Source organism: Lepidochelys kempii, chromosome 9 (assembly GCF_965140285.1).
Source record: "Lepidochelys kempii isolate rLepKem1 chromosome 9, rLepKem1.hap1, whole genome shotgun sequence".
Lineage (NCBI taxonomy): Eukaryota > Metazoa > Chordata > Testudines > Cheloniidae > Lepidochelys > Lepidochelys kempii.
This window is the reverse complement of record NC_136388.1, coordinates 64949516-65021390: the sequence shown is the minus strand read 5'-3', so window position 1 is coordinate 65021390 and position 71875 is coordinate 64949516. Positions and strand designations below refer to the sequence as shown.

General features: G+C 44.2%; 1 protein-coding gene and 1 long non-coding RNA gene across 8 annotated transcripts; one reads left to right on the top strand and one right to left on the bottom strand.

The window, feature by feature from the left end:
* Positions 1 to 14291: 14291 nt before the first annotated feature.
* TRMT2B (tRNA methyltransferase 2B) lies at positions 14292 to 71393 on the top strand. Of its 7 annotated transcripts, XM_078854230.1 has the most exons (9): positions 16201 to 16395; positions 62259 to 62441; positions 63576 to 63787; positions 64900 to 65017; positions 67049 to 67263; positions 67428 to 67529; positions 68264 to 68383; positions 69225 to 69324; positions 71071 to 71393. In XM_078854230.1, the coding sequence occupies exons 5-9, from the start codon at positions 67053 to 67055 to the stop codon at positions 71195 to 71197; spliced, it is 660 nt and encodes a 219-aa protein (XP_078710356.1). In that variant the 5' UTR covers positions 16201 to 16395; positions 62259 to 62441; positions 63576 to 63787; positions 64900 to 65017; positions 67049 to 67052; the 3' UTR covers positions 71198 to 71393. The 7 variants fall into 7 exon arrangements, with proteins under 7 accessions (XP_073216922.1, XP_078710356.1, XP_078710357.1 ...); XM_073360821.1 differs by lacking the exons at positions 16201 to 16395; positions 62259 to 62441 and adding an exon at positions 14292 to 14385; XM_078854231.1 differs by lacking the exon at positions 62259 to 62441.
* LOC140916941 (uncharacterized) lies at positions 33579 to 35439 on the bottom strand. The gene is made up of 3 exons (XR_012160692.1): positions 35385 to 35439; positions 34940 to 35084; positions 33579 to 33911 (listed from the first exon to the last, which is right to left on the bottom strand). It is a non-coding gene; the product is annotated as an uncharacterized LOC140916941 (long non-coding RNA).
* Positions 71394 to 71875: the final 482 nt, after the last annotated feature.

The window sequence follows — 71875 nt, the reverse complement described above, 5'->3', positions numbered from 1 at the left end:
GTTTAGGAAAGACAGAAATGAAGGCAAAGGTGGCGGAGTAGCATTGTATATCAATGATGAGGTAGACTGTAAAGAAATAAGAGGCGATGGAATGGATAAGACAGAGTCCGTCTGGGCAAAAATCACAATGGGGAAGAAAGCTACTAGAGCCTCCCCTGGGATAGTGCTTGGGGTGAGCTATAGACCGTTGGGATCTAATCTGGATATGGATAGAGCCCTTTTTAATGTGTTTAATGGAGTAAATACTAATGGAGGCTGCGTGATCAATGGAGACTTTAACTTCCCAGATATAGACTGGAGGACAAGTAATAAGCTAGTAATAATAATAGGGCTCATATTTTCCTAGATGCGATAGCAGGTAAATTCCTTCACCAAGTAGTTGCTGAACCGACAAGAGGGGATGCCATTTTAGATTTGGTTTTGGTGAGTAGTGAGGACCTCATAGAAGAAATGGTTGTAGGGGACAACCTTGGTTCAAGTGATCATGAGCTAATTCAAGTCAAACTGAATGGAAGGATAAACAAAAATAAATCTGTGACTAGGGTTTTGGATTTCAAAAGGGCTGACTTTCAAAAATTAAGGAAATTAGTTAGGGAAGCGGATTGGAGTGAAGAACTTGTGGATCTAAAGGTGGAAGAGGCCTGGGATTACTTCAAGTCAAAGCTGCAGAAGCTATCGGAAGCCTGCATCCCAAGAAAGGGGAAAAAATTCATAGGCAGGAGTTTTAGACCAAGCTGGATGAGCAAGCATCTCAGAGAAGTGATTAAGAAAAAGCAGAAAGGGAGTGGAAATGGGAGAGATCAGCAAGGAAAGCTATCTTATTGAGGTCAGAACATGTAAGGATAAAGTGAGAAAGGCTAAAAGTCAAGTAGAGTTGGACCTTGCAAAGGGAATTAAAACCAATAGTAAAAAGTTCTATAGCCATATAAATAAGAAGAAAACAAAGAAAGAAGAAGTGGGACCGCTAAACACTGAGGATGGAGTGGAGGTTAAGGATAATCTAGGCATGGCCCAATATCTAAACAAATACTTTGCTTCAGTCTTTAATGAGGCTAATGAGGATCTTAGGGATAATGGTAGCATGACAAATGGGAATGAGGATATGGAGGTAGATATTACCCCATCTGAGGTAGAAGCGAAACTTGAACAGCTTAATGGGACTAAATCAGGGGGCCCAGATAATCTTCATCCAAGAATATTAAAGGAATTGGAGCATGAAATTGCATGCTCATCAGCAAGAATTTTTAATCAATCTGTAAACTCAGGGGTTGTACCGTATGACTGGAGAATTGCTAACACAGTTCCTATTTTTAAGAAAGGAACAAAAAGTGATCCGGGTAACTACAGGCCTGTTAGTTTGACATCTGTAGTATGCAAGGTCTTGAAAAAAATTTTGAAGGAGAAAGTAGTTAAGGACATTGAGGTCAATGGTAAATGGGACAAAATACAACATGTTTTTACAAAAGGTAGATCGTGCCAAACCAACCTGATCTCCTTCTTTGAGAAAGTAACAGTTTTTTTAGACAAAGGAAATGCAGTGGATCCAATTTACCTAGATTTCAGTAAGGCGTTTGAGACGGTGCCACATGGGGAATTATTAGTTAAATTGGAAAAGATGGGGATCAATATGAAAATTGAAAGGTGAATAAGGAATTGGTTAAAGAGGAGACAACAGCAGGTCATACTGAAAGGTGAACTGTCAGGCTGGAGGGAGGTTACCAGTGGAGTTCCTCAGGGATCGGTTTTGGGACCAATCTTATTTAATCTTTTTCTCACTGACCTCGGCACAAAAGGTGGGAGTGTGCTAATAAAGTTTGCGGATGGTACAAATCTGGGAGGTATTGCCAATTTAGAGAAGCACCGGGATATTATACAGGAGGATCTGGATGACCTTGTAAACTGGAGTAATAGTAATAGGATGAAATTTAATAGTGAGAAGTGTAAGGTCATGCATTTAGGGATTAATAACAAGAATTTTAGTTATAAACTGGGGACACATCAATTAGAAGTAACGGAGGAGGAGAAGGACCTTGGAGTATTGGTTGACTGCAGGATGACTATGAGCCGCCAATGTGATATGGCCGTGAAAAAAGCTAATGTGGTCTTGGGATGTATCATGCAAGGTATTTCCAGTAGAGATAAGGAGGTGTTAGTACCGTTATACAAGGCAGTGGTGAGACCTCATCTGGAATACTGTGTGCAGTTCTGGTCTCCCATGTTTAAGAATGATGAATTCAAATGGGAACAGGTACAGAGAAGGGCTACTAGGATGATTCAAGGAACGGAAAGCCTGTCTTATGAAAGGAGACTCAAGGAGCTTGGCTTGTTTAGCCTAACCAAAAGAAGGCTGAGGGGAGATATGATTGTTCTGTATAAATATATCAGAGGGAAAAATACCTGAGAGGGAGAGGAATTATTTAAGCTCAGTACCAATGTGGACACAAGAACAAATGGATATAAACTGGCCATCAGGAAGTTTAGACGAAGGTTTCTAACCATCAGAGGAGTGAAGTTCTGGAACAGCCTTCCAAGGGAAGCAGTGGGGGCAAAAGACATATCTGGCTTCAAGACTAAGCTTGATAAGTTTATGGAAGGGATGATATGATGGGATAGCCTAATTTTGGCAATTAACTGATCTTCAACTATTCGCAGTAGATATGCCCAATGGCCTGTGATGGGATGTTAGAAGGAGTGGGATCTGAGTTACTACAGAGAATTCTTTCCTGGGTGCCTGGCTGATGAATCTTGCCCACATGCTCAAGGTTCAGCTGATTGCCATATTTGGGGTCGGGAACAAATTTTCCTCCAGGGCAGATTGGAAGAGGCCCTAGGGGTTTTTCACCTTCCTCTATAGGATGGGGCACGGGTCACTTGCTGGAGGATTTTCTGCACCTTGAAATCTTTAAACCATTATTTGAGGACTTCAATATCTCAGACATAGGTGAGAGGTTTATTGCAGGAGTGGGTGGGTGAGATTCTGCAGCCTGCATTGTGCAAGAGGTCAGACTAGATGATCATAATGGTCCCTTCTGACCTTAATATCTATGAGTCTATGAATTGGCATTTCCCCTCACCCTCCCTCCTGGAATGCTTGTGGGATGAATGGGCTGCTTGAGCAGCTGGAAGATCAGAACTCCCAGGTAGACTAGGTGTCTGGCACTCTAATTAGGCAGCGCTCACACACCCAATGCATGGACACTGTCCGAGGTGGAGTGTGACCAACCAGACATGCCCAAGTAATCTCTAGTCGCAAGCAATGAAAAACAGGTCCTTAAAAGGGGAAGGGGCCATGTGCTCAGGAGTGCACTCACAAGCTTGTACCTCCTGTAAAGGCCCTTCACCCAGACCGCCTGGCCAGTGGTTCGCTGCATTGCATTCCATCGTGCCTTGGGAAGACTTACCTTCATCGCACCATCCATCGCTGCGCTGTGGGACACTTATCTTAAAGGATCCTGACATCTCCAGTGCTGTGCCTGTCCTGGGAGCGTGAGTATGCGAGTGTGAGTGTGACACCCCCCGCCCTTCTTTTGAACTTAGCTATCAGTATAATAAATGTGTTGCTTTCTGCCAAACTCTGGTGGGTCATTAGTCCTCCCTAAGCTTACTAGCTGGCCCAATTTCAGGTAACAGGAGGTACTGAGTGGAACTGGTGTCTGTAAAGGAGGTGTATGATGCTCTTCACACCAGCATGTGAACCTTTTCCACTTGCCTAAATAAGTGGCCCTAGTTGATGGTTTCCTGCTGTCGAGAAGGACTCAAGCACAGGAGTTCCATCGGATTTAACCATGAATGTGAGCGAGGCCAAACAGCAAAAATTAAGATGTTTGTACACCAATGCGAGGAGCCTAGGTAACAAAATGGAGGAACTAGATCTACTGGTGCAGGAAATTCATAGACAGGCCGTGAGATAGAGGGACTGAAGGTCTGGGTGGTGAAGGCAGCCGTGGTCCTGTGTGATTAGGTCGGGGCAGAGTGGTAGAGCTATTGGGTCGTCCACTGACAGCTCCAAAAGCATGGTTTACCAGTGCTGATGGGGCTGGAGCAAGGAGGATTACCTTCGCCTTGGCTCTGCAGATCTTGAGCAGTACCTTGTGCACAAGAGGGACTGGCGGGAAGGCGTACAAGAGGTGGCCTCCCCAGGGTAGTAGGAATGCATCCAAGAGGGAGCCCAGGCTGTGGTTCTGAAAGGAGCAGAACATCGGGCATTTCCTGTTGTTCCTGGTGGCAAATAAGTCGATCTGGGGAAATCCCCACCTTTGGAAGATAGAGTGAATGACATCCGGTTGGCTGGACCACTTGTGATTGCTGAAGAATCTGCTGAGTTGGTCGGCTAGTTCGTTCTGCACTCTTGGGAGATAGGACGCCTCCAGGTGCATGGAGTGGGCTATGAAGAATTCCCAAAGTTGAAGGACTTTGTGACATAGGGGAGAGGAACGTGCTCCCCCCTGCTTGTTGATGTAAAACATGGCAGTGGTGTTGTCTGTCATCACTGCCACACACTGGCCTTCTAGTATGGACAGGAACGCTTGGCAAGCCAATCGTACCGCTCTGAGCTCTCTGATATTGACATGAAGAGAGAGCTCATCTTGCGACCATAGCCCCTGTGTCTGGCGGTCCCCCAGGTGTGTCCCCCAACCCAATGATGGCGCGTCCATTATTAGGGTCAGGGTGGGCTGTGGGCTGTTGAAAGGAACTCCCTCGCACACAGTACCAGGGTTGAGCCACCACTGGAGGGACTGAAGTACTTGTTGTGGCAATGTAAGTACTGAGTCCAGCCTGCCGCGCCATGGGCGATATACAGAAGCGAGCCACGCTTGGAGTGGCCTGAGCCTGAGTCTGGCATATCTGACCATGTACATGCAGGCTGCCATGTGGCTGAGGAGGACCAGGCAACCCCACGCCATAGTGGTGGGGTACTGCATGAGGCCCTAAATGATGCCCGCTATGGCTTAAAATTGTGTCTCTGGTAGGTAGGCTTTCGCTTGTACCGAATCCAGTACTGCCCCGATGAATTTTGTTCTCTGGGTCAGTGATAAGGTTGACTTGTTCATGTTGAGGTGGAGTCCTAGTCTCTGAAACATGGATTTGACTAGTTGGACCTGAAACTCCACCTGCTCCCTGGAACGGCCCTGCAGCAGCCAGTCGTCTAGGTAGGGATATACCCACACCTGCCTCCTGCGGAGGAAGGCTGCTACCACTGACATGCACTTGGTGAATACCTGGGGCAGAGTCAATAGGCCGAATGGGAGGACTGTGAACTGGTAATGTTTGTGACTGACCACAAACTGCAGAAACTGTCTGTGCTGAAGTCGAATGGCTATGTGGAAGTATGCGTCTTTCGTGTTGATGGTGGCGTACCAGTCGCACAGATCCAGGGAAAGGATACCTGTGCTCAGGGAGACTGCGGAATTTCAACTTTACCATGAACCTGTTTAGTCCGTGCAGGTCTAAAATGGGTCAGAGACTCCCCTTTGCCTTGGGGATGAGGAAACAACTGGAGTAGAATCCCTTGCCCCTTTGCTCCTGAGGAACCTCCTCCACTGCCCCTACATCTAGAAGTGATTGCACCTCCTGGATAAGGAGTTGCTTGTGAGAAGGGTCCCTGAAGTGGGATAGGGAAGGTGGGTGGGAGGGGGGGAAGGAGCACAACCACAGGCGCTGAATTCTGCTGGCGCCAGTGGGTGCTTGACCCCACTCTGCTCCCGGCCCCGCCCCTACTCCACCCCTGCCCCACCCCCATTCCAACCCCTTCCCCAAAGTCCACTCTCGAACTCCGCCCCCTCCCTGCCCCTATTCCAAACTCTTCCCCAAATCTCTGCCCAGGCCTGCCTCTTCCCCGCTTCCTCCCCTGAGCACACCGCGTTTCTACTTTTCCCCCCTCCCTCCCAGAGCTTGTTATGCCGCAAAACAGCTGTTTTGTGGCTGCAAGTGCTGGGAGGAGAAGTGGGGATGCAGTACATTCAGGGGCGGAGGCGGAGGTGAGATGAGGTGGGGGGTGGGGCAGGGAGCTTGGCTGCTCATGGGTGCAGAGCACCCACCAATTTTTCCCCGTGGATGCTCCAGCCCTAGAGCACCCACAGAGATGGCGCCTGTGAGCAGAACTGGAGAGAATATCCCACCTCTACCTTGCGAAGAACCCAGCAGTCCGATGTTATCTGGGACCATGCATGGTAGAAGTGGGATAGGCGATTCAAAAAGTAAGGAGGATCCAGCGTCATGGCGGGTATGCTGTCCTCAGGCGCCCCTTCAAAAGGCCTGCTTTGAGTCTGACAATGGCTTGGTCAGACTCTGGCCTGGGAGTGGGGTGGTTTGCACCTAGAATTTCTAAGGGCCTCCTCTGTAAAAGTCTTGTCTAGGGTGAGCAGGGTAGGACTGTTGCTGTTGGGGCTGGGGCTTGAAATGTTTTTGCTGGGGTGCTGGGGTATGCATCCCCAGTGACTTCATCGCTGCCTGAGAGTCTGTTAAGCTGTGCAGGTTAGAATCAGTCTGGCCTGAGAATAACCCTGTGCCCTCGAACGGAAGGTCCTGCAGGGTTTGCTGCACTTCTGGAGGTAAACCAGATGCCTGCGGTCATGCATCCCTTCTCATGGCTAGACCAGATGAAAGTGTGCCGGTGGCAGAGTCCACTGCATCCAGGGGAGCTTGAAGGGAGGTCTTTGCCACAGACTTCCCTTCTTCAACGATAGCCGTAAATTTGGCTCTGGAGTCCGATGGTATAAACTCCTTACACTTCAACATCAAGGCCCACAAGTTAAAGTTATATCTGCTAAGGATAGCTTTTTGATTAGCTATCCTTAGCTGCAGGCCACAGTTGAATAGACCTTCCTACCGAATAGGTTTAACCGTTTTGACTCCTTTGGCTTTGGAATTGGCCCCTGTCTTTCTTTCTCAATAACTGCAGCAACCACCAGGGAACATGGCTGTGGATGAGAAAACAAATACTCATATCCCTTGGATGGGACAAAGTACTTGCATTTGACGCCCCTTGCAGTGGGTCTGGCAGAGCATTTTACATTGCTCTGTATAGTTTTAATCAGGGGCAGAGCGACTCTGGATGGGCCCTCCGGCATTAGGATATCGACCATAGGGTCCTCGGGTTCAATAACCTCCTCCGCCTGCAACTCCATGTTGCAGGTGATCCTGCACAGGAGGTCCTTGTGTGCCCTATCTATCGGTCTATCAGTGGAGATCCAGAAGCCAAGGCCACTGCCTCGTGAGGGGACAAGGATGATGACGCTAGGGGTCCTCTTGTCCCTCAAGCTCTCTGGCTTCGTCCTGTTCAATATCTGGGCCCCACTGGCTGACCCTTGTTGCGGTGATGGTAGTCTGGTCAGCAGTCAGTGTTGTTGCTGCACCAACCTCTGTGATGACCTGGGTAGCCTGGTCATGGGAAGTAGCTGTCTCCAATCCCTTAGGGGCTGGACAATCCTTAAGTGGTTGGGTGCTCTGGTTTTGGAGATGACCGAATGAGAGCCCCTGGCGAATGAACCCTGGGCCTGGTGATAAGCCCATGGGGTCCAAAAGGGCCATTGCAGCTGAGGCTGCCAGCGCAGAGGCCAAGCTACAGGTGCCTCGCTCCTATGTCTGTGGGAACGGCGCCCACTGTGGCAGGAGTAGAATGATTTGGCATCTGAGTACGACGACCCAGATGTGGACCTGGATGACCATGGTGGCACCAACCGCTATTGCACTGGGGATTGGTGCCTAGAGCTGGGCGCTGGAGATCGGATCGGACCCGCTCCATCGGTGCTGGTGATCGTTGCCTCTCTAACAGTGCCAGCAATTGGTGCCATTCCAGTGGTGCCAGAGATCTGGATTGCCTGGCCAGCACCAGGGAGGAGTGTAAGGGGTCCTGAGATGGCTGCCGGTGCCTGGCCGATGATGAGCGGGAATGGTGCTGAGGAGAATGGCACCATGCAGGAGAAGGAGAACACCACATCATAGCCAGCTTTCCTCTAGATGGCGTCAGGCATGGAGGTACAGAGGCCTTGTCCCTGACCACCAAGGGTTGCGGTGCCATTGGTTCTATCAACTCGCTGGCAAGCTTTGAAAGTGTCCGGGGTGGAGGGGAGCTCCAATTCCTCCACCTGGCACTGCCTGTCTGGGGAGTCACTGGGCACCAGACTCAACGGTCCCCCCCAGGGAACCTAAATTAACGGTGCCAACTCCTGATCCTTGGGCGCTTAGTGCTCCTTCTCGGGACGCACTGCCGATGCACCCAGAGGCTGAGATGCCTTCGGCCTCGGTGAGCAGCCTCTGTCTGAATTCTTCCGCTTATGCAGTACCAGCGAGTGGGAACGGTGCCGGGTCGTCTATGGTGCTGGGGATCGCTGCTGACGGTCTCTGGACTCTTTTCTCAGGTCCGTATCACGCACCGAGGCTGCAGCACTGTGCACCGATTCGCTCTGGGCTGAGACCCTAAGCTCCGAGGCAGGTTGAGGACCAAGCGCGGACTCCATCAAAAGCTATTTCAGATGGAAGTCCCGCTCCTTTTTCATCCTGGGGTGAAAGGACCTGCAGATTTTGCACCTGTCTGTTTGGTGCTCTTCCCCCAGACACTTAAGGCATGTGTCGTGGGGATCGCCCATTGGCATGGGCTCACTGCAGGTCCCACGCGGTTTAAACCCTTGGCCCCGAGGCATGCCCCGGAGCCGAGGGAAGGAAAGGAATAGGGTGGAACCCTGGTCCCTAACCAAAAGTATAACTCTAACCTATGCAAAACTAAGAACTGACATGCTAAATGTAATGCACAAGTTAAGGGAAGCACTTGTGAGGCAAGCGAACACTGTTTCAACGAAGCCCCATCATCTCAGGCATTGGCACCCTGACAGCAGGATTGTCTGGCTATGTAGACTCCTTCCTCAGGCCCTATGCTACCAGCACTCCTAGCTATCTTCGAGACATCACTGACTTCCTGAGGAAACTACAGTCCATCGGTGATCTTCCTGAAAACACCATCCTAGCCACTATGGATGTAGAAGCCCTCTACATCAACATTCCACACAAAGATGGACTACAAGCTGTCAGGACCAGTATCTCCAATAATGTCACAGCAAACATGGTGGCTGAACTTTGTGACTTTGTCCTCACCCATAACTATTTCACATTTGGGGGCAATGTATACCTTCAAATCAGCGGCACTGCTATGGGTACCCGCATGGCCCCACAGTATGCCAACATTTTTATGGCTGACTTAGAATAACGCTTCCTCAGCTCTCGTCCCCTAATGCCCCTACTCTACTTGCGCTACATTGATGACATCTTCATCATCTGGACCCATGGCAAAGAAGCCCTTGAGGAATTCCACCATGATTTCAACAATTTCCATCCCACCATCAACCTCAGCCTGGACCAATCCACACAAGAGATCCACTTTCTGGACACTATGGTGCTAATAAGCGATGGTCATATAAACACCACCCTACACCGGATACCTACCTACATGCCTCCAGCTTTCATCCAGACCACACCACACGATCCATTGTCTACAGCCAAGCTCTACGATACAACCGCATTTGCTTCAACCCCTCAGACAGAGACAAACACCTACAAGACCTCAATCAAGCATTCTTACAACTACAATACCCACCTGCTGAAGTGAAGAAACAGATTGACAGAGCCAGAAGAGTACCCAGAAGTCACCTACTACAAGACAGGCCCAACAGAGAAAATAACAGAATGCCACTAGCCATCACCTTCAGCCCCCAACTAAAACCTCTCCAGCCCATCATCAAGGATCTACAACCTATCCTGAAGGACAACCCATCACTCTCACAGATCTTGGGAGACAGGCCAATCCTTGCTTACAGACAGCCCTCCAACCTGAAGCAAATACTCACCAGCAACCACACAACAGAATCACTAACCCAGGAACCATCCTTGCAACAAAGCCCGTTGCAAACTGTGTCCACATATCTATTCAGGGGACACCATCATAGGGCCTAACCACATCAGCCACACTATTAGAGGCTCGTTCACCTGCACATCTACCAACGTGATCTATGCCATCATGTGCCAGCAATGCCGCTCTGCCATGTACATTGGCCGAACCGGACAGTCTCTACGTAAAAGAATAAATGGACACAAATCAGACCTCAAAAATTATAACATTCAAAAACCAGTTGGAGAACACTTCAATCTCTCTGGTCACCCGATTACAGACCTAAAAGTGGCAATTCTTCAACAAAAAAACTTGAAAAACAGACTCTGAGAGACTGCTGAATTGGAATTAATTTGCAAACTGGACACCATTACATTCGGCTTGAATAAAGACTGGGAGTGGATGTGTCACTACCCAAAGTAAAACTATTTCCCCATGCTTATTCCCTCCCCCACACACACACACTGTTCCTCACACGTTCTTGTCAACTGCTGGAAATGGCCCACCTTGATTATCACTATAAAAGGTTTTTTTCTCTCCTTACCTCACTCTTGTTACAGTGTGTATGGTAACGCTCATTGTTTCATGTTCTCTGTGTATGTAAAATCTCCCCACTGTATTTTTCACTGCATGCATCCGATGAAGTGAGCTGTCGCTCCCAAAAACTTATGCTCAAATAAATTTGTTAGTCTCTAAGGTATCAGGAGACAGGGAGCACGGGGGGGTTGGATAGGGGGTGGGGTCCCGGGAGTGGGGGGACAGGGAGCAGCGGGGGTTGGATAGGGGTGAGGTCCTGGGGGGGCAGTTAGGGACAGGGGGTCCCGGGAGGGGGAGGTCACGGGACAAGGAGTGGGGCGGGGGGTTGGATGGGGCGGGGGGCCTGTCAGGAGGTGGGGGTGTGGATAGGGGTTGGGGCAGTCGGGCCAGGGAGCAGGAGGGGTTGGATAGGGGGTTCCTGGGGGCGCGGTCAGGGGCGAGGAGTCCCAGGAGGGGGCGGTCAGGGGACAAGGAGCAAGGGGGCGTTGTATGGGTCGGGGGTTCTGAGGGGGGCAGTCAGGGGCCGGGAAGTGGGAGGGAGCGGATAGGGGGCAGGGGCCAGGCTGTTTGGGGAGGCACAGCCTTCCCTACCCGGACTTCCATACCGTTTCGCAGCCACGATGTGGCCCTTGGGCCAAAATGTTTGCCCACCCCTGGGCTAGAGTTTATTGCCAGGAGTTTGGGATGAATGTATTACTCACAATGGAGGAGCCTTTATTATTTATTTATTATTTCTATTGCTCATCATGGGTCAGGATCCTGGTGTGCTCGGCACTGTCCAAACCCAGAATAATGAGTAAGATATATAGAATATCCTTAAAAAAGGTTTATCCCAAAACAGAGAACTTCACAGTTTATGCCAGTTATTTTGTATATTTATTAAGGTGTGATTTGAAACCACTTTGGTCCAAGCTGTGATTTTAAACCAATTTAGTCCACGTTAATGGATGCTCTTATTTTGGTTTAAGAGTCACTTATTTCAGTTTAGCTTAAACAATTTCTTAATTGAGTTAAGCTATATTGCAATTAGCCACTTTGAAAATGATATAAGACTGCCCACACTGGGATTTGCAATGGTTTAGCTAAACTGGTTTAAAAATTTCACGTTTAAAGGCCAAGAATTTTGAGTTATGATATTCCAAGAAAAAAGCCCAACAATCCCCACCAGCAAAAAACCAAACCCATTCAGAAAATGGCCAAGAAGTAAGATCCCCACCTCATTTTGAAACACCTTTATCTCCCAAGAATCTGGCCCTATATGCTTCAGACTATCTGGAAATCTTTATCCTCGCGTAAATCTATCCCAGTATATTTAAGACAGGTTTGGAAAAAATTAAATGTGTGGGAGTGGGTCTCAAAATTGGGCTTCTAACTGAAAGCTTGTAGTGGGGACTAGCATTCTTCCATAATGGAGGGCTAGAGAAAGAAAAGGGGGGCGGTTACCTGTGCCGCTACTGCCTGTTTCTTCATAGCACTCCACGGAGGCAGAGATGGAAAGGTCACCAACGTTGCTGCTGTTGTCAGGTCTGCTGCTCTCACTGTTATAAACTTTGCCAGTGTAGCTGCTAGATGCTTGTAGGGGGAATTCTCCAGATGCAGCTAAATAAAGTTGGTCATTGATGCTGCTGCTTTCTTTCGAGGTGGACTGGCCTGAGATAGAGAACAAAGGATTCTCTTTGCTGGCCTGGAGCATTTACTAAAGGGAAATTTGCTATTTCATTTCACTGTTTGACTTTCAAATATTTTTCCAGAAAGGAATGTATTCATTTTACTATTAGGCAAGAAGGAAAAGTTAATAATGTTTCTATGATTTTATAGGTATTATTGGTATAGATAGTTAAATTAATCCATCCGTGTGTATAAAATCAACATAAATGGCAGAAACATGGATATGCAATGGATGTACACAAAAACAGTGTGAAGGAGTGTCTGCCCCACACTAGCAGAGAACGGCTTAATAGAGCCTTGGGGAGGCTGTGTGGGAAGCGGCCAATAGGAGTGGGGTTGTGAGGAACAACCAATTGGGGCCCAGCAGACCCATATAAAAAGGGAGCTTCAGGGCAGAATAGGGCAGTTGCTGTTGGGAGCCCAGGGAGTGAGGACTGTGTCCCTGGAGGGCTGAGAGAACTGTAAGCACCTTGGACAAAGCAGTGGCTGGCTCTTGGGACTGAGCAGCTGAGGCCCTGAAAAAAGGGTGAAGAAGGTGCTGGGGCCATGGGGAAGTGTCCCGGGGAATAGAGCAGCATTGACCAAGGCTACAGAGGAACAGCAGGAGGCTGTTATTTACAGGGTCCCTGGGTTATGGCCCAGAGTAATGGGCAGGTTTGGGTCTCCCACACTTGCCATTGGGACGTAGCTGAACTGTTAGACAGAGATGCCTACCTCCAAAAGGGGAAAACAGAGGTGACAACCTAGCCGGAAGGCTGAGTCAAGAAGAGGCTGCTGCGGTTCTGGGAGCTAAGAGAGGAACCATAGGTGGGAGCAGAGATAGAGGGCCGGTTTGCAGACCGTGGACATGGGCATCGGTCTCTAGCTAATCCCCAGCATGGCTAGGAGGAGGTGCCAGTCTGGTGATGAGGGCTGCACCCCGTAACACATGACTATAAAGTAAGGGGTGCTTCATTTTGCTATTTAACATTCTTTTATTTTAGTTTTTGATACAGAATTTTCTAAGTACTTAAAAACAGAAAATCAATAAAACAAACAAATTCCATCAATTTGAAACAATTTGATAGACAACATTAAAACCTCTGTGCTGCACATATATGCACTCAGCATGAAATTTACCCCTTTTTGAGCGTATATACACAGAGCTAATAGAGCACTGAGAACTAGTACTTGAATAAAAATGTCCATACGCTTGCATATGCATGCAGGTATTTACAGAGAGTTTTCCATCTGTGGATCTCGAAACTGATGGTGGATATAAGCATCTGGAGTAGCCCTGTTTTACAAACAGGATAATTAAAGCACCCAACATCCCTCCTCATTCTCTGCACACCTTGCAAGATACATACACAATTCAGTTACATATTCCATTCATGCTTAGGAAGCTAATCCTACCTTTGCAGCAAACTTTGGTGCAAAGTGCTAATGAAACAGTCCATTAAAGAAGTGTCAGACACTAGCATCAGAAATGGCTGATCTTTCTCAGCCACTAGAGTTGTGCTTCCAGCCATGGTACTGAACTTCTCTGTTGAATTATTCATCTGAAACACGTGACCAATTTTGATGTTTTGTATTTGCATACTGGTATTGCTTTATCTGTAGATCTCAAATCACTTTGTAACGTTGGGTACAAATAAGAATTCCAGTTTCCACAGACAGTAGAGCCAGGCATGTGGGTATGATGCATGGTTTGAGTTGCACTAATGGATGAGATTTGTATACATCTCATAAAAGAGCTTGGTTCTGGCTTTGCTAGAAAATTCCTGTATGATCTTGAGCAAGTCACATACCTTTTCTCAGTCTTAATTGCACAGTTTATAAAATGAGAGTGAATAACATTTTCTCCCTTTTGGGGATGATGTGAGGTATAGAGCTGAGCAAGTAATTGATTTTTCTGATTTGGTGACCAAATTGAAAAATTTGAAATGAAATTCATTTTGGATTGACCCAAAAGGGACATTTTTTAAATTTTTTCTCACTGAAAAAAACCCCATTTTTTTAGGTCTGTGATGGGATGTACCAGGCCCTTTGAGGCCCCCTGCTGGAGGCCTCATGGTCCTACCACACCCTACCCCAGGAAAAGATCAGTGAAGGTAGGCCCTTCAGGTCTGTCTTGACAGGCTTCAGGGAAGCAGCCAATCAGAGCACAGAAGACTCAGTTAAAAGGAGCTTTTGGACCTGAGCAGCTCAGTTGCTGGCTGGGACCAGAAAGGTGAGGAAGGACTGGAAGGCTGTAAAACTCCACAGGTAAAGCAGCCTGGGAGAGACGATACTCAAGCAGGGAACAGAGAACCCCTGAGGTAAGGGGGAATGGAAAGGGGCTACATGGGAAGTAGCCCAGGGAATATTAGCAGCAACTATTAAAGGGAGCAGCACATGGTTGCTTATTTGTAGGGTCCCTGGGTTGGACCCCGGAGTAGTAGGCAGGCCTACGTTCCCCACGCTGGAATAGTGGCCAGAGCCCCGAGAAGGGGACAAGTTTCATTCAGAAGTCCAAGCATAGGGCTAGAATTTAAAGGCAAAGAGTCTCAAGGGAGAAAGCTCTGCAGGCACTACTCTATAAGCTAGCCAAGAAGGTGCTGAGAATTGAGCCCAGAGACCAGGGCGGCTCGAGGCACCAGCGAACCAAGCAGGTGCCTGGGGGGGCAAATGCAAAGGGGTGGCAGGACGTCGGGCTCTGGGGCGGGAATCCGCCCTCAGTGGCGGGGGAAATTCGGTGGCTGCTCCGTCACAGTGCATTTCGCGCTCCGCAGCAATTCGGCAGCGGGGACGTGACTCTTCTTCAGTCGCTGGCGGCAATTCGGTGGCTGCACCGTCACTCCGCCTCCGTGTTCGGCAGCAAGGTTTTTTGTTTGTTTTTTTTTGCCACTTGGGGTGGCAAAAACGCTGGAGCTGACCCTGCCAGAGACAGGGCTGCAGACAGAAACAATGGCAGAACAATAGGGCTTCCTTCATGAGTTAGACAACATGTGACTTAGCTGGAGGGCTGAGCCACTAAAGACCCGCCTGATTATGTTGGATCATATTAAAGAAGTTCTGTATTAAAATCACAAATGAGTTTGATTCCCCAGAGTTTAAATTCCAGGGTATTACTAATTAAGAGGTCTTTTGGTTTTTGGTACTGTTTCTCTCCCTCTATGTGTGAAACTTGCAAGCTGCTAATTGTGTTAGTACATTCTAAGACAGAGTCTGTTCTCAAACCAATTCTTTGTAACAACAACTACTCACACAGAGAGAGAGACTCAAAGCAATACTCTGTAACAACAGAAACAGCACCCAGAGACTCCCTGCCCTTTTGTTTTATTCATCTTGCTTTGTTAACAATTGTGATTTAAAATAGAGAGAGAGGATGTATGTGGATGGATGCTTAGTGTGGATAATAACTGAATGATCAGGGAGGTGCCAGCCTAAGAATGCAGTGTCCATTGGCTGAAGAAGGCGTCAAGTGGAAATAACCAGAGGACCCCTGGAGAGCTGACTGGAATCCACCCACTAGCCTCAAGAATGGGAGAACCAAAGAACAAGATAACATCTGGTGGCACGGAGCCGTCAGGAATGTGCCATCTGCTGATTGATTCAGCAACAGCATGATGAAGCAATTCCCATAGACTGGCATAGGAAGAAATTCCTATAAAAATGGACTCTGGAAAATGAGAACTTTGGGGTCTGATTCTGCAAACCAACTTCCAGGAGCATCAGATGAGCATCTGACAAGGCCCTGCTCCCTCCTCATGTCCAGGCCACCTGGCCAGTGGCTTGGCATGAACAACTCTAAGGCTTGTAACTATGATAACAACCGTGCAGAACCTCTGTGTGTGTGTGTATGAATGAATGTGTGAATAAATATGAAATTGTATGGAATGTTATAGCTATAACTAACTGCTTACTGACAGGTTTCAGAGTAGCAGCCGTGTTAGTCTGTATTTGCAAAAAGAAAAGGAGTACTTGTGGCACCTTAGAGACTAACCAATTTATTTGAGCATAAGCCTTCGTGAGCTACAACTCACTTCATCAGATGCATTCAGAATTGTATTTTCCACTGAATGCATCCGATGAAGTGAGCTGTAGCTCATGAAAGCTTATGCTCAAATAAATTGGTTAGTCTCTAAGGTGCCACAAGTACTCCTTTTCTAACTGCTTACTATGATTCTTTCTGTATTCACAATAAATGTGGCATTTTGCCTTCTCCTCTTTAATAAGATCCTGCTGGTTTTTTATCTTATTGGTAGAACAACGAGGGCAACAGCCAATGGGGTGCTGTCAAAAATAGTGCAGGTTCGCATCCAGCCAACAGAAGGTGCTCAGGAGAGGTGAGTGGCCCCTGTCACAAGGTCAAATAAATTGTTTGGTTTTGGGTATTTTTTACCCTTTTATTTTTGTGGGGTTTTTTAAAATCTAGCTAAATTTCTCAACAAATTGTGATTTTGTAACAAAAAGTCAAAACACTTCATTGAGAAAATGTTGAAACAAAATGTTTAGATCTTTATTAAATTTGTTTTCATTTTTTCAGCCAAAACAATTAGCCTAATAAGCAAATATTTTCAGTCACCCCCTGCGACTCTATTTTTCTACAAATAAACTAATTGTCAAAACAATTTTGCCCAGCTCTAGTGAGATGCTTTTCTAAACATGAGTTGTAAAGTGCACAGAACTTAAACTAGCCCTTGGAAGAAATCCAAATAGAACTCAGGACCACATAATTCCCAGCATAGTGCTCCTTTTCCTAGGCTAAACAGGAGAAACCAGCAGGTGATCGCTTTTAGCAGCCCTTGTGTTTCAAACCACTGAGACACGCAGTCTTTCCAGATGGATGTTTGGCTCTGCTGGACTTACTGTATGCAAAATGAACTGAAGATTTCCTAAATCCACTCACCTTTGTGCCAATCCTACTGGCATGAGTGCTTTTCAAGGCCAAATAACTAAGCCAAATCCAAATGGATTCTCACAGGGCCACTAAGAAGTAAATGTCAAACCTACAGATAGAATCCAGCACATAGTTCCATTTCCAGCTGAGGTGCCAAATTTCATTTTTGAATATTAAAAAAAATCAAAATTGGCAAGTTTTTCTCTCTATTCGCTTGTCTATGAAAACAGATGGACCATTTATTGTTGAAATATCACCCTTTAGCTCAGCAAGTGCTGAAATAAATTCAGCCAAAGAGCAGAGGTTTGGGAAAGTTATAAACCACTGGAAGCCAGGGGTCTAATAGAAAGATTTGTACAGCCTTAACTATAGCCACAAAAATAGCTGCAGGTATTAATACTACAGGCATGTTGAACACTGTGGTGTAGAGAGAGAGAGCTCAGCGCTTACCCAGTTCATGTTCCCCACTCGGCTTTTTGTCCAAAACATTCTCATCAACAGCAGAGTAAACATCATTCTGCAAAATAAAATATGTAAAAGAAACAATGATATATTAGTAGCTTTACTTTTGCCAACATTTCCTCCCTCCCCCATAGACCAATCATGTAGAGTAGAGGTTCTCAAACTTTTTTTGCTGGGTCCCCCGCTTTGAAAAGATTTCAGGCTATGATTAATCCCCCTATCTCTTCCCTCTTCCCCCCGCCCATCCCAAAAAATGATAGCAAATTACTGTGCATACTCATGGTATTACCACCCTTACTTTTGTGCTGCTGCTGGCGGCGGCACTGGCTTCAGAGCTGGAGGGGCGGAGAGCTTCGGCTGCTATAGTCCCTTTCCCCCTTCAGTTCTCCCTTCCCCTGGTAATATTTTTTGTGATCTTGGAACCCCCCTACAATAGCCTTGCAAGACCCCCAATTTGAGAAATGCTGATGTAGAGAAAGAACTTGCTTATTGCACAGTCTCTGATATCTTTGTTTCAAGAAGCTAAAAGCACAAAGGATGAGATTTTTCCAAAGCGCTTAAGTGTCTTCAGAGCACTCCCCCTTGAAAAGCAATAGGGCTTGTGCTCCTAAAGCACATAAGCATTTTGAAAATAAGGTTTGTCTATCGAAACATCCTGAGAGCTAAAGTATGAGAGTTTTCATCTGTCAAACACTGAAGGCTCAATACAGAAATAGGAGTCCTGTGAGAATGTTATCTATGTCTCTTAGACATAGAATTTGTCTACACACCTCAGTGTGATGTGGGTTTTAGTTTTCTATTTGAGACCTTACAGGAGGTGACTTCCTACCTGCAAAGAGTGTCTGGTCTTACTCATGACAGTATCAGAGGTAGGTTGAGATGTTAATGAACAGAGTGATGGTTTTGTAACATACTCTCCCTCAAGAAGTGAAGGTAGACAAGAGGGACTCGGTGCACTCTCTCCTGAAAAAACAAAAATTCACAATAAATAAAGTCAAATGCTTCATTTTTCTATAGAGAAAGTGTGATGGTGTGGAATGCTAAAAGGTTTTTGCCAGGAACACATTCCTCACAAATGGAGGAGCCATGCATGACTTAGGTTGATCTTCCTAACAAAGATTTATTTCACACCAAACCACTTCTCAGCTTATGCCATTGACAATATTTTGGGTGTATGGTAGGGTGAACTACCCCCTTAAGGGAAAGTCTGAGCTTACAGCCAGTCAAGGAATGTGCCATTACATAAACAGCAAGAGGAAACTGAGCAAGTGGTGGAGAGGAGACTGTAATGTTTGGTGTAATGGATTGCACATCCTTTCAAGTGCCAAGCTCCTAAAGACTTTGTTTTCTGACTGAGTTTGGTTGCTCTGACACAAGGCTCTGAGTTAAGGGCCTTAAGAACTGGGTTAAGCTGCGCCTTCCTTGACCTGATCCCCAAGGAAAAGGAAGAAAGCCTGTCTTCTTCCTACAGCAATTAGAGAAATCGGAACTCTGCTGGCTGGGATGGTTTGAAGGTCTTTTTAAATGGGACATATTTATCTGTTAGTTTAGTTCTGGTATTCCCCGTCTTAGATCCTGTTCAGTGTGTCTTTTGAAGTGAGCTGTAGCTCACGAAAGCTTATGCTCAAATAAATTTGTTCGTCTCTAAGGTGCCACAAGTATTCCTTTTCTTTTTGCAAATACAGACTAACACGGCTGCTACTCTGAAGTGTGTCTTTTGTCCTTCTGTGCTTTCTTACCAGTATTCTTCCAGAGGACTACATGTTGTCACATCCTGGCCCAGTCCTGCTGTTTGGATAGACACCAGTCTGTTGTGATTGGATCCAACTGTTGAATCCATGTTATAAGCCCCCCACGTCCTGGGTAGTGACTGCTCAATGTTCCTAGCTCTGGGTGTCTCCGATGCAGACCGGGTGTCTGACACCTGTCTTTAGCAGTGGGATCCTGTATTTCAGCTGCCCTAGACCCTGGAACCAGTGCCACAGCACTCCCGACCTCCAGAAGCTTAGACACATTCCCCCTAGAATCCACCTGGCCGTGGGACCGCTGGTGTCTTAGTTACCCCTTTCGGGACAATGTGGCGGTACAGTAAGGGAGACAGGCTTAGCAAAGGAATTCCTTATCCACAGACACTTGACACAAACAACACTAGAGAGCTACAGATCTATGGGAGAACAACAAAATCCTGAATGCAATCCCCCTGGTCTCAGTTCATCCCTCCTGTGAGTCCTGGGTTTGGTCTGAGTCCTTAGGCCAGGCAGCTCTTCCTGCCTGCTTGACCTGGGCTCCTTTGCTTTTGGCATTGGTCAAACTCCCTTCTTAGCAAAGCACCCCTTTTAAAATTTAGGGCTTGTCTACACTGGCACCTTAAAGGGCTGCAACTTTCTCGCTCGGGGTACGAAAAACCACCCCCCTGAGCGCAGCAAGTTTCAGCGCTGTAAAGTGCCAGTGTAAACAGTGCCCCAGCGCTGGGAGCCGCGCCTCTCGTTGAGGTGGTTTTTTTAGAGCTCTCCTCCCAGCGCTGGGAGCCGCGCCTCTCGTTGAGGTGGTTTTTTAGAGCTCTCCTCCCAGCGCTGCGCTGCAACCACACAAGCCACGTTAAAGCGCTGCCACTGTCGACTAGCCCATGTGCTCCAGGCTGTGGGGAGGTTCAAGATCCACCCCCAAGTTAATGGCCCTATTGTAGAAAACCATTCTTGCAGAGGGAAGAGCCATTAAATATTGATGGACCTTGATTGCTCTGAACCTGCTTCTTCGACAGTCCATCCAGTAGATGTTAAGCCTCTGCTACAGAATGAGTTCTCTAAGCCACAATGAATATTTCAGTTAAAACTGGTGTTCACTGAACAAAATGTAATTCATAATTGGACACAGACCTATCCCCAACCTGTCACATGTGACCTATACTTTTGGCATATGCATGTCTCCAGTGCACAGGTAGGAATCATGTAGACGGAAGAGTCCACTGGGGCTTCTTGGCCATACTCTCCTCATGCAGGATTAGGAAGATATAAAAGGAGAAGTAGCCCCAATCAATCTTCATCTCTTTGCACTGGTTGAGGAATCTCTTTACAAGAGATGCCAGAAAAGGGTGGCATTTTGGAAGTGGTAGTAAAGTAACCATATCAGAAAGCAGAGGCAAAGGCAGTTCCAGTTACTGTACATATTATCTTATGCTTATATAGATCTTGGTTTTTAATTTCTTGGTATTCAGATAATAGCACACCTAGGCTCTCTTCATGTTTTCCATGTTCTTCCCTTTGATAATCATGCTCCTGCAATTCCGTGTTGTTCTCTAGCACTTCTTGTTTCTACAATATTTAAGAAAAATGTTAGTTTTTTAATGTGGTTGCATAGAGCAAAAGAAAAGTCTTAAGTGCAATGATATATTAAGAAATGTTTCCATTCAAACTTTTTTATAATAGATATTACTGTGCTATGTTTAGGCATCAAATATACCTTGAATGCATTAGGAATTAATACTTATGGGCTCTTCTGGTTTTCAAATTTAAAAAACTGTATCATTAATTGTGACAGATTAAGAAAATGTACCTTTTGTTTACCTCAAAAAGTGCCTATCCACTTCTAACTCTGTATAGAAAATAGGCCAGTAGAAGATTAACTGCAGTGTCAACATGTGGGACATATGGGCTGCAAAAAACCTAGGTAGATGGAAATCAGAATCTGAATTCCCCTAATTCCAATGAACATTAAAATGAGTGAAGACTCAGAGTCTCAAAATGGGAGCAAGCAGCCCATAGAGCTTGCATAACTCCCAGTGTAGAATCCATTTACAGTAATCGAATTAAGGAAATACTTAGAAACACTGTTTTAAAAAGTGGGCAACCACCACTGATGAGCACTTTGTTAAAACCTCTGAGGAAGAAGCCAGCCTGAAGGGTATGATCTTGTATTGGAAGTGGTCAGTTCCAAGAACAAACTTAAGATGTTTTCTGTGAGCTAGCCCCATAGAGATGTAAAAGTAGGCATTCAGAAGGTCAAGAGCTCCAAAGCAATCCTGACTGTTTAGCAAGGGGACTATAGAGCGGAGAATCCCGCTATGGAACTTCCCCCTACTAAGAGATTTAATGAGGTTCTGAAGATCCAGAAAGGGTCTAAAATGACCCTTCATTTTGGGGATAAAGAAATATTGGGAATAAAATATCTGCTCTTGTACTGACCAGAAATTATATCTATTGTTCCCAAATGAAAAAGGGTGATGACTTTGCCTTTCAACAGTGTCTTGTGAGAGGGAAACCCAAAAAGAGGTAGAGTTTTAAGTCTGAACAGGTTCTTTCCTCAGATCTTCTGTATCCTCTCTCTGGGGAGTATTGGGTAATTGCCACATTGGTGACATAATGTCATCAGAGCTACCATCTGTCTAGGATAATGGGCCAACAAATCCCAAGATTAAAACACACCAGCTATCAGATAAATCTGAATGCAGAGTGACTAGACATAGATTCCTTGATAGACCTGTCCCTCAGAGTTACAAATGACGAGGGAGATTCTCCAAACGTCTTTATCCCCAAAAGAATGCATAGCTCAACATCCTGTTCATTTCAATGCCTTCCTGAAGTGTTGCCTCAGAACTTTGAACTAATCCAGCAGTTCTCAAACTGTGGGTTGGGACCTCAGAGTGAGTTGCGACCCTGTTTTAATGGGGTTGCCAGGGATGATGTTAGATTTGCTGGGGCCAAAGCCAAAGCCTGAGCCTGGGGCTCAGGCTTTCGCTTCGGCCCCGGGCGACAGGGCTTGGGCTACAGGCCCCCTGTTCAGGGCAGAAGCCCTTGGGCTTTGGCTTTGGCTCCCCCACCCGGGGAAGGAGGGTTTGGGCGGGCTCAGGCTTCGATCCCCCCTCCTGGGTCATGTAGTAATTTTTGTGGTCAGAAGGAGGTCGCAGTGCAATGAAGTTTGAGAACCCCTGAACTATTCTAATCTGACCATCAGGAGCCATAGACAAAATCAACAGCATGCAGATCTATTGCACCAAGTCCCTTTGGAGAACATACTGTCAACTCTCAGCCAAGCAGTAAAGATTTAGGGGCCTTGCTGATTTCTCCTCCAATGGGAAGCAAACCTACAACATGGAACCTGGGTATATTCTTAGTGTGACATATTTACACTATATACATGAGTCCTTGAACAGAAGCGGTCACAAAGAACATACAGGCAAACCCTGTTTCAGAAATCATCAATGCCTGATTACCATGAGCAATGCTGCCACAAGAATTGACTTTAGTTAGGGAGATTAGGGCAGCAAGCAAACTCTCTTGCTGTTTGCATCAGCTTCCTCCCAAACAAACATGCATCACAAAACTAACACAAATACAGCATTTCTTCAAAGACTGAACACGACCTGCATGCTAAGAAAAAGAACATTTAAAACTATACAGGATACAATAGTGTGATACCTGCATAACAATGCATTTCATACATGGAACAGTGACACGCATCCAACAATCTGTTACTTTTAGCTTTATATTTGAGATCAGTAAGTGCAATCATTTCATACCCGAAGAGATTTTCTTTTCTCATCTATGATATTATTAACAATCTCATCAAAGCCCTGTTGAGAGACCACTGAGGAGAGTGAAGTTATTGTAAAATCTTTTCCATTAATTGAAGGTTGGCTAGAGAGATTAGCTCCTGGGGAAAAATAAGAATAAATTTCAAATTTCTAAATATTATATATAGAAAATGTGATATTTGGGAGGGATAAAACATGTTTACTGCGATGAGTTTGGGATGAGTGCGTTACTCACAAGGGAGAAGTCATTATTATTTATTTGTATTGTGGTAGCTCATAGGAGCTTCCAGCCATGGTCCTTATGGTATTCGGTGCGGTACTACAGCACAATGAGTGAGTTATACAGAATATTCATAAATCACATGGCAATAAACTATCTGTACTAACCCACACCACTTCATAGTTTATGGCATTTATTTTTTCATTTGTGAGACTTGGTCTCACTTTGCTTTAGGAAATATATTTGTTTCTATGGAAACAAAGATATCAGAATTTAGCAACTTCCAAATACACTATAACATTAATTTTATAGTTGTTCAAAATTTATACCATGGTCATTGAAATATAAGCGTTTGTGATGGTTAAGAAAAGTGACACCTTAACACATATAATGCTTTTGAATATTTATGCTGTGATATTTAAGGCAGATTTGGTAATATTAAGTGTGCACGAGTGGGTATCAAAATTGGGCTTCTGATGGAAACTTTGTTTCAGCTGTACCTAGGGTATAGACTAGCATCCTTCCCTAATGGAGGGCCACTTACCAGAGGATGAAATGGGGAGTTTGCTAGTGTTGCTACTGACTGCTTCTTCACAGTGCTCCATGGAGGCAGAGATGGAAAGACCATCAATGATGCTGCCGGTTGCTTGCAGGGAATACTCACCAGAGGCAGATAAGGAAAGTTTGTCACTGATGCTGGTGCTTCTGGGCAAGGGGGACTGGCCTGAGGTGGAGAAGAAAAGGTTATTGCTTTGCTTACCTGGCTTGGAGCATCTACTGAATGCAGAGAACTGACATTTACTATTTCATGATTTCACTGTTTTATCAATACTTTCATCCAGAAATTGGTTTTTCTATTAGGCAAAAAGGAAAGGTTAAGGACTTTTCTATGGTTTTCTATATATTATTGGGATAGATGGTTACATAAACCCATTCATATGTATAAAATCAAGGTAAACAGACTGTACACACAAAAACATGGATATGAAGTAAGGGGTGCTTCATTTTGCAACTTCAACATTATTTTATTTTAATTTTAGTATGGAATTTCCTCTGTATTTAAAAACAGAAATTCAACAAAACAAAGAAATTACTGGTACATTAATTTGGATTTATTTGATAGATAGCAATAAAAACCTCCATGCTGCACAGTATATGCACCCAGTGAAATTTATTCTACTGTAGAACGCCAGCGGAAGGCTTATGCACCACTGAGTTTCCACTTACATTCTCAGGACTTAGGTGGTGCATAGACCTGGCACTGGCCATCCACAAAGGAGTGAATTGCACTTGAATTGCATTGTCGCAGACCTGAATAAGGGCCCTGCCTCTTTCCACATGTACCCGGTCTTTGTCCACAATCACCTTATCACAGGGTGGCTGGTCCTTTTAAGGGCACGTTTACACTTCCAGACATCTAATGGAGCTGACATGCTAACGGAGTGTAGCTGCGGTGGCACAAGCAGCAGGAGGGGCTAGCTGCCCCAAGAATGTCTCTCTGATCTCAGATGGGAACACACTCAGGACAACTAACTTCGCCTGCCACTTGAGCTGTGGCAGCTACACTCTGTTTTTAGCGTGCTACTTGGATCAGAGTTAGTGTGGGTCTGTCTCCTTGAGCTAAGAATCACACGCCCAGCTCGAAATGTAGACATGCCCAGAGGGAACAGGTCCTGTTCACCCTGATGAGTTAGTTTTCTCCTGATCGGCCCTGACTGTGGGTGTCCAGCAGTTGAGAAAGGGGAGCTGGTGAGAGTTGCCTAGAGAGCGCTGCATGAGACCAGACAGAGCAGTAGTTGTGAGCTGGCCAAGAGCGTTACTGCACAGAGAGAGAATGGATGAGAGCTGTTGGGGAGAACTGGTCAGGAGGCTTGTATAGAGGACCCTAAGTGAAGGGGGAGAACCAGTTTGGTAAGGGCAGGCCAAGCCCAGGAAAAAGAGGGTCAATTCTGGAGGGAGGTTCCCATGAGAAGGATCTCAGCAGGAGTAAGACTTGCAGGTAAAGGAGGCCTGGTCAGCTGAATACCACAGGGAGACCTCTCAACAGCTCTCACCGGTTCTCTCTGCACCAACTCTCTTCACCAGCAGCTCTTAACTACTGCTCTCTCTAGTCACAGGTGAACGTGGTCTCTGCCCTCTTCAAGGAGCCAGGCACCCTGTGACACACACACACAGATCACAAATGAGATCACACTCCACCTTTTAAAGCACACATGTACAGAGCTAATTGAGTGTTGAGACATCATATCTTGAATAAGAATTACCATGCACCTACATATGGAAGCAGGCATTTGAAGTGTTCTTCATTTGTTTTTTCAAAACTGATGGTGGATGTGGGTATGCAGGAGTAGCCCTGTTTACAAACAGGCTAACCAAAGCTAAACAACAGCCTGCATCATTTATGGCACACCTAGCCACAGCCCATATGTATTTTACTAGATATTCCATTCATGTATAAGAAACTAATCCTACCAACCATAAACACAAAGTGCTACTAAAACAACCCATCAAGGCGATGTCAGACCCTAGATAAGAACCCATTTCTGATACTTGTCTCCACAACACTTGTCTCAACCACTGCTCAGCTGTGCTTCCCAGTTAAGGTACTGAAATTCTCCATGTGAATTACCTAGTTTTAAAAATGTGGCTTATAATAATGTTTTGCATTTGCATACTGGTATTCCTTTTTCATTTGTATATCTCAAAGCACTTTGTAATGTTAGGTCTGACCAAAAAGCTCAGTTTTACAGACAGCAGTGCCAGGCATGTAGATATGAGACATGTTTTCTTAGTTGCACTGTGGTCTACAGCAGTGCTACTCAAAGCGTTGGTCCGCTTGCCAGTCCGTGAGCCATCGGCTGCCGGACTGCGCACACATTGAGGAAAAAAATTGCCAGTCCCCCACATCAGATAGCTTGAGAAGCACTGGTCTACAGGATGAGACTTGCGTAAGTCACATCAAACAGCTGGGTTCTACGCCCAGTAATGCAAGACCCTACAAGCCTCAAGTCTTGTAAGACAATAGCTTAGCTAAACTAATCAAGGCCTAAAAAGCCTTAGCATAAGCAGCTAACCAAGAGTAACCTTCGATCATAAGATGTCACAAGGTAGAATGCAGTAATGACTGAAGTGCTGACAAGTAACCACAAAATGTTACTTGTTACCAGCTTTAGATATTTTTGAGTTAGGGACATCAGCAGTTGTCCGACTGCAAGAATGCCAAGGTAACTAACTGACTTATACTAATAAGCTTGAGGTAAAAGGTTTAGTAGCCTCTGGGAGAAGGGCATTCAAACATTAGTGGAGTGTGGAAGTTCAAATAAGGAAAAGCAGCTGAAACCCCTACCTAATATGCATTGGGCATAGTGGTATCAGGGTAACACCTGTCTCCCCGCCTGCCTTGGGAGATAGCAGGATAAAGACTAGAGCCATGCAAATCTGTAGATATCCATGGATCATTTTTGCAGCTCGGATGTAGATGGGTGGTAAGGATGGTGACTAACACTTCAGGTTTTTCTGCAAAGAATGGTGTGAATATATGAATGCTCAAACACTAATTTTATACTATGTCTACCTTCCTTGCTGGTGTGATGCTGTCTAAAGGTGAAGGTAGCCATCTACACGAATATGGTCACCACTTGTGACAAAATTGTGATAAATCTTGTACAAAGTGTGCCTTGTGTGGTATCATTGGAAAAGTTATCTGCTGAGTATTATTATCTTGTTATAATGTGTGTATTGACATTGTGTGTGGAGTTATGAAATGTTGCTAGATATTTGTAACTCAAACATGCTGAGAGTCTGACTAACATCCCCAGGTTAGCTCTTCAGGAATAACAAAGGAACTGCAAACAAAAGCCTTTGCATGTCATTCCTGAAGACACCTCAAGTGGCATGTACGCAAAATGTACAAGCAAAAATTTACAATTCATATGAAAGACTGATTGCAAAGCACATATGCCATGGAACTGCCCGACCCCATGATACAGCAAGGATTTTTCCCACAAAAAGGGTCAAGATATAAAAAGGGAGAACAAAGACCCCTAGCCACCCCTTTCCTACCACATCTCTGGACTGGTGAATTCTGATGGGAAAGTTTAAACAAAAGGACTGAGGTCCCCAAAAACTATTTGGGCAACCCAAAGAGACTTACAGAAAACTAGCAGATTTAACATCCCTGTTATCATTTTGGATTTACAAGCTCTAATTCACCTATAAAGTATTTTACCTGCTTTAACCTCTAAATACAGTAACTCTCATTTCTTTTTCTTAGCTAATAAATCTTTAGATAGTTTACCAAAGAATTTGGCTGACATCGTTGTCTTTGGTATGAGACCTTGAGCATCCATCCAATAAGTCAGTGCTTCTCAAGCTATCTGATGAGGGGGACCGGCAATTTTTTTTCCCAATGTGCGCGCAGACCGGCAGCCTATGGCTCGCGGACCAGCCCTGGTCCGCAGACCACCACTTTGAGTAGCACTGCAATAAGTGACTTGCTCTTTGGGGCTGGAAGAACCTAATGTGTGGTGATTTTTGGTTTTAATAACCTTTCATCACAGAAGTCCAGTTTTGTCTGGGTAGTAATATAGGGACTGTCTGTGGCTGTATGGTAAGCTAGGATACTGATCCGGGAGCACACATTTGTTGCAGGGTTGGTTAAATCTAATTATAGGATATATCACCACTGAGGGAGTGTCAGCCCAGTTCTTTGACAGTCTGACCTGAGAGTGGCCCTCTTAGCTGTGACCCATACCAGACACCATGACAGCTGGGTTTGAGTGTTTGTAACTTTGCTAACTGTGTTAAAACAACTATTTCAAATACAGATGTTTCTTCCTAAGTCTGAGTGTTGCAACCATGCACACCGGGGTTGCCAACATAACAATAATTCTAACAACACTGGGCCTGATTTTGGGACTAGAACATATCAAACATCAGAGTGTTAACTGAGAATTCCTAAGTAATCAATATAATTAATACACAATCAATATATCAGGCAACATGTGAAGTGCACAGAATTAAGTCCAGCCCATGGAAAAAGCATGACTAGAACTCAAGACCACATGACTCCCAGCACTTTGATCCTTTCTCTACTTTAAAAGGGCATATTGGTGGGGAGAAATAGCAGTAACAACAGGAGAATCTCTTTGTCTAGATCTTGCATTTCAAGTCACTAAGAGCTTGTCTACACAGTGCTGGAGTGCAAGTTGGAAGGTGTCAATTATAGAGGGCTTTAAGGTATTGTGCCCTAGCTGCCCTATGTAGATCCTGCTGGCATGCTCTAAAAGATACCTAGTTCGTGTTGATGTAGTCCTGTTTCAAATAGTAACTAATCCAAATCAACTCATACAAGGACACCAAAAGGCACATGTCAAGCCTTTGGATGGTCTCCCAGGCAAAGTTCTACTTCCAGCTGAGATACCACATTTCAGAAAAGATTGAATGCTTTTAAATAGCAAAAAATGGCAAGCTTATTACTCTCCATTCATGTTGTCCTAGCAAACAGGGGAACCCTTTGTTGTTGAACATTTAAAAGGAAAAAATACCCTCTAACACAAGCAAATGCTGGACGCATTACACCCCAAAAGCCAGAAGTTTGGGGAAATTATAAATCATATAAAACTGGAAATATCATAGAAAGATTTGTGCAGCCTTCACTATAGCTTTAGCAGCTCCAAGTATAATAGCACAGGAATATTAAACATCGTGTTGTAGCTGAGACAGCTCAACCCTTACCCATTTCATGTTCCCTACTTGGCTTTTTGTCCAAAAGTTTCTCATCGATATCAGAGTATAAATCGTTCTGCAAAATAAAATATGTAAAAGAAACAATGATGTATTATTATGAATTTCATAACTTTCCCCCCCTTTCTTACATCAGTCATGTAGAAAGAGGATTCACAGGCCCTCAGAGCATAATCTCTAATTCCCTTTTACAAAGAATGTAAAGCACAAAGAGTGGAATTTTCAAAAGCACCTAAGTCCCTTAGGAGTACTCACCAATTGAAAATCAATAGCACTTGTGCTCCTAAATCACTTAGGAAAACCGGATTTGCAAAGCACCTATCAAAACATCTTGAGGGCTAAAGTATGAGAGTTTTCATCTGTCAAATACTGGAAGTTTAACCCCCAAGAATGGAAACCCTCTGAACGTTACCAACAAACCTGATCTCATTCTTTGAGGAGATTACAAGTTTCTTTGTTAAAGGTAACTGCATAGATATACTATACTTAGTTCCACATAACATTCTGATTAAAAAATGAGCACTGTATAATATACAATATCATAAAGCACACATTAAATGGATTAAACTGGCTAACTGACAAATCTCGAAAAGTAGTTGTCAATGGGGAATCATCACAGAATGGAGTGTTTCTATTAGGGTTTCACATCAATGGGCACTAGGCCCTATGCTGTTCAACATCATCATCTACAATCTGGAAGTAAATATAAAATCAGTGCTGATAAAAATTTGTGGATGACCCAAAAATTGGAGAAGTGGTAAATAACGAGGAGAGGACAGTCACATTGAGTGATCTGGATCACTTGGTAACTTGAGCCCATTTAAACAAAATGTGTTTTAATACATCCAAATGCGAAAATAAATCTAGGAACAAGGAATGCAGCCTATACCTACAGAATGGGGGTACCCCGTACCCTGAAAAGCAGTGACTCTGAAAAGGATTTTCAACAACTGTAAACAAAGAGTAACTATTAATGGAATGATGTCAGATTGGAGGGAGGTCTCAAGTGGGGTTCCATAGGGATCTGTTCTGGGGCTGGTGTTGTTTAACATCTTTATTAATTACCTGGATACAGGAAGAGAGAGCATGCTGATCAAATTTTCAGATGACACAAAGCTAGGGGGGGCAGCCAATCCTTGGGAGCATAGAGCTAATATTCAAAGGGATCTTGATAAATTGGAGAACTGGACTATAGACAACAAAATGAAATTTAACAAAGACAAATGTAGGTTGCTAAGAGAAGAAAAAACAAATGCACAAATACAGAATGGGGGATAACTGGCTTGGCAGCAGCACTGCTGAGAACGATCTGGGAGTTGTGGTAGATCACAACCTCAACATGAGTCAACAATGCAATGGTGTTGCAAAAAAAGCAAATGCAATTTTAGGTTGCATTAACAGAGATGCATAGCATGCAAGTCATGGGAGGTGATAGTACCCTTCTACTCAGCGCTGGTTAGGCCTAAGCTGGAATACGGTGTCCAATTTTGGTCACCAATGTATAGAAAGGAAATAGAGAAACTGGAAAGGATCCAGAGACAAGTAACAAAGATGATTAAAGGGCTGGAAGGCAGGCCATATGAGCAAAGGCTGAAGGAACAAGGTATGTTTAGTTTGGAAAAGAGAAGATTAAGGTGGGACATGAAAGCTGTCTTCAATTACTTGACAGGATGTCATAAAAAAGATGGAGAAAAGTTGTTCTCTCTTGTCACAGAGGGCAGGACAAGAGGCAATGTGTTCAAACTACAGCAAAGCAGATTTAGATTAAACCTAGGAAAAACTTCCGAACAGTAGGACAATGAAACAGGTTCTGGAAGCTCCTTCACTGGAGGTTTTCAAAAAGAGGCTGTCTTGGATGGTTTAGACACAACAAGTCCTGCATCTTGGCCGGGGTTAGACTAGATGACCCTTGTGTGGTCCCTTCTAACCCCATAGTTCTATGATTTAGAGGTCATAGTGGACAATCAATTCAACAAGAAATCCCAGTGCAATGCTGTGGCAGAAACGGCTAATGCGATCCTTGGATGTATAAACTGGAATGTAGTGAGCAGGAGTAAAGAGGCAATTTTTCCCTCTATATATGGCATTGGTAAGATTGATACTGGGCTACTGCATCCAGTTCTGCTGTCCATGTTTTAAAACAAATCTTGAAAAATAGGAAATGGTGAAGAAAAGAGCCACAAAAATTATTTAAGAACTGGAGAAAATACTTTCTAATGAGAGATTTAAAGAGTTCAATATGTTTCACTTACCAAAAAGAAGATTGAAATGTGACTCGATTAAGGCATAAGTATCTTCAGGGAGAAAAAAACATGTAATACAGGGCTTTTTAATCTATCAGAGAAAGGTGTCACAAGAACTAATGGCTGGAAGCTGAAGCCAGACAAATTCAGATTAGAAATTAGGCACAAATTTTAAACAGTGAGAGTAATTAATCATTGGAACAAACCACCAAGGACGTGGTGGAATCTCAATCTGTTGATGTCTGAAAATCAGGACTGGATGTCTTTTTGGAAGATATGCTTTAGTCACGTTCAAGTTATGCTATAATCAAAAAGAAGCTATTGAGCCCAAAGCAGAGGTAACTTGGTGAAGTTTAATGTTCTGTGATACACAGGAGGTCTGTCTAGATGATCGTACCCCTACTCGCCTTTCATTCTGAATCTATGAATAAACAACTTATTTTAGATATGAAGCATGGCTACATGCTTCAACATGATGTGAGCTTTAATTTTATGTTTGAGACCTGTCTGGGAGGTGGCTTCCTACCTTTAGGGAGCCTCTGGTCTTGCTCATGACCGCATCAAAGGTAGGTTGAGATGTTACTAAAGAAAGTGACGATTTTGAAATGTCCTTTTTGTTAAGAAGTGAAGGGTGACGAGAGGGACTCGTTGCACCATCTCCTGGGGAAAAAAAACAAACCCATCAATAAATAACTGCAAAGGCCTTGTTCTATAAAGGAAGTGGGATTATGTGGAACGCTAAAAAGAGTTTTTATCAGAAACATACTCCTGACAAATAGAGGAGCCAGGTGCAAGTTATGCAGACCTTCCTAACTGAGTAGCAATAAAGGTTTGTTTCCACCACACCACTTCTCACTGTACGCCATTTACAATATTTCATGTGTCGTTTTGTCCTTCTTTACTTCATTTGTCTCTTTGAAATAAAATGTTTATCTTACCCATGTTCTCCCAGCTGACAGTATGTATGTCCTACACCTTTGGCATAAACAGGTCCCTAGTACACAGGGTAGGAATCTTCTAGAAAACAGCAGTTACTGGGCTACTTGCTTTTACTCCCCTCATGCAGGGTTGGGAACTCATAAGAGGAGCAGTAGCTCCAATCACTCTTCGATTCTTTCCACTTATTCAGGAATTCCTTTGCAAGAGACTCCAGAGAAAGGTGACATTTTAGAAGTGATAGTAAAGTAATGCTATTTGCAGACCTGGGAGACAACGCAGAGGCAAAAGGCAGTTCCAGATACTGTCCATATTATATTATGTTAATATGTACCTTGATTTTTAATCTTTGGGTCTTCAGATAACAGCTTATTCAGGCACTTCACATGACTTTCAAATTCTACCCTTTGAGAAGCATGCTCTTGCAATTTTCTCAGGTGGTATGCCATTTTTTTCTCTAGCACTACTCGTTTCTACAATATTTTAAGGAAAATGTTAGAGGTATTTAACACAAGATTGTCATTGCATAGAGCAAAAAAATGTTCTTTAGTGCAATGATATTTTGATAAAAGTTTCTGTTCAAACTTTTATAATATTTTATCAATCTATTAGTTATCAGGGTGATATGTATAGACGTCAAATGTACCTTAAATGTATTAACGAATTTCAATACCTACGGCTCCATCTAGTTTTTAAATTAAAAATCTGTTATCTGTCACTATTAATTAATGACACAACAAAAATTTGTATATACCTTTTGTTTTAGCTCCCCACAGTGCCTATCCAATACTAACTCAACATGTGGGACATATAGTCTATAAAAAAACCACATTAGTTACACTGACCTAAGGGCTGGTGTGGACAGCGCTATGTCGGTGGGAGAAGTCTCCAGCCAACATGGCTACCGCTGCTCAGGGAGGTGGAGTAATTATGCCAACAGAGAGTTCTCTCCCATCAGCATAGAGCATCTGCACTAGCAGCGCCACGGCGGCACAGTTACGTCCGTTTGGCTGCACCACTGTAGCGATTCTAGTGTAGGTGAACCCTTGGAAATGAATAAAACTTAAAATGCTCCTAGGAGAAAAGAAACAAAAAAATGTGTTATACACCAGTGCCTCCTTCTGGACATCAATGAACACAGCAGAGACCCCCAGAAGAACAAACATCTGAGAGCTAGTTGACGAGCGTCAAATAAAAAAGAAGAAGATTGCCCGTAGGTTAAAAAGTTCTGACATCCCTGCCATAGCGGATTGTCAGTGACAATTACAGAAAACCAAGAGGTGACTGTGGTACAATAAACAGCTGAAGTAAATGGAACTCCTCACTGTGAGAGGTTAATCATGTGTTTCGCTTTTCAGAACTGGGATCCAAGGGAGGACTGGGATGTCCTAATTAGATTATTTTCAAAAGCTTTCATTTTAACACCACATGGTTCCTTTTTTTTGGATAAAAACTTTTATTTAACCTTGTCTTCTCATTCTCCAATCTCCCCTTATTTAAAAATGTAACCAGAACAAGCAATTCAAACTATTTCCAGAGGAGCTATGTGTCCCACTCAAACTTAAAATTCACAACTATGATCAGAATCTAGAAGAGATTTTTATTTTGGATAGCATTACTGATTACACTTATCTAGATACTGTACTTATGGTCTTAATCATTAGCTTATTTCTTCTGTGGCATGTGAGTTTTAAAGAAATAGCTACTTAATATACCTTTTTAGCTTTCTCTTCTCTTCTTTTCCATCGCAGTTCTTCAATTCTTGCTTCTCGTTTCACATCCTCTCCAATTTTCAGCAGAAGTAACATCTCTTTTTGCTTCCATTCCTAAGGATCACAGATTTATCAGATCATGCCAAAAGGAGATAATTATTCGTGTATTTTACTTTCTATGTACAACTTTTCTGCTGCTTCATTTAATGATTTTCTGTTCACTATGGTATATTTTAAACACTTTGGGCCAAATTCATTCCTAGTGTCAGATCACAGCAGTCAGTGATGTAACCACAGTGATAAATTTGGTACCTTTAAAATTATTTTCCCAACATATTAAACTCTACAAACAGCAGAAAGATTATTGGCTTGACAGGGGGCTGGTGGGAAAGCAGAATGACAAGCATTTTTCATGACTTTTCTTTCAGCCATGACCAGTTTAGAATCACTGCCTTCCAAAGCTACATGTTCTGACACTTGCACCATGAAGCCCTGTGGTTAGCCCTCTTCAATGCAGCCTAATCTCCCTGATTGCGGTCACAATTTTGCACCCAGAAAAATTCTACTTGTATTCACTTTGTCCCTACAAATTGTCAGAAGCACTGATCCTGCTATTTAGTCTTGTAAACATGTGCTTGTGAATGGAAATCAGGGATGAAATTCTGCTTCATTTAATTCAATGGGAGTTTTGCCATTGACTTATAGGAGCCAGGACTTCACCCCTACACAACTAATGATAGGATTGAGCCTGTAAAAAGCAGGCCTAAAAGGGGAACAGTGTCTAGAAATCAGGGTCATACAGTATTGATATGTAACTCTGCCTATCAGGCTTAAATATTTACAGGTTCTTTTTTATGTCCAACATATACCTGGATCCTGTAAACACTTAGACACATGTTTACTACTAGGCATGTGAGCAACCCTATTGAACTCAATGGGACTGCTCAGACACTTGACGTAAAGCACATGCATAACTGTTTGCCGGAGTGGGTCCATATTTATCAACTTTTTAAAATTCTTTGTGAACTTGCTAGTAAACTCATTGGCTGCTGGCAATTTAAATTATTTGTCCATTGGCTCATTAAGATGTGTGTTTGGGTATATATAAATTGCATGGTGTCTTTCAATTTCTTGTTTCTAACCTCCTCCATTTTTAGATGAAGAATAGGTTGTTTCTTTTTCTTTTTTTCGTGTTGCCTTTTCTCTTCCTCAGCCTGTTGAAGGAGATGTTTTTCTTCCGCGATGCACTTAATTTTTTCCAATTCTTTATTAATCATGTCTACATATCTTTAAATAAAAAATGTAAATCATTGGTAAGAATCAGCTGGAGTCATCTTACCCAGTCAATTTTCTACTCAGTCCCTGCTATCATCTTTGCCTGAGTTTCTGTTTGCTTAAGCCCGCTGAAGAATTTACAACTGACTTCACAAATGTCTAACTTAATTCATACCCAGTATATTAACAATTCTAATACATTTCATTCTTTCATAATTTAGACTCAATAAAAATAAGGCCTCAACCTTGCAAGGAGTTCCATGCAGGCCCCCAAAGACACTCCCAAATTATAAATTATTATGTGTCTTATACCTGTTCCTCATCTGTCTTTCTCGGTCTTGTAAATTTTCTCTTTCTTCTCGGAGCAGCCACTCTCTGAAGTGAGAGGTGTCAGCACCTTCTGGAAGCAGATTGGGATCCTGTAGTTTTGTCACTTGTTTTTCAAGCATTTTCTGAAAATCAAGAATGGATTTTAGGGCTTTATTTGCTGGAAATGCTTTCACGAGGCACCAGTCTCTCTCTCTGCATTGACACTTAAAATACTTAGAAAAGCAATTTGCTAAGGGCCAAACCCTCCCCTTTACCACCAAAATGACATGGAAAGGAGGGATATACATGCAGTTGGTAGGTGTGATGGGGTATACAAACTCCACGCTGGGCAACACAGAGTTAACGAGCTAATGTGACTCAGGTGGGGCACCGCACCTGTGAAACATGTCAGACTTGGAGAGAGGAACTTAAAAGGGAGAAACCCAGCTCAATCACTGGCAGATCAGCAAGGAGAGCTGACCGACTGACCGACCGACCGACCAACCAACCAAACAACCAAACAACCAACCAACCAACCAAAGGCAGGTTTCAGAGTAACAGCCGTGTTAGTCTGTATTCGCAAAAAGAAAAGGAGTACTTGTGGCACCTTAGAGACTAACCAATTTATTTGAGCATAAGCTTTCGTGAGCTATAATGAAGTGAGCTGAAGCTCACGAAAGCTTATGCTCAAATAAATTGGTTAGTCTCTAAGGTGCCACAAGTACTCCTTTTCTTTTTAACTAAAGGCAAGCACTCTTTAGCTGCCTGCTGCCTGGTGAGGGAAGGCCTGTTGCAGGTCCACCAGTGATGGGACCATTCCTTTATGCTAGCCAGTGAGCCTAGTTGGGCCCATAGCTTTGCAGAAGCCCTCTGAGAGCTTTACCATATCTCTGGGATGATTTGTTTGTGTTTACTTCTTTTCTTGTCAAACCTCAGAAAGGGAAAACTAACTGGGGCTCTGCTGGAGGGCTGAACCTCTTAAGCTTGGACTGGCATGCTGGAACACCTAGAGAGCGGAGGCCTAGGTGTGTGCTGGGGCCTCCCCAGGCTTAGGGGGTGCCACGGTGTGGAAACCCTGGTGACAATAGGCTACTGCAAGTCTGTGACATGTTCCCCTTTGGAATGAGCAACAATGCCTTTAACCACAGCTTTGTCCCGCCCCTTTGTTCCTTGCCCCCCCGCCTGGGGTTCCTTGCCCCCCTGCCCAGGGTTCCTTGCCCCACCTGAGCACTCGGAGCAGTTTGGGGGCTACCTACACCCCCTTTTTGAAAATGTATGCAGCATGCCGAGAAGGGAAACTCCCTCTTTGAGTGACTCACTCACGTCTACACTGTGGGGTTAAGTTGACCTAAGTTACGCAACACAATTTGCGTGAATAATGTAGCTGGAGCCAATGCAGCTTAAGTCGACTTATTGCAGTGTCTACACCACACTGGGTGGACGGGAGAAACTCTCCCATCGACTTACCTTATGCTTATTGTTCCACTGGAGTACCGGAGTTGACGGGAGAGCGGTCGGTGGTTGATTTAGCAGGTCTTCACTAGACCCACTAAATTGACCCCTGGTGAATTGATCACCACGGCGTCGATCCACCGACAAGTGGAGACAAGCCCAAACTGCCAAATTTGACAGTACAGACTTTTGAGAGGTCTGGTCTTTAGCTTTTCCATTTTTTTGTTTTAGAAAATAGTTACCTGCTCCCTGTGGGTTATATTGTGCCTTTGAGCACATCAGACACGTCTGGGAGGCAAATGGGGAGTACGGCAGTATTATTGTAAGCTTTGCATTTCACCCTTAAAACATTAGCTGTACAATCAACTCCTAGAATGTTGTCTGTCAATAAGCTGCCAAGATCCCTCCCATTTCAAGTTGTTAGCAGTGGACTCACCAGGGATGAAGAGAGGTGGTTGAGAGAGAAGAAAGCGAAGAGGAAAGCACAGCAGGCCTCAAGCACTAGGGGTGCACCAGCTTCATCCTCTGGTCTTGCGCCATATGCCTGCCCTATGCATGGTATGGACTCTTGCTCAAGAATTGGACTTTGTTAATACTTGCAGTGCTGTAGCATGATTCACGGTAACTGAACTGCTTTGCTGTTTACACCATTGTCTTTCAACCCAGATGGTTGCCACCAAAAACAGTGGACTCACTAACCAGACGTCAGCTTTATAGGCCATATACTTTGCTAGGCACAGAAGAGCGTGTTCTCAAAACTTTGGTAACAGTCCCATTGACTCTAATAAAGGATTAGCCATTGGGTAAACCCCAGTGGGAGGCTCTGCAGTCACTGTAATTTTTTTAGCTGACTGCTATTTTGTGTTTGTTTTTGAAACAAAACAGAATTTTAACTACTTTAATTAACTTACTTGTTCTCTCATATAATTTTTTTCAAACTCTAACTTAAGGGTGGTCAGATACTGTCTGTATTCATTGAATTCCTTTAGTGTACACACAACCTAAAAAGAAAAAGAGGTTGCATAGAAAATGGTTATTTGCTTTATATAGCCATGGATCTCAAAATACTTTCACATACAGTGCATATTACTGTCTTTACAGAGATAAATAGGTTGCTTATCAGTAACTATAGTTCTCTGAACATACAACCTGTACCAGTTTCCCACTGTAGAAGTTGCTGCTATGCAAGCCACAGAATTATTTCAAAATAGTGACCTGTGAGAGATCATGCATGCAGATCCTTTGGATCCAGCCGTCTAAACCACGAATATAAAACCTTTCTCCATCTAATCATCCCTAATTTCCCATCTCTCTGCTGGATGGTGCAGTCATGGAACCAAAACCCTCTTTTTGCACAGGATTAGGTTTTTGCTAAATCTTTATATTTTTATAGCGCTTAAAAGAAAACTGTTTGGTCTGTCTGACATGTCAGCTCCTTCTTTAGCTGTGGCCGTGGTCAGGGATCCTTCTCATGAGACTGTTATAAGATGAAGTCTGCTGTGTTTGGAAAAGGGAGCTATCGAATTGGTACCAAAACTGCATTTATGGTATTTTCTTATTTCAAAGAAAAATTAGAATTATTCAGAGGCTCGCTCTCTAAAAACAAATCTTTTGTGAAGCTTTATTGGAAAGATAAAATTGCTTGTTGTGACTCTGGGGAACATCATCTTTCCTTTAAGTAGTCAAGATTGCTTTAGGACCCTTGGCCTTTGGGATGTGAACACTACTTCCATATATCAACAAGGTAAAGTCACAAGAACTATGTCATGTTCAAGCCAGCAAAAATCAATATCAATACGAGCTTCGAGAATTGTCTGTCAATAATATTGAGCACTGGCTGTTGGCCATTTTACCCATACCTGCCCATTTTGCTTTCTTAGGTCTGACTTCTCAGTCACACTAAAGCCCCTTTACATTGCTCTCATAGTGAAAATTGGCCTTAAAGGGAGTGATTAAAATTTCAGGCCCTAATTTTCATTTGTCCATTTACTTTTTAAGGGTTAAATTCAGACCTGGGGCAAGAGGGGGCAACTCCATTGACTTCAGTGGACTGAATATGACCCTATAACTCTACATGGTTCTTACTGATAGAGTTGGATAGGTTTTTCTGGAAGTAATTGATTATTGCTTTCTTAGTCTTTCTTAATACTCTGTTTCAGACTTTTACCTCTAGGGTTCATTGTTAAAAAGTTTCAGGTTTACCTCTGCAACTAGATCACTGTGGTATTAACTATATTTCCTGCACTTCCCTATAATTATGATAGGGAACCCAGAATCCAGGCCTGATTCAGCAAAGCACATGTGGTTAATTTTAGTCCTGTGCTTAACTTCCATTGATTTCAAAAGATAGCATGAGCCACTGTAAATGATTAAATGTATTTTCACTTTAGACATACCACGAAGGAAAATAGCACTAACAGAGTGGAGAGTTTAAACGGGCAAGAGGTACCTAGAGAGACCACCCACGATCATGTGCTTATAGAACCAATGACAAGCAGTTCCCTAACGGTTAGAAGGGCCAGAATAGGCAAAAGCCAGTCAGGGCCAAGGGGTAAAAAGGGCTGGCTGCTTCTTCCAGGGAGCAGTTCTGAGTGAAGCTGGGACAGGGGAGAAAGGACTTCCCCATCTTAACCTAAAAGCCCAGCCTGGTTAGGGACCTAACTCTGACTACACTTCTTGATCGAGCCAGTGAAATTCCATGATGTAAAACAGTCTTTAGAACCCAAGTGGCCTCTTGAGCTGGATCTCCACTGTTGGAAAATTAAAAGGAGCAACTTGCTTCAGGCGATATCCCACTGATTCAGATGAACCCAAGACAGAGTCTCTTCTCTCTACTGAAGTAACCAGACAGAATCTGTCCATAGACAGCGAAAAGAGAGATGCACATTGACCCATACACAGCACCCCAGCAGAAAATGAAGCATGTCCAACACCTAGTTGGCTAGTGTGTTTGCCACCATCAATGGCTAAAGGGGCATGACACACCTTCTCCAAGTAACATACTTCTGCCTTGCATCGTGGTGGCTCATTGTGTTGGCTGTATGACCATTTACCCACCACTGATGCCTGCTACATGTGTTTTCTAGGAAGGCAAGATAAACTCTAAAGTAATATGGGTGGGAATTTCAAAAGCGCTTAGTGTTGGCCTCACTATTTCCATGGAAATCCAAAGTAAAGTTGTCCTTACCTTCAATGGGAACAGAGTTAGGCCAACACCAAGTGCTTTGAAAATCCCATTGACATAAATATTCATAACATCTTATATAACCTACTTTGTTATCGTTGGTGACATAACCTCCTTTCTTTAATCTCCGTAGATTATTTTTGCGCTTGTAATAGGAACGCAAATGTGGATCATGTAGACTTCTATATTTTGTTGTCATTAAGCGACAGTAAGGATCACCAAGATCAAAGCCACTAGGAGGTTGATAAAGCTGTAAAAATATATATTCGAAAATATTAACAGAATATTACCTATCTGAAAAAGAGATAAAGACATTTCACAGTTCCTAAATACACTGGCCAACACTTTCAAACATCAGGGTGTTGGATTAATTCCTGCTTTCAGCAGTTGCACTAGGTATGATTTTTACCCAAACAAAAAAGTGCTGTATTTATGGTACTCTTAATGTGAGAATAACTTGTGTCTTAATTTTAAATGTGTTGGTTTTTGGATGACTGCTCTACTGGCTGCAGTACTGAGATGATTAATTATTTTGGATATTTATATAGAATTTCAGTTGCTCTACTAACATTTTTAAAATGTACATCTATAGAAACAATTTTGCCCTTGAGTGAATTGTGCACAAGTTCTGTATTTGCAATCTGTTCATGTCTTTCTCTGGAATTCTTCATGTCTTTCACTGCAGTCGCAAAATTGTGGATGCTGTTCATGGTAGATGCAGGACTGGACCTGCAAAAATGGACACCTGGCTTGAAAATCCCTAAGATTTTATTCAGCTAATTTGAGTTAATATAAAATTCTGTAGCCATTCAGAAAAACTACTGGCAAAATTCTTTAGATGTTCTTTTTCTTCAGTTTTCAACATATTGTTCCAAACAATAAATGGTGGAGACTGGGGCTGGTTGTACAAGGAGACTGGTCCTGGGAGACAGTGGGGGAAACACATAGGAACATGGAGCTGATTGGCTGAGACAGGGTGAAGAACACTGACATCAGATGTGGTGCTGGGGGCCGGGGCGAGGCGGGGGAGGAAGCTGGGGCTGACTGGAGGAGACTGGGACTGGAAACCAGTAGGAGAAAACATAAAAAGGGGAGAAGAAAGGAGATCTAACAAGGAGCTATAACAATTGTTACTGTAACAATTCTGACAAGGAGCTGAGATGCGGGTGAGGGGAGAACTGGGACTGGCTGGCATAGGTAACTATAATTCAGGCATTTCTTAATTTTTGAGTGCTTGACTTTTCAACCTTAATAATTTTCTTTCAAGATAGTGTTTGTGTATGTGTAATAGGATATAAGATGTCAAGACATATAAAAGAGTAAAGAGACCGGATTCCAGAAAAGGATTTACCTTATCATATAAATTAATTACAGTAAATTCCTTGCCAAAAAACTATAGCACTGCAATAGTAAACTGGAAAATATTACCACATGGAAGAACCTAGGAATTTCCCTTCCAAGTCAGACCAGGGGTCCATTTAGTCGAGTATCCTGTCTCCCAAGGGGCTAGTGCCCGCTGCTTCAGAGGAAGGCACAAGAAACCACGCAGTGGGCAGTTATTAAATAATCTTCTGTGATGGGGTACAACAGGCATTTACTGCCTTACTGCCAAACACTCTGTTGGTTTGCAATACCCAGCTTCACAAAGTGGCCCTTTAAGGGTATGTCTACACTACGAAATTAGGTCGAATTTATAGAAGTCGGTTTTTTTGAAATCGGTTTTATATATTCGAGTGTGTGTGTCCCCACAGAAAATGCTCTAAGTGCATTAAGTGCATTAACTCGGCGGAGCGCTTCCACAGTACCGAGGCAAGCGTCGACTTCCGGAGCGTTGCACTGTGGGTAGCTATCCCACAGTTCCCGCAGTCTCCGCTGCCCATTGGAATTCTGGGTTGATATCCCAATGCCTGATGGGGCTAAAACATTGTCGCGGGTGGTTCTGGGTACATATCGTCAGGACCCCGTTCCCACCCTCCCTCCCCCCGTGAAAGCAAGGGCAGACAATCATTTCGCGCCTTTTTTCCTGAGTTACCTGTGCAGACGCCATACCACGGCAAGCATGGAGCCCACTCAGGTAACCGTCACCCTATGTCTCCTGGGTGCTGGCAGACGCGGTACGGCTTTGCTGCACAGTAGCAGCAACCCATTGCCTTCTGGCAGCAGACGGTGCAATACGACTGGTAGTCGTCCTCGTCGTGTCCGAGGTGCTCCTGGCCACGTCGGCTGGGAGCGCCTGGGCAGACATGGGCGCAGGGACTAAATTTGGAGTGACTTGACCAGGTCATTCTCTTTAGTCCTGCAGTCCTATTGAACCGTCTTATGGTGAGCGGGCAGGCAATACGGACTGCTAGCAGTCATACTGTACCATCTTCTGCCAGGCAGGCAAGAGATGAGGATTGCTAGCAGTCGTATTGTACCATCTTATGCCAGGCAGGCAAGAGATGAAGATGGCTAGCAGTCGTACTGTACCATCTTCTGCCAAGCAGCCATGAGATGTGGATGGCATGCAGTCCTTCTGCACCGTCTGCTGCCAGCCAAAGATGTAAAGGATAGATGGAGTGGGTCAGAACAAGAAATAGACCAGATTTGTTTTGTACTCATTTTCCTCCTCCCCTGTCTAGATCACACTGCAGTCAGTCACAGAGAAGGCGCAGCGAGGTTAATCTAGCCATGTATCAATCAGAGGCCAGGCTAACCTCCTTGTTCCAATAACAACGATAACTTTGGTGCACCATTTCTTATTGGAACCCTCCGTGCAGTCCTGCCTGAAATACTCCTTGATGTACAGGCACACCCTTTGTTGATTTTAGCTCCGTGAAGCCAACCCTGTAAGCCGTGTCGTCAGTCGCCCCTCCCTCCGTCAGAGCAACGGCAGACAATCGTTCCGCGCCTTTTTTCTGTGCGGACGCCATACCAAGGCAAGCATGGAGGCCGCTGAGCTCATTTTGGCAATTAGGAGCACATCAACCACCACACGCATTATCCAGCAGTATATGCAGCACCAGAACATGGCAACGCGATACCGGGCGAGGAGGCGACGTCAGCGCGGTCCCGTGAGTGATCAGGACATGGACACAGATTTCTGTGAAAGCATGGGCCCTGCCAATGCATGCATCATGGTGCTAATGGGGCAGATTCATGCTGTGGAACGCCGATTCTGGGCTCGGGAAACAAGCACAGACTGGTGGGACCGCATAGTGTTGCAGGTCTGGGACGATTCCCAGTGGCTGCGAAACTTTCGCATGCGTAAGGGCACTTTCATGGAACTTTGTGACTTGCTTTCCCCTGCCCTGAAGCGCATGAATACCAGGATGAGAGCAGCCCTCACAGTTGAGAAGCGAGTGGCGATAGCCCTGTGGAAGCTTGCAACGCCAGACAGCTACCGGTCAGTTGGGAATCAATTTGGAGTGGGCAAATCTACTGTGGGGGCTGCTGTGATGCAAGTAGCTCACGCAATCAAAGATCTGCTGATATCAAGGGTAGTGACCCTGGGAAATGTGCAGGTCATAGTGGATGGCTTTGCTGCAATGGGATTCCCTAACTGTGGTGGGGCTATAGACGGAACCCATATCCCTATCTTGGCACCAGAGCACCAAGCCGGCGAGTACATAAACCGCAAGGGGTACTTTTCGATAGTGCTGCAAGCTCTGGTGGATCACAAGGGACGTTTCACCAACATCAACGTGGGATGGCCGGGAAAGGTGCATGATGCTCGCATCTTCAGGAACTCTGGTCTGTTTCAAAAGCTGCAGGAAGGGACTTTCTTCCCAGACCAGAAAATAACTGTTGGGGATGTTGAAATGCCTATATGTATCCTTGGGGACCCAGCCTACCCCTTAATGCCATGGCTCATGAAGCCGTACACAGGCAGCCTGGACAGTGGTCAGGAGCTGTTCAACTACAGGCTGAGCAAGTGCAGAATGGTGGTAGAATGTGCATTTGGACGTTTAAAGGCGCGCTGGCGCAGTTTACTGACTTGCTTAGACCTCAGCGAAACCAATATTCCCACTGTTATTACTGCTTGCTGTGTGCTCCACAATATCTGTGAGAGTAAGGGGGAGACGTTTATGGCGGGGTGGGAGGCTGAGGCAAATCGCCTAGCTGCTGGTTACGCGCAGCCAGACACCAGGGCGGTTAGAAGAGCACAGGAGGGTGCGGTACGCATCAGAGAAGCTTTGAAAACCAGTTTTATGACTGGCCAGGCTACAGTGTGAAAGTTCTGTTTGTTTCTCCTTGATGAAACCCCCCGCCCCTTGGTTCACTCTACTTCCCTGTAAGCTAACCACCCTCCCCTCCTCCCTTTAATCACCGCTTGCAGAGGCAATAAAGTCATTGCTGCTTCACAGTCATGCATTCGTTATTCATTCATCACACAAATAGGGGGATGACTACCAAGGTATCCCAGGAGGGGTGGTGGAGGAGGGAAGGAAAATGCCACACAGCACTTTAAGCACAGCACTTTAAAAGTTTACAACTTTAAAATTTATTGAATGACAGCCTTCTTTTTTTTGGGCAATCCTCTGTTGTGGAGTGGCTGGTTGGCCGGAGGCCCCCCCACCGCGTTCTTGGGCGTCTGGGTGTGGAGGCTATGGAACTTGGGGAGGAGGGCGGTTGGTTACAGAGGGGCAGCAGTGGCAGTCTGTGCTCCAGCTGCCTTTGCTGCAGCTCAACCATACACTGGAGCATTCTGGTTTGGTCCTGCAGCAGCCTCAGCATTGAATCCTGCCTCCTCTCATCACGCTGCCGCCACATTTGAGCTTCAGCCCTGTCTTCAGCCCGCCACTTACTCTCTTCAGCCCACCACTTACTCTCTTCAGCCCTCCACCTCTCCTCCCGGTCATTTTGTGCTTTCCTGCACTCTGACATTATTTGCCTCCACGCATTCGTCTGTGCTCTGTCAGTGTGGGAGGACAGCATGAGCTCGGAGAACATTTCATCGCGAGTGCGTTTTTTTTTCTTTCTAAGCTTCACTAGCCTCTGGGAAGGAGAAGATCCTGTGATCATTGAAACACATGCAGCTGGTGGAGAAAAAAAAAGGGACAGCGGTATTTAAAAAGACACATTTTATAAAACAGTGGCTACACTCTTTCAGGGTAAACCTTGCTGTTAACATTACATACATAGCACATGTGCTTTCGTTACAAGGTCGCATTTTGCCTCCTCCCACCGCGTGACTACCCCCTCAACCTTCCCCCCTCCCTGTGGCTAACAGCGGGGAACATTTCTGTTCAGCCACAGGCAAACAGCCCAGCAGGAATGGGCTATACTGAGTGTCCCTGAAGAAAAGCACCCTATTTCAACCAGGTGACCATGAATTATATCTCACTCTCCTGAGGATAACACAGAGAGAGAAAGAACGGATTTTGGTTGAATGCCAGCAAACATACACTGCAATGCTTTGTTCTACAGTGATTCCCGAGTATGTGTTACTGGCCTGGAGTGATAAAGTGTCCTACCATGAAGGACGAAATAAGGCTGCCCTCCCCAGAAACCTTTTGCAAAGGCTTTAGGACTACATCTAGGAGAACCGCAAATGCCAGGGCAAAGTAATCCTTTCACATGCTTGCTTTTAAACCATGTATAGCATTTTAAAAGGTACACTCACCAGAGGTCCCTTCTCCGCCTGCTGGGTCCAGGAGGCAGCCTTGGGTGGGTTCGGGGGGTACTGGCTCCAGGTCTAGGGTGAGAAACAGTTCCTGGCTGTCGGGAAAACCGGTTTCTCCGCTTGCTTGCTGTGAGCTATCTACAACCTCCTCCTCCTCATCATCTTCTTCGTCCCCAAAACCTGCTTCCGTATTGCCTCCATCTCCATTGAAGGAGTTAAACAACACGGCTGGGGTAGTGGTGGCTGAACCCCCTAAAATGGCATGCAGCTCATCATAGAAGCGGCATGTTTGGGGCTCTGACCCAGAGCGGCTGTTCGCCTCTCTGGTTTTCTGGTAGGCTTGCCTCAGCTCCTTCAGTTTCACGCGGCACTGCTTCGGGTCCCTGTTATGGCCTCTGTCCTTCATGCCCTGGGAGATTTTCACAAAGGTTTTGGCATTTCGAAAACTGGAACGGAGTTCTGATAGCACGGATTCCTCTCCCCAAACAGCGATCAGATCCCGTACCTCCCGTTCAGTCCATGCTGGAGCTCTTTTGCGATTCTGGGACTCCATCATGGTCACCTGTGCTGATGAGCTCTGCATGGTCACCTGCAGCTTGCCACGCTGGCCAAACAGGAAATGAGATTCAAAAGTTTGCAGTTCTTTTCCTGTCTACCTGGCCAGTGCATCTGAGTTGAGAGTGCTGTCCAGAGCGGTCAGAATGGAGCACTCTGGGATAGCTCCCGGAGGCCAATACCATCGAATTGTGTCCACAGTACCCCAAATTCGAGCTGGGAACGTCGATTTAAGCGCTAATCCACTTGTCAGGGGTGGAGTAAGGAAATCGATTTTAAGAGCCCTTTAAGTCGAAATAAAGGGCTTCACTGTGTGGACGGGTGCAGGTTTAAATCGATTTAACGTTGCTAAATTCGACCTAAAGTCCTAGTGTAGACCAGGGCTAAGAAGAGAACAACAGTGAGTTTGGATCTCCAGTGGTTTCCTAGAAAGGCCTCCTTGGGTCAGCAGCTGATGAAATTAGCAAAACTTGGTTCTCCAGCAGCTAGAAGGGCTGGGAGCCAGCAGAGGCCAGTCAGGACCCAGCAGACCAGCTAAAAAGGTCTAGATGCTCCGTAGTGCTACACTGAACAGCTAGAGGCAACTAGATTTGGAGGCCACTACTGCCACTGAATTTAGTAATGCCGTAATCTAGAGCTTATGCTTTTGACAATTCTGCTAAATCTAGCAACAGTAGCAGCTTTGAAATCTAGCATTACTTCTAAGACTAGCAACAACTGTTACCAGGTTTACTAGTCATGCCAAATTTAGCCTGCCTAACTGGGAGCTGAAAACAGATTTAATAATAATGTCCTAACCATCATTCTTAAAGAAAATTATTCCATACTTAATGATGGGGCGGGGGAATGTTATGGGTGGAGAACAGCTTGGAATTTCATTCAGATACATTTATTTAAAACACACAAATGACTAGAACTAATATATCAGCTAAAAATAACGTGACAAAAAGAACTAAGCCTTACTAGAAATTTTCTCTGAATCTAGGGGCCTGTCTACTATCACATGTGGCAACTCTAATGCCAAACGATTACATACTACTGTAGTTTTCTTAATGTCAATTTTTTAGTTCAGGGGTTTTCAAACTGTGGGTCAGGACCCCAAAGTGGGTCTTCATTGCATTTTAATGGGTTCACCAAGGCTCGTGTTGGCCCAGGGCACCAGCAAGTCTGAAGCCCAAGCCCCACTGCCCAGGGCTAATGTTACATGCCCCCCACCCAGGGCAGAAACCCTAGGGCTTCAGCTTTGCACCTCCCCTCCCCCGGTGGTGGAACTTGGGCAGTGGGGCTCGGGCAGGCTCCATCTTCGGTCCCCTCTCCTGGGGTCATGTAGTGATTTTTGTTGTCAGAAGGGTGCAATGAACTTTGAGAACTGTCGTTTTAGTTCATTATTAGGGCCCTGCCAAATTCATGGCCATGAAAAACATGGCACGGACCGTGAAATCTGGTCTCCCCCCAGGAAATCTGGTCTTTTGTGTGCTTTTACCCTATACTATACAGATTTCACAGGGGAGACCAGCATTTCATAAACTGGGGGTCCTGACCCAAAAGGGAGTTGCAGGGGGGTTACAAGATTATTTTAGAGGGGTCATGGTATTCTCACCCTGCCTTCAGAGCTGGGTGGCTGGAGAGCAGCAGCTGTTGGCCAGGTGCCCAGCTTTGAAGGCAGTACCCTGCCAGCAGCTGTGCAGAAGTAAGGGTGGAAATACTATACCATACAACCCTTACTTCTCGCTGCTGCCTTCAGAGCTGGGCGGCCGGAGAGTGGTGGCTGCTGACTGAGGGCCCAGCTCTGCAGGCTGCAGCACAGAAGTAAGAATGGCATGCCATCTATACCATGCCATCCTTACTTCTGCGCTGCTGATGGCAGCAGCTCTATTGCAGCTGGAGAGCAGCAGCTGCTGGCCAGGAGCCCAGCTCTGAAGGAAGCGCCACCGCCAGCAACTGAGCAGAATTAAGGGTAGCAGCACCACAACCCCCCATACAATAATCTTGCAAACCCCGCCCACCCCACCAGTTCCTTTTTGGGTCAGGACCCCTACAATTATAACACCATGAAATTGCACATTTAAATAGCTGAAATAATGAAATTTACTGTTTTTTAAAACCTATGACCATGAAATTGACGAAAATGGACCATGAATTTGGTAGGGCCCAATTATTTTTGACCATGGGAAATATGGCAAATACAAGAGGAAGTACAGAGTTGAATGGGAAAAGATGAATGAAATGAAATTGTGGTTGAAGCGAAGTCCAAGTAATGAGGATGCAGCTTATTGTACTGCACAGAGAACAGAGCTGTGACCACAGCTAAATGACGTAAGAAAGCATGCTATCAAAAATTCTAAGCACAAAAGTGCTGTCATCCACATTACATCAGGGCCATCACAGCCAAGACTAGAAGGAGTCAGTGAAAGAACTGAACTAGTAACTGCTGCCATATTGCATGTCATTTATCTCTTAGGACAGTTTATCATGTGGTTGATTTTGCTGAGGACAAAAATGCCTAGAGAAACTGTATCCAAGCACTGCACTGATCAAAAATGTTATTGGTCTTTGTTTTGCTGATGGACTGTATAAGGATATTGGAAATTCCAACTTTTCTCTTCTAGTAGATGAATATATTGATGTTGCAGTTTCAAAGTGTGTGTGTGTGTGTGTGTTACTATAACAATTCCTTACAGAAGATCATTACTGGTTTCTTAAGTTTGGTTCCAGCAGCAGATGATATCTTCTCTGCTCTTGATAGTAATTTGAGGAAAATTAACATAAACATTGAAAATTGTATTGGAATTGGCACAGATGGTACCAATATATGTGGATCCAGTCAGTCAGTCACTCTTCACCGAAAGCGAAGGGAAAGTGTCCAAATTTGGTATTGTTCAGTGTGTTTGTCACACAGTTCACCTCTGTGCTTGCAAAGCAATCAAAGAAATTCCGTCTTGTATTGACTTTCTGGTGAGGGAAACATATTCTTGGTTTAAAGTGAGCACAATGCCTCATGAAGCATACCAATAAATATAGACACTTATCAATGATGGTGAAACTCCTGCAGTGTTTGTTCAGTCTTCTCAGACAAGACGACTGTCTGGTTCTGAAGCCATAGCCAGAATCCTTGATTCTTGGATTGAAATAAAAACACAGTTCCAATTTGCAAGTTCTCGTGAGCGTTTCTGCATAGCTCGAATACTCAGTGACATGAATAGTGATGAGAGTAATAGGCTGTATCTCCTGTTTCTGAGATCAGTCTTATCTGAGTTCCTGCTCAATAATTTGCTTTTCCAGAAAACAGAAGCAGATAATTTCTCTTTATTGAAAAAGTTTAAAGCATTTGCCTTTTCTCTGCTGAAATGCATCTTTCACCCAGTGCATGTCATACTGCATGTCAACCTATATTTTGTTTCCATTTACCTCCCTCTTGACAAGGTTGACTTTAGTTTTGAATTTCACAGGGAATTACAAGCAGCGAGCTTTGATCCTGCTTTCAAGTCTACTTTGAAAGAAAGGTGTTCCAATTTTCTGCAAGTAGTTGTGGCAGAAATATTGAAGAGACTTCCTCCAGCACTCACTTACTTTACAAAATCAAACACTTCTCTGTCTCATTGTTTGAACCAGATTAATCAAGCCATTTTCTAAGAACTGTCATTAGAATTACATTTTGCCCAATGTGAAATGTCAAAACTGGAGAACCAGTGGTGCAATTTGATATTAATAGATTGGACTGCAAAAACTTGACCAATCCCAACTGATGCTGCCACTTTCTGATGCAAAGTGAAAGACTACAAAGATCCACTTGGCAGACATCCATTTGATGAAATTTCACAATATGCACTGAACATACTATCCCTGACAATAAGTAATGCTGTAACTGAGAGTCTTTTCTACAATGAATTTGGTAACATGCAAAATTCAATATAAGACGATGGCAGATTAACTAAATGACATTTTAATTATCAGAGTTTCCCTCAACAACTGTGGAATATGTTGCAAATTGTTCACTCCAACATGAGAGCTGATTGTCCATTTTGAACAGCTGTATGATTTCTAGGCAAAAAAAGCAATAGCAATGGCAGTGGCATAAGTAATTCTAATCTAGCAGAGGACAATTCTGATGATGCTGAGAGGATATTCCATGTGCTCAAACAGGAGGATGCAATCAGCTGTTAGTTTTGCTTCTTTTCTAAATAGCACTAGATTTTGGTTTTGTAGTTTTTGTACCTACTTTCAAATAAAATAAGTACTTTTCTCACCTGACCGGTAAAAACTCCAGTTTTGATGTTAGCAATGCTGCTTTTATCAAATGGTAGTTCTGGGTGAAGCAAAAAGAGGAGAGGAAAGATCTTTCCTTTCCCTTAAACCAAGAAGCCAGACTTGATCAGAGCCTATTCTGACTGCACTTTACATTCAGGTCAATGAGAGACTGTTGATTTACTTTGTGGCATGTAAGGCCGAGGCTATCCTGAGTTATACATTATTTGGCTATCCTGAGTTACACATTAACAGGAAAATTAGCGAGCTCACTTCACAAGATGCCCACTGGCTCAGGCAAGCTGGTGACACCTTCCCCTGGGGGAAGTTTCCTCTTACCCCCATTACTTAGAGGCTGACTAGAGACTTAGAGGTAATATCGTTAAAGAACCCCAGTTATGACTGATAACTTTTCAGCCATTTTCATGCTATCACCTTGCAAGAAAGTTACAAGAGTATTTTTACTTTTTTTTTTTTTTTTGCTGTCATGAAATTAGAATGCAGAGTCTCAGTTAGAGTGCTCTTTCTGACCTCACCTTGAGAACTTAGTGAAATATCTCCAAGACAGTGAGTGAATTTACAAAGGACTCCTGAATCCTGAACAAGTTATATACAGAAGAGAAGATGAAACTAAAGTGTAGAAAGACAACTTCTGTGTGAGGAAGATAACCAGGCCAATGACACACAGTGTGCTGGTGTTGTTGACACATGCAAAATATGACAGCCAAAAACAGCAGATAACTCCGTGAAGGCTTTAGCTAAAAGCACTGAAAGAGCTGGGTGTTCTGAGGAACCAAGAGATCTAAGGGAAACAAAGAAAATTGATAAAAAACCATGGAAACACAATGTGCACCAAAGCCAAGGACTATGTAGATGACAAAGAACTGGAAAGATTTAATGGCTTCACCCAATGCGGTGCTCCTCTGCTGAGTCAGTCATTATCTGACCAAAATAAATGGAACTAGACAAGAAACAGGATCATCACTGAAATCAATGGGAGTTGCATTAGAACCTCTGACTATCATGCCACTAATTGAGCTGCTGAAATATGGATTTAGGTGCCTAAATTTAGGCCATCAGGTTTGAATATTTTAGTGTTAGAGTTCAGATGTGTGGCAAACAGATCCACATGGAGAAACAGATTTGTCTTTAAATCAGATATATGAAGAAGGTAGTCAAGCAGTGGTTTACAGGGGAGTTGAAAGGAGCACCTGAGTGCTCCATGCTGAAAACCTTTTTCAGTTCAGATCTTTCTGCTAGAAGGCTTTCTAGAGCTTGCAACACTTGTTCAGGAATCTCATGCCACCTGAGCTCTCCCCTGTCAGGAAGCAGGATGACAGGGAGAAGTCTCCTGTGTTGGGATGGAGTGAATTGTCTTGGGTCTGAGTGATCATCTGTGCCTGATGGGATCAGCCACCCTCATCTATAGCAGGGTGAAGCCAGAATGTCTGTTGGGACCACTGAATCTTTGCTTCACCTTTGCTGCATGAGATACAGGTGGGGAAAGGCATACAGGGTATGGACAGTGAAGGTGTCCCTTGTCAAAGCAGTCTTCTCAGTATCACAAGCAGCAAACTGGTAGCTTCTTGATTAGGTAAATGACAAAGAGGTCTACTTCCAGCATTTCCCTATGTGGGGAAGATTAACCACTTTCAAATCCAGGTATCACTCATGGCAAGGTCTGTTAGCAACTGCCTCGGTCAATCTGTGACTGTTTTCTTTCCCTGCTGGGTAAGTGGTGACCAGAAATATCTTATGAGGCAAAACCCATTCTCACATCTACAGGACCTGGTGCCTCCCTGCTTCTTCCTGATTTTCCATTGGAACCAAGACCACCTTTTGGGACACCAAGTCTCTTACAGCGCTTAGTAGGCATCGACAGGCCTGCTCTTCCATCTAGAACATTTGTGTGTAGTTGCTGTTCCTGGTCTGAAGTCCCTCTGTGTGGTCTCCACATCCCAGAGTGAATGTATTTATGGTGATTACAACATGTACTAGTGGAATAGAGAAATCAGGTCCTAGCTGAAAATTGTTCTTGACTGCCACTGGGCAGAGAGGCCCCAAAGCCATCTGCCACCTGCATGAAATGTGAGCATCTTTGTGTAGCTTGGGTCCACTGGGGTTGCTTCCTGTGCAGATGTGCCATTCAGTACTGTGAATACTGCTGAGATCAAAAGATCTAACTTATGTAGCAAGTTGACAAATCCCCTCCACCACACTTATGATATCCTGAATCAAATCCTGGGGTGGGAAAACTTTGAGTTGAGCAATTTCTACCAGGGCTTCTACTTATTTCAAATGCCTGCTGGGGAACAAGCTGGCACTTTGGGTAGCTTATCATGAACCCTACAGATTTCAGCACCCCATTGGTTGATTTATGAATGGCAGTTCCAGAAAGGAGAATACATGCACTCCCAACCTGTGCAGGTAGATAACAACATCTGAGCTTTCAATGAACACACATGGCACTGACACTGGCCTAGAAGACAGTATATGGAATTGGAAGTTCTGTTCTCCTATTACACATCTGAGGTATATCCCTATATGCATGTAGGCTGGGATTTTCAAAGGATCCTAAGGGAATTAAGTATTCAAATTCCTTAGGCTCAATGGAAAATTCCAGCCAAAGCACTGGCCCTGTCCATAATGCATAGCCAGTAGCCTTTCTCTACAAGGGGCATGATCATAGAACTTCCTTTTGATCAGTGCTTCTGAATAGCTAGATAGTGATAAAAGCCCTTGAGCTGGATCTGAGCCCTGCTGTCTTTTGTGTACCAGGGAGTACTAGTACTTGGAATTCCCTCCTCTTCCCAGTGGCATGGATTTGATGGCTTTCTTTGATTACTTGCAGCATTTTTTCCTTATGAATAAGTATTCAAGAGCACTAACTCCGCTTAGAAATGCCAGGACATTGTCTGTTAGAGCCATGAAAAAATATACATATTTGAATATTGTATGTTGTTTGAGAAATTATATTTTGCTAGGATAATTGATTTATGCATCAACCGCCCATGTTTTATGTGCTGTACTTCACACTGTGTAGCACATTGTCAACATACAGGGTGATATGAATGCTCAGGGAAATTAGAGAGGTTATTAAAATTAAAATAAAAAACTCAATAATAATAATAATAATAATAATAATAATGGGGGATTTCAGTTATCCCCATATTGACTGGGTATATGTCACCTCAGGATGGGATGCAGAGATAAAGTTTCTTTACACCTTAAATAATTGCTTCTTGGAGCAGCTGGTCCTGGAACCCACAAGAGGAGAGGCAATTCTTGATTTAGTTCTAAGTGGAGCACAGGATCTGGTCCAAGAGGTGAATATAGCTGGACCACTTGGTAATAGTGAGCATAATATAATTAAATTTAATATCCCTGTGGCAGGAAAAACACCACAGCGGCCCAACACTGTAGCATTTAATTTCAGAAAGGGGAACTGCACAAAAGTGAGGAGGTTAGTTAAACAGAAATTAAAGGGTACAGTGCCAAAAGTGAAATCTCTGCAAGCTGCGTGGAAGCTTTTTAAAGACACCATGATAGAGGCTTAACTTAAATGTGTACCCCAAATTAAAAAAAATAGTAAGAGAACCAAAAAAGAGCCACCATGACTAAACAACAAAGTGAAAGAAGCAGTGAGAGGCAAAAAGGCATCCTTTAAAAAGTGGAAGTTAAATCCTAGTGAAGAAAATAGAAAGGAGCATAAACACTGGCAAATGAAGTGTAAAAATACAATTAGGAAGGCCAAAAAAGAATTTGAGGAACAGTTAGCCAAAGACTCAAAAAGTAATAGCAATTTTTTTTTAAGGACATCAGAAACAGGAAGCCTGCTAAACCACCAGTGGGGCCACTGGACGATCGAGGTGCTAAAGAAGGACTCAAGGACAATAAGGCCATTGTGGAGAAACTAAATTAATTCTGTGCTTTGGTCTTCATGACAGAGAATGTGAAGGAGATTCCCAAACCTGAGCCATTCTTTTTAGGTGACAGATCTGAGGAACTGTCCAAGATTGAGGTATCATTAGAGGAGGTTTTGGAACAAATTGATAAATTAAACAGCAATAAAACACCAGAACCAGATGGTATTCACCCAAGAGTTCTGAAGGAACTCAAATGTGAAATTACAGAACTTCTAACACTAGTCTGTAACCTATCATTTAAATCAGCTTCTGTATCAGGTGACTGGAGGATAGCTAATGTGATGCCAATTTTTAAAAAGCGCTCCAGAGGTGATCCCAGCAATTACAGGCCTGTAAGCCTGACCTCAGTAACAGGCAAACTGGTTGAAACTATAATAAAGAACAATATTGTCAGACATATAGATTAACATAATTTGTTGAGGAAGAGTCAATATGGTTTTAGTAAAGGGAAATCATGCCACACCAATCTACTAGAATTCTTTGAGGGGGTTAACAAGCATGTGGACTAAGGAGATCCAGTGGATATAGTGTACTTAGATTTTCAGAAAGCCTTTGACAAGGTCCCTCACCAAAGGCTCTTACGCAATGTAAGCTGCCATGGGATAAGAGGGAAGGTGTTCTCATGGATTGGTAACTGGTTAAAAGATAGGAAACAAAGGATAAATATAAATGGTCAGTTTTCAGAATGGAGAGAGGTAAATAGTGGTGTCCCCCAGGGCTCTGTTTTGGGACCAGTCCTATTCAACTTATTCATAAATGATCTGGAAAAAGGGGTAAACAGTGAGGTGGCAAAATTTGCAGATGATACAAAATTACTAAAGATAGTTGAGACCCAGGCAGACTGCGAAGAGCTACAAAAGGATCTCTCAAAACTGAGTGACTGTGCAACAAAATGGCAAATGAAATGTAATGTTGATAAATGCAAAGTAATGCACATTGGAAAGCATAATCCCAGCTATACATATAAAATGATGGGTTCTAAATTAGCTGTTACCACTCAAGAAAGGAGTCATTGTGGATAGTTCTCTGAAAATATCCACTCAAGGTGCAGTGCCAGTCAAAAAAGCAAACAGAATGCTGGGAATAATTAAGAAAGGGATAGATAATAGGACAGAAAATATCATGTTGCCTCTATGTACGCCCACATCTTGAATACTGTGTGCAGATGTGGTCTCCCCATCTCAAAAAAGATATACTGGAATTGGAAACGGTTCTGAAAAGGGCAACAAAAATTATTGGGGTATGGAATTGCTTCCATATGAGGAGAGATTAATAAGACTGGGACTTTTCAGCTTGGAAAAGAGACGGCTAAGGGGAGATATGACTGAGTCTATAAAATTATGACTGGTGTGGAGAAAGTAGATAAGGAAGTGTTGTTTACTACTGCTCATAACACAAGGACTAGGGTTCACCAAATGAAATTAATAGGCAGCAGGTTTAAAACAAACAAAAGGAAGTATTTCTTCACACAATGCACAGTCAGCCTGTGGAACTCTTTGCCAGGGGATGTTGTGAAGGCCAAGACTATAACAGGGTTCAAAAAAGAACTAGATAAGTTCATGGAGGATAGGTCCATCAATGGCTATTAGCCAGGATGGGCAGGAATGGTGTCCCTAGCCTCTGTTTGCCAGAAGCTGGGAATAAGCGACAGGGGATGGATCACTTGATGATTACCTGTTCTGTTCATTCCCTCTGAGGCACTTGGCATTGGCCACTGTCGGAAGACAAGATACTGGGCTAGATGGACCGTTGGTCTGACCCAGTAGGGCCATTCTTATGTTCTTATGTTATTCTCCAGCATACTCTGCATATTTAGTGGCAGGAGTGAGGAGTATAGAAAATGAGATGTGCTTTTCCCCTCTCTATATTTAATTTTTTACCTTTTCACCCAGATTGGTTCTATAGAACAATGTATTGGAGCCTGGTAGCAAGGGGAGCTTGGCACCAAGTGGCATTTCCAAGAGCTGAGTAGGTCCTATGCCTAGTAACTGTCGTCTGTGACTGATCTAGAAAGAGAACACAGTCATGGGATTTCAGGCTGACATTTTAATAATCCATTTGCATAGCAATTATCATAAACAACCCTTTAAGTTTAGTAACTCAAACATTAGTTTCTAGCAGAGAACAAATGACACAGCTTTCTAAGGGTGAGAAATTTAAAGGCTGGTCTCTATTTCTGAGCACAGAATTTGCATGTGTAGTTGAGGTCACTGAGACCTCTGTGTGCTGACTACCCTCACATCAGTAACTGAAATGTCTTAAGGCCTGATACAAAGCCCACTGAGATCAGTGGGAAAAAGTACATTGCAACTGTGGGTTAAAGCCAGAGGCTGGGATAAAGTGAGACTGAGTATCTAGCCCTATAACTTTATTTAAAATCTAATCTGTAACTATCCAGGTGACACCAACAAAAAACTCAGAGCAACCCAGGAAGCAAAGATACATTTGAAAAGATTTTTATCATTACATTCAGGAAACTGTGGGCTGGGGTGGGAGGGAGGGAAGTGCCCTCCCTGCATGCATCACTGTCCAACTTCTTTAAAAAGTATGTCCAGGGTGCGTGTCACCTTTTCCCTCCCACTGGACTCAAATGTACCACCTCCTCCTCCCGCAGCCCCACCCGTGGAAGCCAAAATCCTCACCGCTTCTCCTCTCTCTCCCCCCCCTGCAAGCTCAGCCATCGTCTAGGACCTGGCAGAGAAACCATACTCCATGGCAGCCTCCTGCACTGCTCACCTGCTCAACTTTGATACACTCTGCCCTCTGTCTTCCCCAGTCTGGAGTCCCACCCCTCTACTCCAGCTTCTCCACCTCACAAACCCTTCTCCAATCTCCCCCAGCCTCACCTCCGGCCAACCCCACAGAAAAGCCTCATGCCTCCAGTCCAGCTTCCCCACCCAACCTCACCCTCTCCATGTGCCCGGCACTTACCTCTCCCAGCTTCTCTTCTGGCCTTAACACCTCATCTGCAGTCTGGGAACCAGCAGAGAGATAGTGCTCCATGGCCACCTTCAGCATCCTCCGGTTGAGACCCGCCATCTCTGACCTCCAACTGCCGCCTCCAAGCTCTGACCCCAACTGGGGCCTTTGAGCAGCAGTTCTAGAACTGCTGAGCACTCTTGCTCCATGAGTGTTCTATCACAATGACCTGGCTTCCCTCAAGCCAGGTGGTTTATGTGGCTTTCATCGTTTGAGGACAGATTCATGGAGTAGACTTGCTCCCTGTTCCTGAGTGACGTGCTGTGTCACTGGAGAGCCCTCAGACAGTGGTTTGTCCTGTCCACAATGCTCTACCCTGAAGGAAAGCAGGCTGTGGCACAGAACTCCTGTGTGACCTGCAGCTTTCCGCTCCTGTCAGTAGTGAAGGTGATTCAGGCAGTGGCTCCACTCTCCATGGCAGTGAGGAAGTTTTCAAAACTGCTGGAGGAAGCTGCTTTCTCTTCCCCCATAACAGTGATATCATTAGGGTGGTACCGGGTTGGCATAATGCTAGACTGTTTCAATGGCAAAGCCTTCCTGTTTCTGTTGCCTGTGGATATGGAGAGCATCAAAGCATATTTCTTCCATCTCTGGAGAAGTTTTGAAGTGTGGTAGCAAAGCGAGGATTTGACATTTAACTTGTCTCTTTCTGATCTTTCCCAAGCAACCTGCATCCTTTCTGTCATCCGTGAGAAGCACAGAGCCCTGGCTGGAGAGGAGGGCCTATTTGCCCAGCTGTTCCACGTGCAGGTTCTTCAAAATTTTGGACAGAACCTGCAGAACAGGAAGGGCCCCAGCCATTGTGACTGAACTGCAGGCTGGGGCCACCTCAGTTACCGCAAATACTGCAAAACCAGAGTGTTAATGAGAGAGAGAGAGAGAGAGAGAGAGCGCTTCTGTTCTGCCTTCCAGGTTTGGTGTAGGGCATCCAGCACTGAAAGCTCTTTGGGACTGGGACTATCTCTTGCTATGTGTACGCACAGTATGGAGCACAATGATGCCCTGATCTCGACTGAGGCCTCTAGGGGCTATTGTAATACAAACAATAATACACTTTCATATACAAATAGTCAGCAAGGGTCCTGTTCCAGGGAGCTTCCTCTATGAGGATTCATGCACATGACTATACAGTCCAAGTAGAGACACTATGACTATATCCCACAGCTGAGAGAACCTCTATAAAATAAATAAATGACTTATGGAGCGTTAGTGTGAGTGGAACTGATGTCCCTCAGTGAAACGATTCTTTAGCCAGCAATGGAAGCTACAATGCTCCTCCTCCTACATGCAGGCTATTGCTGGACATTCACCTAGAAGGAGCAGGCATAGGAACTTCTGACAAGCCAGGAGGCTGTGCATGCTTGCAAGGTGATTGGTGGAAGCTACATGTCCACTTGGCCATTCTTGGCAGCCTAACTGCAGCCTGGCTTCTGAGCTTCGTGCCCAAGGGTCTGCTGCACAACATGCATTTCCAGGGATGTTTATGCTGTTATCAAAAAGAACAGGAGTACTTGTGGCACCTTAGAGACTAACCAATTTATCTTAGCATAAGCTTTCGTGAGCTACAGCTCACTTCATCGGATGCTGTTATGTTACAGATCCGTGCTTCAGTATGAGGCCTGTTCTCTTTTGTGTCTTCTCTTCCCCTTTCTCAACCGACAGGTTGCGAAGCACGGACTGACAGCATCTGAGGTAAAATTAATTAACTGATAAGGAAACATGGTGTTCAAGACAGCAGCCTCTCCCAACGAAGGTATAAGCATGTGACTATACACCTACATGTCTCAGATACTTGTTCTGAGCTCAGCTCTTGCCATTCACATTAGGGAGGGATTAAACATTTGCAGTGTCTGGAGTTTAGGGTTAATTTTAGTTGCTTAGAGCCACCATTTTGACAGGACAGGATGAGCTCTTTAATGAGAAGTTCAGAAGTTCTAAGATGGCAGGAAATCAAGGTGGCCTGAGTCTCTCTGCATTCAATGTGGTGTCACCAAAGTAGCTGAATCCCACCACAGGAGAGGAGAGAGAAAATGAGACTCTACCTGAAATCTGAATTTATTAAGAGGTTCCAAAAACTATTCCAAGGATTGGGAAAACAGGATGGGGAATATAATATTAAATTGGTACCAAATACTAAACCCTTTGCCATGTCAGCATCCAGAGAACTCTCCCTTTTACTAGTGTGCAGGGTGAAAGAAGAAATGTGGGTGAAGTTTCCAGAAAAGATTGGTATGCAGGTAGGCTGAGAATCCCAAGGCCAGACTGCAATGTTCAGATCTGTGTAGTCCCTAACAAGCTTAATGAAAACATCTCTGCAGGAAACAGTATGTATTTTCATGCATAGAAAGCATCAGAAGATAGCTCAAGAATGAAGACTGGCATGTAAAGAACCATCAAAGTTCCCAGTGAAACTCACTCAAAAAGCATTGTAGAACCCAGTGCTGCTCTTTACTTCTCAGTCCATTCTGCATAAACAACTTTATGTCTTATTTACACCTTATTTGTGGTTTTGGTTTAATAAGACAACTATCACTTGCAGTCTGAGTTCTCAGGAAGGTATTTGGAGGGGATATAGTTGAAGTCTTTTCAACTAGTGAGTGAGACCAATGCTAAGCTCTTTAACTGGACCTGGCTGATTTTTCCATCTGGAAACTGGTAGCTAGAGAGAATCATTTCCAAGCCCCTGCTCCAACTGTCCATATTTATCTATTGCTGTTAAACTCGAGATGAAGCAAATGAGAACACAGTGCAACTAATACAATGACAGTTACAGATATCCAAGGCATCTGGTCCAGAGACAAAAGCCCTGACTGGATTTCATGAGCTTTTGGCACCATCAGTGGCTTTGCCCTCCAGAGCAGGATGGTTCAACAAATCCAAAGGGGCAGGGTGCCCCTTCTCCCCTCAAAAGGGGAGTCTCCCTCATCAAGCATAGCTGGAACTAAGCTAACCAGTGGGTATCATTTACAGAATGCTAATGCTTTAAAACCACTCTTCCAGCAGGTTCCCTGATATTTGGAGTGTTCTTATCATCTGAATCTTCAGGGTGGTTCCCAGAACTTGGGGCATGTGATTCCATACCAGGTTATTATTCAGTACCAGATATTAGCCAGTTGTATCTTGCTGCAGCAATGTTTGTCTTCTCATTTCTTGGGGGCTGTTAGCCGACGGCCAAGGATGTTTGGTGAGGTGCCAGCTATGCCTGTTTATACCATCCATGACTTTAACCGCTAGGACGCACTGTCCCTTCGCGGCGGGCAGCCCGGGCTAGGCTGACGGATGCTCCAAGGTCCTAACCACCCGTGACTTTAACTGCTAGAGCTCAGAGCTCCTTCGCAGCGGGCAGCCAGGATTGACTGACAGGTGCCCCAAGAGTTTGCGCCGTGGAGGCGGCACAACTCAACGCTAGGCTCTTAGTACTCTCACCTAATGGCCAGGCTTTAGAGCCAAAACGGCTGAGGTTCTTTAATTGTGTTGGCTGCTTTACAGTAAACCAGAGAAAACAAGTCAGGCTTATGCACAAATGGTTATCAAAATTTATTAAGCTAGATTCTAATCATGTGGTTACAAAATTGCTAGTGCCTACTTATTTAAATGTAGAGATGTTACACACACAAACAAGTTACAAAACTGAAGCCACAATCCCAAAGAAAGAAAACAAAGTATAGAGCTCTATTTCAAAATATGTGTACACTAAAGATAGGAGATCAGGTGTGGGTGCTTCTTACCCTCCTTGCATCTCTCGATTCCAGCGGTGCCAAGCCAGGATCGGTCACTCAATTCCGCGGAAAGACGAATAAGGGACAAGGCTTAGGGACCCTCTTAGCTGCAGAAGCCTTGGGAGGCTGTCACTTATCTGACCAGCAGATAGATAGTGAAAAGCACTCCAAAATCATGGTGCTGTAGGTCCCCTACTTATACCTCTGTACTCCTTTATTCTCTTTCTCCTTTCTTATGCCAAATTGAGGCTGGTCTGTCTGGGTGACGCCAGCTTTCGCAAGAGTAGTTTACACTTGCAGGGGAGAGAAACAATAAGTGTCGACTACTGGACATTTCTTTTATCAGGGTAAATATTTTCCCACCTAGGATGTTGGTGTGTGTGCATCACGCTATTTAGTAGGGGCTAAGAGCCATGTCTGTCACAGGGCCTCTGCCTGCTGTGAGCTTAATCGTTGTATCTGTTCCCAGAGGCACACTGTAGCAGCACACCTGTGCTTTCACAGCTTCAAAGGCTGTGCTGGAATATATGTTAAGTGCCCTGTTCCGGCTTCCTCCTGTGTTTCCAGCAATGCTGGTCTGAGGGGGGGGGGGCTGGCTGTCTGGCTACAGGGGCACAAAGGGTTTTGAAATATTCAACAATTCTGTACTCTGAACATTTCAGAGAGATGGCATAAAGTTGACTCCTATTCATTATTCACCAGCATTCAAACAGCAGATTATTTTGTGAGGTGGAACCTTAAAACCAAAGCTGTGTGTAGATATTACAAACCTCCTGGCAGTTTTCACTGGCACAGAGGTTTGCCTTGTCCTGCTTGGCCAAACGTTCCCCACACACAAACATTGCTCCACTTTCTAACCCAGAAGTGGCAGCCTCTCGGTGGAGCTGTATGTACAGAGTCTGTGAAATGCCATGGAATCATTTGGGAATGAAGGTGCTATATAAATGGTATGGTAGCCATAGGAGTAGAATGGAAGCGACCCACGGGGCACATTTAACAATCAGCAACATTTTCGTCTCCGAAGACATTGCAGAGCAGTTCTCTATCCCTTTAATGACAGGTTTCAGAGTAGCAGCCGTGTTAGTCTGTATCTGCAAAAAGAAAAGGAGGACTTGTGGCACCTTAGAGACTAACCAATTTATTTGAGCGTAAGCTTTCATGAGCTACAGCTCACTTCCTCGGATGCAATCTAACCTTTTCTATCCCTTTAAGGAGCCGCCGAAGGCTAAGTGAGCTGCTATGTCATGGGTAGGTGCCGTCACTGTGCTGGTGCCTGGAAACCAGGAAACAACTGCGCCATCTAGTGTCACTACCGTTGCAAGTGGGGAAATAAAGCGCCTAACACTAGAGGCTAATTCGATTTGGAAGCGGTTTGCTGGGGTGTTGGCAACAAAGGTAAGGGCTGAGGATGAGGGGCTTTAATCCTTGATGGTGCTCCTTTAACTAAGCACAGTGTGTAAAATGTACACACATTTTCAGCTTTGCAAATACTGCTAAACCCCAAGAGAGGGAGTCAGGAGGGGAGGACGTTTCCTTCTCTTCTCAGTGCCCACTTCCAGTCTCTTCTCTCCCAGTATTTTCTCTCTGGGTCTCTGTGGCACTGGTTCCCCTTGCCCTAATCTCCTCAGTGCTGCCTCCCTGTAGACCCGTCAGCATTTGGAAGATATTAAATGGAGAGAGAAATCTGGAGAGACATATAGGGCTGCACCTTTGGACACTGCCACTCATTGGAGACACTCCATAGGGGACTGGGCGAAAAATATTGTGTGTGGGGCGGGCCAGGGGAGTCTTTCTCCATCCTAAATAGAGACACTTTGCACGTAAGTCTAGCAGCTCAAGCTTCAGGGCTTCACTTGCAGCTCTCCCTGCCCCTTGAGATGCTGCGCCGTCTCGAGGAGGGGTGTCACAACTCTCTATAAAAAGAAAAGGAGGACTTGTGGCACCTTAGAGACTAACCAATTTATTAGAGCATAAGCTTTCGTGAGCTACAGCTCACTTGCATCTGATAAAGTGAGCTGTAGCTCACGAAAGCTTATGCTCTAATAAATTGGTTAGTCTCTAAGGTGCCACAAGTCCTCCTTTTCTTTTTGCGAATACAGACTAACACGGCTGTTACTCTGAAACAACTCTCTATGTTTGTTAGGGCAATTCAGATATGGCAGGCTGAACTGGTGTCTTCTTTTCATTGCTTTTTTGTAACTTTCGATATGTTTATTATTTCTATATATGTTTAGTCCTTCTAAGTTATTAGCCTGAATAATATCTTATTGTAATAAGTTCCCCAGGCTAATTATGCCTTGTATTTTTTTAATTCCTTTGATTGGTTTTAAACTTGCTGCCTTTTAATTTCACTGAGTACCGTAATATTTCTAGACACAGCACAGTTGGTAAAACACAAGGTGGTGGCCAAAGCAACGCTTCTCCCAGCTTTTGTCTGTTTCATGTCATTGTTGTATAGTTTGTGTTGCTATAGAATTCCCCACTATCTGGAATATTAATAATGGAGTCACTGTGTGGTGTTGGTTCCAGGGTTTCAGCTCTGGGATGGCTCTCTCCTGCTCACTGAGACTGATACGCCTGTGCGCTTGCTGGCCGCTGAGTCTGAAACAGGCGTCTTTGAGCACTGCACCAGATGAGCACTGCAGACAGGTGGCTGGGAGGAATGAAGGACGCGGAAAAGGTGGATGAAGGAGAAAAAGCCTAGACAGGGCTGCAGGCCTGGAGTCCTCCTGGAAAGAGAGGTATAGAACTTATGCAGCATATGCTGTGCGAGCCCAAGGAATTTGCACCGTTTCTGACTGCAGATCAGGTGTTCATAACTGTACGGGAACCAAATTACAACAATAAGAACTAACCACTCACTCTCTGGAGTGGGAAGAGTTCAAGTGTGCACAGATCAGTGTCTAGGGTTGATCTACACAACCAAAGTAGCAAAGTTTAACAAAGACCTTGTCTACACAAAAAGGAAAGTTGTAACTTCAGCTACACTGGCAAGTCCCCAGCACAACCATTTTGCATTTAACACACCACACACAGTTACTCCCAGTGATGCAAATGTTCACACCTTCAGAGGGATAGCACACTGCTGCTACATTTCAACATGTGACTCTGCACTGCTGAAGTGCTAGTGTAGATAGCAAACGCTGGTGCAGCAACTGCACCAAGTGCAATTAGCCCTTCCAGTGTAATCCAGCTATGCTTCTGCCTACTCTGTTGACAGCTTGAAGCACTGGCTTCATCACCTGATAAGATGGCTGCATGCCAACCCTAGAGCAGCTCACACAGCAAGTACTTACCTGATGTCAGCTGTGCTCAGCTCTCCCTTCTCCGAACCTCTTGGGGCAGGATAAAGAAACATTGAGATGGTTTCCCTAGAGTGCAATCTGAGAAATAATAACAGAACAAGAGAGAAATTAAGAGGCACAGGTAAGGGGGAAACAACATCATAGGTACATAAGACTTGCCATGCTGGGTAAGACCAGAAGTCCATCTAATTTGCCAGCCTGTCTCTGACAGAGGTCAATACCAGAAGTTTCAGACAAAGGTGTAAGAAGCCTAACAAGAGAAAATTATGGTATACCTGTCTGTAGAGTAAGGTCATGCTAAACCCAGAGAGCAAGTGGTTGGTGTATATCTTGAAATACGTTGGTTTATATACTTTTTTCATTCTTATCCTTATTTTTAATGTAATCCTTTTTTATGGGTCCTCTTAATTGCTCTGCCTCAATAATACCATGTGGCAGAGAGTTTCACAGATTAATTATGAGCTGTCCAGTAACATGTAGAATTCTGTTGCCTAGGTGGTTAATCAATGTGTATGAGCTGTTCAGATTTTCCCTTCCAATATGTATAGCAGTGCAACGGACAACACTGTTAAGATGTTTGCCGAAGAGAGGTGACAATAGATGGAAAGATGATCTGGTGGAAGATACAGGATGGATATCTCAAATGACAAAATCTGATTAATAAGGGTAAGATTGGGGGATGTGACAAAGTGAGACCATTGTCAGAGTGGACAGAGCAATTAGTGCAGTGAGACGAGGTCTGTGAGGTAGGCTGGAGGAAGCCCATGGAGGGTTTTCAAAATAAGGAGTGTTAAGAAGGCAACATGATCTCTTTACTCTTTCTCTCTCCCCTGACTGTTTAGTAGTAGGAATTTGTTTGTATTTTGCATAATTATGAAGAATAATAATGTAGCATGTATTAAATGTATTGACGTATAATTTGACCATGTCCTGCCAGCCACCCTTTCTGAGAGCAGAAAGGAATGGCCTGGTGTGCCATTGGTAGAGATGCATCAGCCAGAATTTTGTGTCTGAAGCTGATTTCAAGGCAGTAACAGACCTTTTAGGGTCACTACTTTGTTGTAGGTTTAGCATTCTAAAATAAGTAAAAGAGCAGGAGGTTGGACTAGATGACCTCCTGAGGTCTCTTCAAACCCTAATCGTCTATGATTCTATGAATGCAATGATTGTTTTCTCTTGCATTGCAATTTGATGTTCCTGTTCAAATGCTCTGTGTAAATCAGTCCTGTTTTGTGTGTGAATGAGGAACATCTGTGTTAGAAGATAAGTATGAAGGCCATCACTGGACCAGATATCCTAGGGAGAAATCGAGGACGGACGTAAACATGCCAGGAGATTGCAACACGCCCTTATTTAAATGTCAGAGGAGGGCAGATTGACGACTCTAAAAATAAGACAGGCGCCTATCAATGGGGACAAAATAGCTGTGATCAAAACCAGCATCGGGTAACTCCCTGAGAGACTAATGAAAGAACAAAATAAAAAATGAGAAAAACAATTTGAGCTGTAGCTCACGAAAGCTCATGCTCAAATAAATTGGTTAGTCTCTAAGGTGCCACAAGTACTCCTTTTCTTTTTGCAATTTAAGAAAACAAGCACTCGTCAAACGATAATTGATTACAGCATGATGGTGCAAAACTCATTTGTCCCAGTGAAGAGAAATCACTATATAAACAGGTGCCATGCCATGAAACTTTGGGTTCGTCCTGCCAAGACTTCCCTGGAGCACCGTGTTGCAACCGACAGAACCTCTGAGCAGGGTGTTAAGGGTGCCGGGCTGGGGCCGAGGGGTTGGATAAGGGGCAGAGGGTCTTGGGGGCGGTCAGAGGCTCCTCCCCACCAGGGTCTGGGAGGCAGGAGCTGTGGGGGGGCACTTTTAGGGGCCCCGCAGTCTCAAAGTGGCCCAGGGGATTAGCAGGGGGCCGGAAGCAAGCTGCTTTGCTTCTCTCGTCCCGGCCCCGGCCGTGTCGTTCGGGAGAGGGGGCTTGGGGAAAGGGATCCCCCCTTCACTCACCTGATAAAACTTGCATCATGTCAGAAAGTGGAGGGAGAGGCAACAGGAATACTGAAAATGGAATTTCACTGCTACCCCCTATTTCTTACCCATATCCTCAAACCTGCAATCCAACTATGCTCCCATCAGGACAATTCTTTCAGAGACTGACAAATAATAGTGATATTTGTTTGGGCAGCCCTTCTACAGACACCATTTTAGGGTGGCTATGTCTTTATTTGATTATTTCAAAGTACTCTGGAAACATTAATAAATTATGCCTTGCACAACTCCTATGAGGCAGGTAAATAAATATTTTACCCCTCTTTTACAGATTGGGAAACTAAAGAACAAAGCTGGAGTGACTTTCCCAAGATTACAAATAGAAGGTCTCACTCCCAGTCTTCTGTTTTGACCACAACCATTAATTCCAGATTTTGAAAGTGACAGAAGTTTTGTAAATGATCACTTCAACTTCCTAAAGTGTTCACAGAAAATAATAACTCAAAGGTGGTGCTTTAGATTAGAGAAGAAATCAGTTAGAGAATTGCTCTAGATCGAGATCTGGTCTAGATCAATGGATGTGGGGTGTGGGGGAATGTTCTCCCTGTGTTTTAACACTGTACTAAAAGGACGTTAAATAAATTGGCTCTTTGTTGAAAATCCTGTTCTCTAATGGATTCTCTTGTTATATCCCCTTCAAGCATCATGACTGGAAGTTCCCAGCAGCAATCCCTCTATCAGCTCCTCTATGGAGAACGATACATCTTTGAGGAAGTCCTGGGCTTGAAGTTTCACATCTCTCCAGATGCCTTTTTCCAAATCAACACAGCTGGGGCAGAAGTTCTGTACCAGATAGTTGGGAAGTTAAGCCGGGCTGATAAGAACACTGTCCTTCTTGATGTCTGCTGTGGAACTGGTGAGAACTGACAATGCAGTGGGGTCGACACAAGTCTGTTTGACAAGGTCATGATTTTATTCTGGGTGTGAAGGATGTGGTCTCTCCAGAATTTAATCACTGTCTTGCTCCCTATTTCTTCATCTTAAAACCTTGAATTTCTTCCTCTCTCTCTTGTCTTCCAGGTGCCATTGGTCTCTGTCTGGCTTGCCAAGCACATAAGGTTGTTGGTGTCGAGGTGGTGGAGCAGGCTGTAGAGGATGCCAAATGGAATGCAACATTCAATGGTGTGAGGAAGGAGTTTAAAATCCATTGCTGAAAAATACAAAGTATCTCCTAAGTGGAGGGCTCCTAATAGTCCCAAGGTGGCCTGCAGATGTTCCAGTAAAGGGGAGAAGCTTTGTGGTATAACCACCTCACTCCTCCTTTTCCTACTTCACAACAATGCTCCTCCCCCTGTTTCTATTAACTCTGTGACGTGAAAGGGGCATGAAATGGTCTTGGTGGCTAAAGAGAATGGAGGGAGATGAGAGAATGGCTGTGGGAATGGCAGTGGAGGACTATCTAGACTTGATGTCAGGTCCTTGTGCCTTTTCTACCTCCACATTGCAAAATGGGCAAAGATTAACATGTGCTCTGACCCACACTCCCAGACGAGCTTGCCATCTTGGGTTACACACACACCTCAGGGCTTTGAGTCTAGATGATGGGGGGTATGGACAAGAACTTGCGGCTCCCCACATGGAAAGTCAGCAATGTTCACTTATCTTTAGAGGAAAACTGGGGTAAAGTGGCAAGGGAAGGAGATGATCCAGAAGGGTGCAGGTAGGGAGAATCCCTAAGATGTTCTGTGTTGACATGGAAAGCATCCCTATGCCAGGTATGCATTTCTCAGGGAGACACCCTCTTGGGATGAGAGACCCTGAGGTTTGCTGTGCCTGAGGGTCCTCTCTCTTCATCTTCCAGTGGGGTTGATTCTGTGCCTGCAGGGAGCATTTGGGTGAATGATTTTTCTGCACAGGGGTCTCAAACTGTGGGTATCACAGTGGAAAGGCGGAGACGGTGTTGCTGCAGTTCCTGATGTCACGAGAGGATGACCGACTCCTTGTTGCAGTGGTGAACCCATTCCGGGCTGGACTCCGTAAGAGAACATATTCTTTCTTTTTGAGACCTGACAATATCTCTCTTGTTTTGAAGGAACAAATACAGAAAAGAAAAAAAACTTTAAATAGAAACGTAGGAAGTGTCATATTGTCATAGCTCATTTAGTTGAGCATGCTGGCATCAAAATGGCCAACAGCAGGTGCTTCAGAGGAAAGTGCAAGAAACTCTGCAGTAGGCACTTACAGAATAACCTTGTCCTCAATTATGAATTGTGGCAATGAGTTCTACAGGCTAACTGTGCATTGTATGAAAGAGTATTTCCTTTAATTGGATTAAAATATGATGCCTTTCAATTTCATCGAATGTCCCTCTTGCTCTAGTTTTGAGAGAGGTTGAGTAGCACTGCCTTATCTACCTTCTCTATACCATTCATTATTTTTCTATGGCCTTTACCAGTTTTCCTCTTTAAACAGTTGCAATCTTTTAAATCCGTCTTGATATGGGAGTTTGTGCATGCTTCTCATCAATTTGGTGAGTAAATTCATCTGCCACCCTTCATTCCTTGGGAAGATGAGACAAGCTCCCTCACTTCAGTGCTCTGCCTGAACAAGCTTGCATCCTATTAGTGTGGTCTGCCTTGCAATGGTGACACTAACCTGCCACTTTGGACCCTAACAATGTAAACTCCCTTGCGCCTGAGCACTGTCTGTTCCCCCTGCTGCCTTTCTATTTTCCCTCTGTTAAGGGTGATTGGTTTTGGTCATCCAAATGTAGTTCTGTGATGCTGGCCTAAAAGGAAAATGTTGACCAGTTCTTAGGAAAATCTCTATTCTGTGGGTGTTTTTCTATGTAAATGTCTGATGTTTTTCTGCTCTCAGATTATCGTGTGGTGCAGGCCATTCAAAACTGCGAGGCCATCCGTACGTTGATCTATGTTTCCTGCAAGCCTGAAAGAGAAGCCATGAGGAACTTCCTTGAGTGAGAAGGAGCCCTTTTTTTTTGGTTTTGTCTCTACTGTTATGAGGGAGACGTGCCATGCCCAGAGGAAAAGAGCACAACAAATTGCTTGGGGAGGTTTTCATTTGGTCTGAACCTTATTGGGGTTGGCCTTGTAAGGTTCAGCCCTGCCCGCCCAGCAGTTACTACACCTGTGTGCCTACTGGTGTGTCTATTCACAAGTTGCACATTGTGATAAAAGACTTCCGGGTCACTGTAAAGAGTTCAGTGAGGATGTGGGTTCAGTGGGGAACTGCTGTTCAAAAAGAGGGGAGGGGGGAAAGCAAGTGAGATGCTTAAATGCATTCATAGATGGATAGAAAATAATGCAAAACTTATTCTAATGGCACTGAATCAAACAAGCAGCATGCCTTCATCTGGGTTACTGTATCCAATATATTCACCGTAAAGAAAATAGGTTCCCATCTGGCAAATTAAGTCAATGGGACCATTCACATGCTTATAGTTAATCACATGGCTAAGTATTTTGCGGTGTCAGGGCCATATAGCAGACAACGAAAGGTCTGCAGAAGAACAATGAAGATGGTTAGATAATGCAAAACCTAGGATTATTTTCTAACGGTATAAAGCCTTTCCTAGCTCTGGCGTTTTGTGAGAAATCAAATCTTAAATTTGTCTCTGATCATTCAGATTAGCCATGCTTTATTGGAGTTGGTCCATGTCAAGGTTCCTTCCCCACTCTGAACTCTAAGGTACAGATGTGGGGACCTGCATGAAAGATCCCCAAGCTTATTTTTACCAGCTTAGGTTAAAACTTCCCAAGGTACAGACTTTGCCTTGTCCTTGGACCATATGCTGCCACCACCAAGTGTGTTAAACAAAGAACAGGGAAAGAGCCCACTTGGAGATGTCTTCCCCCAAAATATCCCCCCAAGCCCTACACCCCCTTTCCTGGAGAGGGTTTGATAAGAATCCTTACCAATTCGTACAGGTGAACACAGACCCAAACCCTTGGATCTTAAGAACAATGAAAAATCAATCAGGTTCTTAAGAGAAGAATTTTAATTAAAAAAAAGGTAAAAGAATCACCTCTGTAAAATCAGGATGGTAAACACCTTACAGGGTAATCAGATTCAAAACATCAAGAATCCCTCTAGGCAAAACCGTAAGTTACAAAAAGACATTAAATCAGGAATATACATTCCATTCAGCACAGCTTATTTTACCAGCCATTAAACAAAAGGAAATCTAATGCATTTCTAGCTAGATTACTTACTAACTAACAGGAGTTGTAAGGCTGCATTCCTGATCTGTTCCCGGCAAAAGCATCACACAGACAGACAGACCCTTTGTTCCCCCGCCTCCAGATTTGAAAGTATCTTGTTCTCTCATTGGTCATTTTGGGTCAGGTACCAGCTAGGTAACCTTAGCTTCTTAACCCTTTACAGGTGAAAGGGTTTTGTCTCTAGCCAGGAGGGATTTTATAGCACTGTATTCAGAAAGGTGGTTACCCTTCCCCTTATATTTATGACAATCCAGGACTGAAGAGAGCAGGTTCCAGACCTCAACCCAGTGTCAGTGTCAGTCTGAGTGGTTGTTCTTTCCCAAATAATAAGTATCTTTAATATATCTTCTGATTCTTCATGGGTCAGCTATTACTAAAGAAAAGGAAATGGAGAGGGGAAGGATTTTAGAAACACAGACAACATTCCTCTGGCTCTGGATTAATGGGGAAACTGATGCCTTTTGCTCCTTCTTTTTTTATAGGTTTTGCTGCCCACCAGACTCTGGGAAGAAGCTTGTGAGAGAGCCATCTGCCCCTCTATTGGCTGTCCCAGTTGACATGTTTCCCCAAACCATGCACTGTGAGCTGGTGATCCTCTTCACCCGCTGAGGGGCCGTCCTAGTTTATGTGTTTTCCTACAAAACAGGACTTCATACCTTTTAAAAGTTGAGGGTGAGGAAGAACTACAAATGTTCAGAAAGCTGGAATGGTCATGGCTCTGATTTAATTTATTCTTTTGAAAGTTGTAAATTAAAACTCTTTTGGGAATTCTCAGCCTGCCTCGCTGTGCTGTCCCTTGCATATCCTATGAAGTACGAAGCCAGTGTGTACTGAGATTTTCTGTGTGAAAAGATCCTCTGTTGTAGTTTCTCTTTCCCACTCAATCCCTATCCCCTTTGCCAGGCGATCAAAATGGCTTAGACACCTCTTAACCCCTACTCTGCTGTTCTGGGTTTTCATGGGTAGGATTTGGTGAAACTGCTTTAAATATACTAAATACAAGTCAAATCCTTTGTACTTTTAGTACTATTGCCATGTTATTTAGATATCATTAAACTAGGGCTGTTGATTAATTGCAGTTAACACACATGATTAAAAAATATTAATCGCGATTAAAAAATTGATTGCAATTAATTGCACTGTTAAACAATAGAATACCAATTGAAATTTACTAAATATTTTTGGATGTTTTTCTTCATTTTCAAATATATCGATTTCAATTACAACACAGAATACAAAGTGTGCAGTGCTCATTTTATATTATTTTTATTACAAATATTTGCACTG

What these genes read in the sequence shown, in the direction of transcription:
- TRMT2B (XM_073360819.1), top strand. Translation starts at nt 67,020, where the DNA reads ATGGATTCTCTTGTTATATCCCCTTCAAGCATCATGACTGGAAGTTCC. An exon ending in TGATGTCTGCTGTGGAACTG is followed by an intron (nt 67,264 to 67,427) that starts GTGAGAACTGAC and finishes CTTGTCTTCCAG; the next exon opens with GTGCCATTGGTCTCTGTCTG. An exon ending in CCCATTCCGGGCTGGACTCC is followed by an intron (nt 68,384 to 69,224) that starts GTAAGAGAACAT and finishes TTCTGCTCTCAG; the next exon opens with ATTATCGTGTGGTGCAGGCC.